We start from the raw sequence: 72,089 nt of genomic DNA, 5'->3' as shown, positions 1-72,089 counted from the left end.
AATGTCCCGGGTCCAAGCCAGGTTAAAGCCGGGCTTTATGTTTGAAAGGGGTATTATTGAGATTTTTTTACAAGGCAACAGTTGTGGATTTAGGGAATTATGCAGGAAGCTAAAAAAGGCATATTTTAAAAACATGTTGATTGGTTTGAAAAGGTAGGCTATCTAATTTTTTTTGGTCAAATGTTAATATTAAATGTTAAATATATAAAATACTTTTACTTACAATATATTAAATGTTAAATATAAAATACTTTTACTTACATACAAGGCTATTAACCAAACTACACCATCATACATATCCTCACTCATCTCAAAATATCTCCCTACCAGACCTCTCCGCTCTGCACAAGATCTGTGTCTCTCATCCACATGTATTACCTGTTCCCACTCAAAATTACAGGACTTTACCCGGGCTTCACCCACTCTGTGGAATGCCCTCCCACGCACAATAAGACTCTCCTCTAGTCTCCAAACCTTTAAATGTTCCCTGAAAACTCATCTCTTCAGATAAGCCTACCAAATTCCAGACCCACCCACATAACCTTCAATGCTTCCCTATCCAGTTACATCCTCTCTGTACAGTCTATATAACCTCACATTTTGTCTTCCAACATTGCTGGGTGATCATATCATACAACCCATTAAGAACCTAGCAATCTGCGGGACCATTATGTAATAGGTAGCATCTATCCTTGTGTATCAATGCCTATTTCCCTATAGATTGTAAGCTTGCGAGCAGGGCTCTCCTACCTCTATGTCTGTCTGTCTTTGCCCAGTTTTGTTCTATAACTGTTGTTCTAATTGTAAAGCGCAACGGAATATGCTGCACTATATAAGAAACTGCTAATAAATAAATCAATAAATAAATAAAATAAATAAATATTATTACAACAAAAACACTTAAATGGGAAGTGGTGGTCAAGGATATAGTGGCATATTTTCATATCCCTGGATATTCTGGAATGTTGTATTAACTGTCACAAACAAATCATATACAGATTGATGTTTATTTAGCTAAATATAGTAAATAATGATGTGCAGACTCGTTTCTATATTGGCACTACCTTCTATTGAGATGAAATTCCTGCAGGCCACATGTGCCCCCATGTGCAAGCAGGCCAGTAAGTGGGAGATAAGGCTCAATGTGCCCTTCCCCATTTATAGAGAACTTTTCTGGATATTGTCAGGTGATTACAGGACTCCAGACTTTCATATGTGAGATACCTGACATTTACAAGGGTAATTATTGGTGCAATAGGTCACACAGTGCCCATTCAACCATATACGGAAAATATCTATTATCAGTAAGGTATGGTAAAATTGCCTGCTGATCACAGGTGTCACCAGACAATAGCTATTAGTGTGTGACATAATTTGAAAGTGTTGACTCCACTCTTTTAAATATGAGTGTCCACAAAGTTGCCGGTGTCATTTATGGGGAGTGAGGGCACATAGTGCCCTCCCCTGTATATAGAGAATGTTTGTTTTCCGTACCACAGGGTAACAATACCTAGTGATCACATGTGATCACCAGACAATAACTAGAGTTCATTTAAAAGAGGGAACCGTCTTTTTGAAATTTGTGCTCCCTGATTTTTTGGATTTCAGGTTGTGGGGAGATCTTACCTTACCTGAACCCATGATATTTCATCAATGGTATGATCACACTAATTTCCAGGTAGTAAGATTTATGGGGCCAACTATTTTGAAACAGACGGTGCACGTGCCTGTTTTGTTCATATGTTTTTAAATCCAGTCATAAGGACACAGACATGTGAGTTCACTGCTGTGCTGTTTATTCCATCACCAACTCCAGGCACACTGCACACTGGACCACCCACTTCCCAGCATCCCCCTGGTCCTAGGGACCATCACTGAAGATTCAGGCTTACACAGATTAGTAAGGGAGTGTCTACAAATATTAAGCATTCTTTTACACTAACATCACATCCTCTTTTCTTTAAAGATAAGCCCTATACGCTTCAATGCAACAATTAACAACGTCATATTAAGAACATCATCTAGCACGTTTCAATGAGTCTCTCAGGTCTGCGTATTTCCCTTTTGGGTCTTTCATACACAGTCTGTGTTTCATCTACCATGTTGGACCTTTCTAGAATCGTGGTTGGTTCACCATTATCAGGATCATCATACATGTCAGATGAAGGGTATTCTTCAGTCATGTTGTCTTCATTATGGTTAGGTTGAGATCTTAAATCCACCCGATTTCTTCTTACTTCCATTCCACGCTCTGTACGTATACAGGTTGAGTATCCCTTATCCAAAATGCTTGGGACCAGAGGTATTTTGGATATGGGATTTTTCCGTATTTTGGAATAATTGCATACCATAACGAGATATTATGGTGATGGGACCTAAATCTAAGCACAGAATGCATTTATGTTTCATATATACCTTATACACACAGCCTGAAGGTCATTTTAGCCAATATTTTTTATAACTTTGTGCATTAAACAAAGTGTGTGTACATTCACAGAATTCATTTATGTGTCATATACACCTTATACACACAGTCTGAAGTTCATTTAATACAATATTTTTAATAACTTTGAGTATTAAACAAAGTTTGTGTACACTGAGCCATCAAAAAACAAAGGTTTCACTATCTCACTCTCACTCAAAAAAGTCCGTATTTCGGAATATTCCGTATTTCGGAATATTTGGATATGGGATACTCAACCTGTAGTATAAGATCTTGGTGCTACTTGTGCTTGCACAATACCTTTCTGCACCCAAATACCTTTCTCGTGATCTCTGAGACGGACTTGGTCACCCGATTTTAAATCAGATAAGCTTTTTGTTCGTCTGTCATGGAACAGTTTCTGTTTCGCCTGTTGATGTTCCTTACTCAGTCTGACCAACGCTGAGTTATGTGTATTAAGCAGTTCATCATGTATCGGGAGATTTGCTCTAATCCTCCTTCCCATCAGCATTTGTGCAGGACAAAGTCCATTCTGTAAAGGTATACTGCGGTAGATTAAAAGACTTTTGTAGAAATCTTCTTTACCTTCTTGAGCTTTTTTCATGAGACTCTTTACAGTTTTTACTGAACTTTCCACCAACCCATTTGAGCGTGGATAGTGGGGACTTGACGTAGTATGGACAAATTTCCACTCATCAGCAAATTGTCTAAATTCAGCCCTGGAAAACCGAGGACCATTGTCAGTGAACACTTCCATAGGAACACCATGCCTTGCAAAGATTAACTTCATGCAATTGATTACGGCTATACTAGTAGTTGTATGTAGTGTCTTCACCTCAGGGTAGTTAGAGTAATAATCAGTCACGACAATGTACATTTTCCCATTACAATCAAACAAATCTGCGCCAACTTTCTGGTACGGTCTCTCTGGCACTGCGTGAGGACTCAGTGGCTTGACTTGTTGTTTCGGTCTATACATAAGGCTTAATTCACATGTAGCTGTAGTCTGTGCTATGTCTTGGTTCATTCTTGGCCAATACATAACTTCACGCGCTTTCCGCTTACATTTTTCTTCTCCTAAGTGGCCTTCATGTATCTTGCACAGCATAGTTTTTCTTAGTCATGCAGGTATGACAAACCTATTGCCTTTGTAAATAATACCATCGACAACTGTAAGGTCACTGCGGTACATCCAATAATCATGGATAGACAGCGGGCACGCATGTTTTTCTGCTGGCCAACCTTTCAGAATGATATCTTTCAACACTTTCATTGTGTCATCTGTGTCAGTTTCTTTCCTAATCTGTTCTTGTCTTGCAAGAGACACTGGTAAAGAAGCTACAATCAAATTAACATAGGCTTTTATCTCTTCATCCATCAGACTTTTGGAACCTTCACTTTTGTCCACAGCACGAGAAAGTGTATCAGCAATGTACATGTATTTGCCGGGACAGTACAGCAAGTGTACATCATATTTCTGTAGTCTGATAAGCATTCGTTGAATTCTCATGGGACAGTCATGTAATGATTTAGTCATGATAGCTGCCAATGGCTTGTGGTCAATTTCCACTGTAAATGTTTGACCATACACAAACTGATGAATTCGCTCACATGCATATGTGATCGCTAGAAGTTCTTTTTCTATCTGAGCATACCTTGTTTCAGCACTTGTCAGTGCTCTTGATGCATAGATTGCTGGTTGCCATGTATCCTCATGTTCTTGTAACAGCACTGAGCCTAGGCCATATTCCGAAGCATCTGCTGAAATTCTTATTCTTTTCGCAGGATCAAAGAATGTTAGCACTGGTTGCTCTGTAATGATCTGTTTCAAGTTTTGCCAACTTTCTTCTTGTTCATGTGACCACATCCACTCGTTATCTTTGTCCAACAACCATCTAAGAGAGGCCGTTCGTTCAGAGAGTTGAGAAATAAACTTTCCTACGTAAGTAATCATTCCTAGGAATCTTCTGACGTCGTCTTTGTTGTTAGGACGTTCCATGTTCACTATGGCTGATATTTTCCTTGGGTCTGGTTTTACACCTTGATCCGAGACCACGTCACCCATAAAGGTAAGTGTATTCACGCCAAATTCACATTTGTCCTTGTTTAGCTTTAGATTCACTTTCTTGACAAGTTCCATTACTTGTCTCAATCTAGAATCATGTTCTTCCTTTGTAGATCCCCAGACAATAATGTCATCCATCATTGTTTCAACACCTGGAATATGTTCAAAATCATGTGTATCTTTTTGTGATATACTTCTGGAGCAGACAATATTCCATATGGTAGTTGAAGAAATCTGTATCGACCTTCTGGTGTATTAAATGTACAAAGCTTTGAGCTGGCCTCATCTAGCTTCATTTGCCAGAATCCTGAAGATGCATCCAATTTACTGAACCATTTTGCTCCCGCAAATTGCGACATGATTTTATCTCTGGTTGGTAGTTTGAAATGTTCTTGTTTAATAGCTTTGTTTAAATCTCTGGGGTCTAGACCTAGTTGTCCATTTTTCTTTTCAACAATTACTTAGGAGCTTACCCATTCAGTAGGCTCATCAACTTTCTGTATCACACCGAAGGCTTCCATGCGATTTAACTCTTGTTTCAGTTTTTCTCTCAGCGCAAACGGCACTTTTCTACAGGGGTGTATCACTGAAGAAACTTGAGTGTCTATATTTATTTTATGCTCTCCAGGTAAACAACCTAGACCTTCAAACAAGTCTCTGTATTCTGTAAACATCGATTTGCAGTCATCTTCTACTTGTGATGTCACCATAAAAACTTTCTTTAGCAAGCTTAGTTTCTCACAAGAACTTAATCCTAGAATCGGTTGCACATTTTTATCCACAATCAGTAGAGATGTTTTAAACTGTTGTCCCTTATATTTCAGTGTCACTAAGCATGTACCTTTCACAGGAATTTCCTCCCCAGTGTACCCTGTAACTTTCACTTTGGCTGGATGAATTTTAGGTTTTACTCTAAAAGTCTTATAGTCTTGAAACAATATTAAATTCCCCTGCGCGCCAGTATCAAGCTTAAAGGGAATGACAATCTCATTCACAGTTAAAGGGACAATCCATTCTTTCTTATCTGCACTGCAAAGTTCAATGCAATCCACAAAGAATTCCTTTGTTTAACAGCATGCACATTGGTTGTTTCCCTTTTCATTTTACAGCATTTGGCAAAGTGATTAAGTCTACCACATTTTATGCAGGTTTTACCATAAGCAGGGCACATTTTAGGATTGTGAGCATTTTCACATCTACTACACATTTCCTTATTAGACTGTGGCTTAGACTGCTTCATTCTTGAGAATGGAGGTTTGCTTGGCTCTGTTTTCTGCACAACATAGACAGCAGCATCAACTTCCTTGTGTAACGTTTTGGCTTGAAATTTAGTTATTTCTGCAGATCTGCACATAGTCACTGCCTAATCTAGTGTTAGGTCTTGCTCTCTCAGCAATCTCTCTCTGAGTCCATTATCAGGTATTCCACAGACAATACGATCTCTAATCAGTGAACCCTTTAAATCACCAAACTCACAGGTGTTACTGAGTGATTGCAGCTCTGTAACATACTGATCAAATCCATCTCCAGACTTCTGATCACATGTGAAAAACTTATATCTTTCATATGTCACATTTTTCCTTGGCACAAAGTAATCTTCAAACTTTTGCATTATAGAAGATAGCACCATATTCTGCCCCTCATCAAACTGAAAACTATTATAAATGTCCAGCACATCCTCTCCTATCACATGGAGGAAAATGGATGCCTTCGTTTTGTCAGCCTCTGTATCCAGCTCCACATGCAGCAAGATATATATTAAACCATGGCTTAAATCTTTTCCAGTTTTCAGACAAGTTACCAGACATCAGCATGCCGGTTGGAGGAGCCAGTTTATCCATGGTTACTCACTGTTTGAAGAGAGGAGCACACGGCAGGTTTTGCAGACACTGAGTATCACAGCCTTACAGAATTCTGCAAGATTCTTTCACACTCTGAGAGCACTAGCAGTCCAAGTTAAACTTCTTCTGACACCATGTTTTGTTCATATGTTTTTAAATCCAGTCATAAGGACACAGAGACATGTGAGTTCACTGCTGTGCGGTTTATTCCATCACCAACTCCAGACACTCTGCACACTGGACCACCCACTTCCCAGCATCCCCCTGGTCCTAGGGACCATCACTGAAGATTCAGGCTTACACAGATTAGTAAGGGAGTGTCTACAAATATTAAGCATTCTAATACACTAACATCACAGTGCCCATCAACATCAGTGCCTGAAACTGGCTCCCCGGCTAGCAGACAGGTAATTGTTTTTTTTTTGTGGTGGCAGTACCCCCCTTGATGCAGATGATGAGTGGGACTCATCACCCGCAGTTTATGTGTACATGCAGATGACAAGAACAATTATCAGCCACAGTAATGGAGTTAAGACCGCAATGCTCAGTCAGGTTGTTACCTGAGAATCTTAAAAGTTTTTTTTTACATGTTGAAGAGTTAACAACATGTGTCATTTTTTAAAACATGGGTACATTTAGTGAAACCTCTTAAAATGAAGAGAGGTGATGTTGCCTATAGCAACCAACCAACCAGATTCTGTCCGTCATTTCTCTATTGCAGCACTCCAGGGGTTACGGGGATGTGGGCTGCACCCGGAGACCAGTGTGAGTGGAGTGTTGGCTCCTACACACTATCAGGAGTCAGTTGCTGCACGTAATGTCACAGTGCAGCATCTGGCTCTTGTCACTGAGGAGGAGTCAGCACTTTGTGTCACCCCTCGAAGGAGGCCACCTGGCTGCAGGCTGCACCCATGTGACACCACTGCACCTGCATCATATTAAGCACTGTGTGTGGCGCATGTTGTAGGGGGTGCTGGGGTAGTCTTTTAGCATTAAATGATGGGGCAGCTGTGTTAAGTACTGTGGTGTATGTGGCAAAGCAGGGGCAGTCTGCATCATATTAACCAATAAGTGGGCTGTGTAAAGTGCATGTAGCAATAGAGAAGTCAGCTGCATAATGTTAGACATATGTGCCGGACCATATTCGCTAGTTTAGGTTTTATTTGTCATCTGATTTTGGATTCGGATTTGGTTTTGGATATTTTCTCAAAAACTGACACAAAAAATTACATAGTTTGATCCTAGACCTAGAGTGTAATTAATCTAAATAACACTAATTTCTAGAGATGAGCAGATTCGGTTCTCAGAGAACCAAACCCTACCGAACTTCACGTCCCGAGCCCGGCTCTGGACTTCCCGCCAGATTCGGAAACCAGAACGAGGCAAAACGTCATCATCCCACTGTCGGATTCTCGTGGGTTTTGGATTCCATATAAGGAGCCGCGTATCGCAGCCATTTTCACTCCGGAATTGGAGAGTGTAGCGAGAGGACATGTCTCTGTCCTCAGTGTCTGTGTGGGAAAGTGGGGTGGCGATTCCAGTGCTGTCTTGTGCTGCTCATTCCAGTGTAGTGTCTTATGCTGCATCAGTCCAGTCACAGTGGTGGTGTCCTCTGCTGCCATATGTCCAGTGTAGCTGTATAAGTCCAGTGCAGTGGTGCTGTGTGGTCATGCATCAGTTCAGTGGTAGTATCTTGTGCTGCATCAGTCCAGTCACAGTGGTGGTGTACTCTGTTGTCATACGTCCAGTGCTGCTGTATAAGTCCAGTTTAGTGGTGCTGTGTTGTGCTGCATCAGTCCAGAGGCAGAACTCTGGGAGGCATCGGAGTCAGCTGCCGCCGGGCTTCTGCTTTGAAGGGGGGCACCTCTCCTCCTGTTCCATGTGTTCAGCTACATTAATCAATTAAGTTGATTGACAGCAGCCGGTACCTCTTCCGTTGCTGACTTCCCCACTAGTCACTACACCTTACAAATCACACCCTCTTTATTATAGATACACTGGAAGCAGGCACCTTACTGATGAAGCTATTTGCTCCTATAAAGGAAGTATGAGAATTATAACTACATGAAGTTATTTCTCTGACAATTACAAGTAACTTCATATAGTTAGAATTCTCATACTTCCTATGCAATAGCAGACATCTCCATCAGTAAGGTGCATGCTTCCAGTGTAATAGGTTGTGGGTTCTAATCCTGGGTATGACACTTGTAAATTAATTGTCAGAGAAATGATCAGCATTGTGAGTGACTGAGCAGATCTATGTAGTGTGTGGCTGGACCCCTACATAGATCTGCCTAGTTGCAACAGTTTTGTAGTAGCTTCATGTAGTTAGAATCTGCAGGCTTGCTATGTAGGAGCAAATAAATATATATATTTATACGGAGAGCACCAATATTTTTCTTGCTTCTGGGCAACTGGGACAAACTTACGCCACTGCATCAGTCCAGTGGTCGTGTCTTGTGCTGCATCAGTACAGTCACAGTGGTGGTGTCTTCTGCTGCCATATGTCCAGTGCTGCTGTATAAGTCCAGTCCATTGCAGTGGTGCTGTGTTGTCCTGCATCAGTCCAGTGGTGGTGTCCCTGTGCTGCTGTGTAAGTCCAGTGGTACTGCCATATAAGTCCAGTGATACTGCCGTATATGTCCAGTGGTACTGACGCATATGTCCAGTGGTACTGACGTATATGTCCAGTGGTACTGCCATATAAATCCAGTGGTACTGCCGTATAAATACAGTCAGGGGTACTGCCGTATAAATCCAGTCCAGTGGTACTGCCGTATAAATCCAGTGACACTGCCATATATGTCCAGTTGTACTGCCGTATAAATCCAGTGATACTGCCGTATAAATACAGTCAGGAGTACTGCCGTATAAATCCAGTGATACTGCCGTATAAATACAGTAAGGGGTACTGCCGTATAAATCCAGTCCAGTGGTACTGCCATATAAATCCAGTGACACTGCCGTATATGTCCAGTTGTACTGCCGTATAAATCCAGTGATACTGCCGTATATGTCCAGTGGTACTGCCATATAATTCCAGTGATACTGCCGTATAATTCCAGTGGTACTGCTGTATAAATCCAGTCCAATGGTACTGCCGTATATGTCCAGTGATACTGCCGTATAAATCCAGTCGTACTGCCGTATATGTCCTGTGGTACTGCCATATAAATCCAGTGATACTGCAGTATATGTCCAGTGGTACTGCCATATAATGCCAGTGGTACTGCCATATAATTCCAGTGGTAATGCTGTATAAATCCAATCCAGTGGTACTGCCATATAAATCCAGTCCAGTGGAACTGCCATATAAATCCAGTCCAGTGGTACTGCCATATAAGTCCAGTGGTAATGCCATATAAGTCCAGTGGTACTGCTTTATAAATCGGGTCCAATGGTACTGCCATATAAATCCAGTCCAGTGATACTGCCGTATAAGTCCAGTGGTACTGCCGTGTAAGTCCAGTAGTGCTGCCGTATAAGTCCAGTAGTACTGCTGTATAAATCAAGACCAGTGATACTGCCATATAAGTCTAGTGGTACTGCTGTATATGTCCAGTCCAGTGGTACTGCCGTAAAAGTCTAGTGGGACTGCCATATAAGTCCAGTAGTACTGTTGTATAAATCAAGATCAGTGATATTGCCTTTTAAGTTCAGTGGTACTGCCGTATAAGTCCAGTGGCACTGCCGTGTAAGTCCAGTGGTACTGCTGTGTAAGTGCAGTCCAGTGGTACTGAAATATAAGTCCAGTGATAGTGCCATATAAGTCCAGTGGTACTGCCGTATAAGTCCATTTAAGTGGTGCAGCCATATAAATACTGTGGTACTGCCGTATATGTCCTGTGGTACTGCTGTATAAATCCAGTGATACTGCCGTATATGTCCAGTGGTACTGCCATATAATTCCAGTGGTGCTGCCGTATATTTCCAGTGGTACTGACATATAAATCCAGTCCAGTGGTACTGCCGTATAAGTCCAGTGGTACTGCCATATAAATCCAGTCCAGTGATACTGCCGTATAAGTCCAGTGGTAATGCCATATAAATCCAGTGATACTGCCGTATATGTCCAGTGGTACTGCCATATAATTCCGGTGGTACTGCTGTATAATTCCAGTGGTACTGCCGTATAAATCCAGTCCAGTGGTACTGCCATATAAGTCCAGTGGTACTGCCGTATTAGTCCAGTGGTACTGCCGTATAAGTCCAGTCCAGTGGTACTGCCGTATAAGTCTAGTGGTACTGCCATATAAGTCCAGTAATACTGTTGTATAAATCAAGACCAGTGATATTGCCTTTTAAGTTCAGTGGTACTGCCATATAAGTCCAGTGGCACAGCCATATAAGTACAGTGGTACTGCCGTGTAAGTCCAGTCCAGTGGTACTGCCTTATAAGTACAGTGGTACTGCTGTATAAGTCCAGTGGTACTGCCATATAAGTCCATTCCAGTGGTGCAGCCATATAAGTTCAGGGGTACTGCCATATAAGTCCAGTGGTGCTGTCCTGTGCTGTATATTACTTACTACAAATAAAGGGGTTATTAATATTTAATCCAAATCATTTTTAAAGGGTTTGCCCAGTGTGGTTTAGGGGTACGCTCTTCTGTGCCGCATATTGTTATATAACTCCGTACAAATAAAAGGATTATTATGCAAATTATTTTTACAGGCTTTGCCATGTGTGTGCGGTTTAGTGGTAAACTCTCCTGTGCCACCAATATTGTGCGAGTATTACATCTGGGCAAATTCCACCACATCCAATGCACATACAATTAATTTGGTGGTGCAGAATTTTTTGAGAAATGACAGGGGAGTGCAGAGGATGCTGTCGATGGCCCAAAAAATTGTGGTCCACTTTCGACATTCAGCCAATGCGTGCCACTCCTAGATGGGGCAGGTGTTTGTGCCGCACACTTGTGTCGCTTAGCTTAGTCACACAGCAACCTCGGTGCACCTCTTTTTTTTCTTTGCATTATGTGCTCTTTGGGGCCTAGTTTTTAAAAGTGTTTTCCTGTCTGACACTGCAGTGCAACTCCTAGATGGGCCAGGTGTTTGTGTTGCACACTTCTGTTGCTTAGCAAAGTCATCCAGCTACCTCGGTGCAACCTTTTGGCCTAAAAACAATGGGGGTACTTCAGACTTGATCGTAGCTGTGCTAAATTTAGACATGCGAGGAGGACGCCCAGCACAGGGTTAGCCCACCCCGCATGTCTAGCCCGACACCATCGCAGAAGTGCAAAAGCAGCGCACAGCGGCGATGCTTTTACACTTCAGGAGTAGCTCCCGGCCAGCGCAGCTCCTGCGTGCTGGCCGGGAGCTACTCGTCGCTACCCGGGTCGCAGCGGCTGTGTGTGACATTACGCAGCCACCGTGGCCCGTCCCCGGCACGGTCCGGCCATGCCGGCATTGGCTGGACTGCTCCCCTAAACCGCCCCCTCCCGCCCAGCGACCGCCTCTGCCTGTCAATCAGGCAGAGGCCATCGCTGGGCTCCGACAGCATTTGGCTGTAAGCCATGCGCCGGTGCCCTGCGGCGCAGGCGCATGCGCACTTCAGACCTGATCGGCTACTGTGAGAATTCGCACAGCACTGATCAGGTCTGAATGAGGACCAATATTGTGAGGTGTTCAGTGTTCAGAATAGACTGGAAATGAATGGAAATTAATGTTATTGAGGTTAATAATACAGTAGGATCAAAATTACCCACAAATTCTGTGATTTTAGCTGTTTTTGTGTTGTTTTTTTAAGATCATCCAGATCCAAAACCAAAACCCGAAAGGGCAAAACCAATCCAGATTCAAAACACGAGTGAGGATCCAAATCCAGAATCAAAACACGAAAAGTGCCCGCCGCAGAGCTCTACTAATTTCAACTCATTTCCAGTCACAGCTCACAATATTGTGTTCATCAGCTTTAGGCCAAAGGCTGCAGCGAGCTGGCTGGTTAATAAGCGACAGAGCAGCAGGACAAACACACGGCAGTTTATAGCACATCTAGGAGACAAAATTAAAAGTGGTGCAAGATGGAATTGTCCTTGAACAAGGTTGCACTGGGGTACAGCGTACTGTGTTGCAGTGTGCAGAACAGTGCAAACAAATTATACAACAATTATTTGTTTATTTTTTTATATTTATTAACTGGCAGCTCAGCTCACACTGTGTGGAGTGAGACCCCTTTTCCACACGCACACTACAAACAAATACAACATCTTTATATTTTTTTCTTAAACCGGCAGCTGGGCTCACACTGTGTGGAGTCAGACCGCTTTTACGCACACACACTGGGGTAGTAAAGTGTACTGGTGTGCAATGCGCAGTACAAACAAATACAATTTTATTTTTTTAACTTTTTTGGGATGGACACAGTGACAGCACAGGCCCTAAGATTGACACACAGGCAACACAGCCCCTTAAATGAAAACAGTGACAGCTGCACAGCCCCTTAGATGGACACAGTGACAGCACTTGTATTCTGCACAGCCACTTGGATGGACACCGCAGAGCGCAGCATACAGCAGCGTGAACTGCCTCCGAGTCCCAGCCGCGGCTCATTTATATGGGAGTTCAAAACCTGTGAGAATCCGATGCTGGGAGGATGACGTTCAGCCTCAATTTGAATTCTGAGTCTGGCGGGAAAACCCGAGCCAGGACTCAGATTTGACTTAGATCCCCAAGTTCGGAGAGGTTCGTATTTAAAGTAATGCAAACCGTGCATCCCTATATATTAAGCAATAAATGATTGGGCTGTGTTCAGTCCTGCAGCATCCTGGGCCTATATTTACTAATAATCCGAGTTTGACCGATTTGTGTTTTTTTTCTAAGTCTCAACACGGGCATTCACTAAGCACAAATCTCTGCAGTGTTTGGGCTATTCGTAATGGTTTGAATGCAAAGTTCAAAAATACGAATGAATAGACCATCGGTCAAAAGCGGCTGTTATTTCATACAACACGGGTATTCACTATTCATTCGTATTTGGGTGTTAGTCTTTGAGTGCTCAAATGCGGTCGTATTTTTTTGCGATTTGTTAAAAAAAGCTGCAAAAAAATAGACATGTTTTTTTCAGGCGTGTTTACATGTGTTGCAACTAACAAATCACTCACACCTGAATTAGGATGCCTATAAAAGGATCTTAGGCCCATTTCAATCCACCTACATTCAGAAATGGCAGCAGGACTGTGGGCCAGTGATATTTTGTATGCTGGGGGATTCCTCAGATTAAAACATCAGCCTGTAAGTAATGTCAAAGTCGAAAAATATCATAATGCATATGTCTTGTACTAACCCCATGCACATGCCCGCTGCTCGTGCACTCAGTCCGCCGTACGTGCACATATCCGCAAGTTGCGTAAGATCGCTCCGGCAATCGTGCGCATGATATGGGTATTTATGGCGGAGTTTGTGAGCGTGTAGAGTGTTATTAGCACATAGTATATTTAACCCAAATAGTGCATTTTGTAGATATAGTTCCCCTAGACCATGACAGCGAGTATTATTAGTTTAAACAGTTCCTGGACAGAGGGATTCGCCTTTGCATGATAGGAAGGGTCAGATAAATGTTGGAAGGTGATGTCTAGTATCCAGCTGTAGGGTATTTTGAGAGTAACATTCCGGTGTTAGTTAGAGAAAGATCGCTTGCTCCTGCGTATAGTTATGTACAAAAGTAGATTATGAACATTAACTGTATTTACTGTAAATTACATATGCGGCGGGAATCCAAAGGATACCACCCACAAGAGCAGTTGAGAATGACATTGCCCACCTTTTCAAATCCACCTTTGCTGTAATGTGGAGACATATCTCTGTGTCCAATGAACAATGAGATTACAGTGACCATTGTATTGTGTATGCATGTTGTGTATATAAGGACCATTGTTGCCTGGCCGGTCGGATGACTCTAAACGCTATCTGCATGACGAGCGGAGGACCGAGTTCGGGTTGCGCTTGCGAATATTCTCACGTACGTACATTCTCTGTAGCCATTATTCTGTTTAGATTTACTTGTTAGCCTGTAGTGTATAAACTGTACTGTTTTACCCTTTTTGGAATCAATCCACGGTGGCCTTAGAACCCTGTGGTTTAAACTGCAAACAGTGTTGTGTTTTCACTTTCCTGCCAGGGCTTTAAAGTAGATTTATCTGTTTAAGGTGTATTAGCATTGTTAAGGTGTATGCACTGCGGATACTTTGTATCGCCAGCGCTACATAAGGTTTAAAGGTATTAACATCGTTACAGTACATTACTGCCAAAGGTTTAAAGTATAAGCATATCATTACATTGTATCATTAACAAGGTTTAAAGGTTATCAACTGTGTGTGTGCTCGCTGTGTGTACTCCGTACACTCAGCGCAGCGTGTGTACGCCAAGTGCGTACCACGTGCAGGACTCTGTACGCAAATAGCATACAAAGTGCGTAGCACGTGCACGTGGTCTAGCAGCCATATCGGCTCAACGGTAATAGTGTACAAAGGGGTATAGCTTTGCGGTCTAAGATAATATCGACATTATCAGTAACCAGGGCCAAGAAACTGAACATGGTCAGCAGGTTGTACAGGTTCCACGGAGGCTGCGCAGGCCTCGTTTTTTAGGGGGCGTTTAAACTTGAACGCATTGTCCGATGATACGGTCATACAGATGTTCCGTCTAAATCGTAACAACATTTTCCGTCTGTATGACCTTGTCAAACTGGGCCTAGACCCTGAGACAGCACGCTCTCGCTCTGTCTCAGGCCTGCACAAACTCCTGGCTGTGTTACACTTTATGGCTACTGGCAGCTTTCAGGCTGTGTCTGGGGATGTCATAGGAATCTCACAGCCCTCATTTTCAAGAATATTAACACAGGTGATGTATACCTAACTACCTCCTCTGTTGTTTTTGGTTGGTTTTAATTACTCGGTGGCCAGTTCTGTCCTAAAATCTCATGTTTAATTTTCTTTCAAATATACACACAGGTGTTGGCTGTTTTGCAGCCCCACATCGATGCCTCAATCTGCTTCCCTACCCAGGAGTCTCAGTGGCATGCCATCAGGGTAGATTTCCATGAGCTCGCTGGCATGCCCAATGTGCTGGGAGCCATAGATTGCACACACATTCAGCTGAGATGACCTAGGGGCAGGCAGCACATCTATACTAATCACCATCTATAGCACTCCACAAATGTGCAGGTGGTTTGTGATGCAAATCTCAAAATAATGAGTGTTGTTTCTGCTTACCCTGGGGGCTGCCATGACTCCTTCATCCTCAGTCAGTCATCCCTCTTTGATAAGTTTGAGGACGGACAAATGCCAGATGGATGGCTGCTGGGTATATAATTTTATATGTGTAGGCCTGTGTCTACTTTGTCCAAATACAGGTGCAGATGTATTAACCTGGAGAAGGCATAAGGAAGTGATAAACCAGTGATATGTGCAAGGTGATAAAGGCACCAGCCAATCAGCTCCAATATGTAAATTATCATTTAGGAACAGATTGTCCGCTGCCTTTATTACCTTGCACATATCACTGGTTTATCACTTCCTTATGCCTTCTCCAGGTTAATACATCTGCCCCACATTACATTGTGTTACTTATGTGTTGCGGTATCTTAACATGAATCACGTTACTATATCTGTCTTTTTGGTGATAGAGGATATGGCTGTTTCTCTTGGCTTCTAACTCCATTGTCACGACCTGATACCCCTGCTGAACACAATTACAATCATGCACATAAGTCCACGCGGAATGTGATAGAAAGATGTTTTGGTGTGCTGAAATCTAGGTTTCGGTGTCTAGATAAGTCTGGTGGCCTTTTGTTGTATAGACCCTTGAAGGTGACTCAAATTGTGTTCTGCTGCTTTCTTCATAACATGTGTTTGCAACAACATCTGCCACATGTTGAGGAGGAGGAGGATGAAGAAAGCAGCCAGCAAGCTGAGGAATTAGAGACATCTGGTGATACTTGGAGTACAGATGTAGGGAGGCAGGTTAGGCAAGACCTCATAAATCATTATTTTTAAGGTAAGTTTTGTTTGCTTCTTTCATTTGTTGTGTAAGCCTAAATATATGTTGCCCCATTTTTCATTTACAAACCATTACTCAGAATGTGTCTGTCTCCTTGAAACATACAAACATACCCTCGCTTTATGCAAAACAAATATAGCATGTGTCTTGTGTTTATTTTAAAACTCAAAACAACAGATTATGAGTGGCATGCATGAAGTCTGGATAAGTGTTATTAAACTTGCACAGATAATTTATTACAAGCACACATAATCCACATAGTAATTCATTTAGTATTTTACTTTATGATTGTGTGTAACGTCCTAATGCACATGTTCTCAAACTCGGCCCTCAGGACCCACACAGTGCATGTTTTGCAGGTAACCCAGTAGTAGCACAGGTGTATGAATTACTCACAGACACATTTTAAAAGGTTCACAGGTGGAGCTAATTATGTCACTTGTGACTCAGTGAGGAGACCTGCAAAACTGTGTGGGGTCCTGAGGACCGAGTTTCAGAACCTGTGTCCTAATTAAACACTCCTCCACATATAATATGTTAACCTTGAGGAATACATGTGTCCCTATGTGTGATGCTCCATCATATTTAAGGGACACAAACTTAGTATCATCCAAAATTATTTATTTTGTAATGTTTGCTGCAGTAAACTTGCTGATTTGTAAGTCAATACACAGTTTGCCACATATATCCATTATTATACACATTATTTGTGCTTATTTAAAAAAAAATACAATTTCTTTGTTTCTGCAACATGTGTAAGAAACTGATTACTCATTTTTAACACACACAAACATGGCCCAACAATAATGACATTCATTTTGGCACTGAATTATCTAAATTCGATAACAACATATTAGGACCTTTTTAGCCAACTCAATTGTGTTCTTCTTGTAATGTTGTATAGAGAAGAAAGGTAAAAGAGTTAACAATCACATTGTAATTTGTATTGGTCATGGATGAATCTGCATGTCTGCCAATTAGTCTGCCTGCAGGATATTAGAATGATTGGAATCTAGAAAGAGTAATGACTAGAAAAAAAATCAAGTGGTCTTGTTACTGCATGCTAAAGACATTCTGCATGGCTGCCAATTAGTCTGCCTGCAGGATATGAGAATGATTGGAATCTAGAAAGAGTAATGATTAGAAAAAAATCAAGTGGTCTTGTTACTGCATGCTAAAGACATTCTGCATGGCTGCCAATTAGTCTGCCTGCAGGATATGAGAATGTTTGGAATCTAGAAAGAGTAATGATTAGAAAAAAATCAAGTGGTCTTGTTACTGCATGCTAACATCAATGTGCAGTTCAAATAACTTTGTCCTCCTCCTAAAAAATTCAAAGATGTGAAAGAATAAATGTGTTGGGCAAAATCCTGTTGTTGTTTGTAACACTTATAATTAACGATGTTCAAAAAATTGACAAGGTGGTAAGTGTAATAGATATTGTGACAAACCTACACTTACTAAATGTGTTTATTTACTTCTCTATACAGAGATCGGTGTATCTATTTTTTATTTTTTTGTGGTTGGGTGCTTGGACTGGCCTTTGCCTTTACCACTGTCATGTTGGTGTGCTCTGGTGGAGCGCCTTGGTGGTGAGGACACTAGCGGTAGGATCGGAGTAGTCGTACCAGAACTGCTGCTTGGTTGCTGATGGTGCTGGGATCTGAGTGTTTCATTGAGGTTAGTGAGGGTGGCATTAAGTTCACGTGTTGCAGCATTTTGATTCTCTAAAATTCTGGTGATAGATTCATTGATCATTTGATTGTTTTCTTAGATGTTGATGTAGCTTTGCTGTTGTCTGTGCTATTCTTCCATTATGCGTTGTCAGTTGCCCATGACATGTGTAATGTCTGCACGCATGATTTCCATGGTATTGGCAATTCTGGTGGTTGGTTCATTTTGGCGACTGATATTTCTGCTGATTCTACTGAGGTGAGCTGGTAGGTTTGCAAAAAGTTTGGTCTGCCTACGCAGGCAATCTTGATTAGTGGCCTGCTGTGTAGCCCAACTGTCCCTAAACGCTTGATCAGGGCCTTGTGCTACTGGTGTTGTTGGGCTGTGTTGTGGTGGTGGAGTGCTTTGCTGTGGTGGTGTACTCACAGGTGCTGGGTGGCTGATTCCTTGGATTAATGGCTGCATTTGTAACATGATTGTCTCATCCATGTCATTGTGTTGCTGCTGTTGCGTCTGGATGCTGGTACCAGTACTAGAATCTGGAATTAGAACAATTTTTGCGTAAGTTTGACATATGTTTGAAAAATGTAAGCAAACCAATAAACATGGAACACATGTATTTAAATGGTGCATTCAGATATCCAGCATAGCAACATCATCACTCAGAACTACAAAACAGACATATTCCTGTTTGTGGCAAATGTGTCTGGTTACTTCATTATTAAAACAAGCACACGAGTTGTATGGTAGATCAGACATACTCCACCATAAAAACACACTTAAAATCTTAATTTTTGGCCTTATAGTGTTTAAATCTTAAACTTAGTAATGTTTTGGCATGTTGGTGCCAATGTTACGACAAACACATAAGTTAAATTGCGGAAAATATTATCACTATTTTGCAAGCTTACACATGTGTTTATTTTGCAGCATCTTCAACACAATCTGCTGCTGTATGGCTGAAATGGACATACATATCTTTACTGGATGTGGACAAGGCCATTTTGGTCAGAATCCATTTGAGGTTTTTTTCGGTAAGTATAGCAGATTTTGTGGAATTTAGAGTTAATTAGTGTCATTAAATGGATTATTATGAGATTAATTTATTTCATCATTACTGTTTCTTACTCACAATCAAGATGAGGGTAGTGTGGTTGGTGTCTTGGAGGTGTGACCAAAATTTGGAGTGGTGGTGCCGAAGAAACTGTCGACAATCTTTGTGGCGGAGTAGACTGCTGTGGTTGTGATTGGACATCAGACCTTGCTTTCTTTGTTGCCACATGTACTTTTGTTTGGTGTGCTACAGGAGTCCTCGTTCTGCTGATCAAAACTCCTTGGGATGGACCTGGGATTTAAAGTGTACTTTTGTTATGGCCATTCCTTTACAAACATAACCTATACTACAATGGACACTTTACCTGCTTCCGCAGCGTCATCATCATCAGATGTAATGGGAGTGACTGTAGGCCAACCAGTACTGCTTTTTTTCAACACTGTAAATAATGAAACAAATAAAAGAACTCATTTCTTCATGCTATTGTTGATACATCCACCCATTATGTTTACAAACATTAAATCTTTCTCAAAAGGATGCTTAGTTATGTGTGCATAATTTCTGTACAAAACCATAAATGTTTTAAATAAATACACACATTGGCCAATAGCCATATGCACTATGGAAAGTGCAACACAGGAAATAATGTACAGGGCACAGACATAGGACACAGGGGCAGATTTAATAATCCTGGTGAAATTATAAAGTGGTTGTTAATAAAGCACCAGCCAACCAGCTCCTAAGTGACATTTTGCAAACCCAGCCTGTAACATGGAAGTTATGAGCTGATTGTTTGGTAATTTATCAACTTCAACTTTATCACTTCACCAGGCTTAATAAATCTGCCCCACAATTACTAATACATACACTAACTACCCAAAACACAGACATCTTCATTGAAAAATGTTATGTCATTAATGAAAGATGCAATATAGAAAATGCTCTGTGATGTGGCACTACAAACACACATTAGCACAATATGAGCAAAAAACCAAACCACAATTAAAAAACCCATCATAATAGTACGGTAACTAAAGGGGGGTACACACGGAGAGATCTGTGCTTAAAATCTAAGCAATCTGACTAGATTGCTTAGAAATTAAGCATACATATCTCAGTGTGTATGCCATTAAGCGATAGCGATGCGCAGCCCCGCGCATCGCTATCGCTGATTGTAGATTGGCCTGCATGCAGGCAAAATCTAGTACAGTCGCTTAGCACATCGCTCGTGTGTACAGAATGAGCGACGTGCTACAGCGATGTACGTCACTCTCCTCTGCCACTCCGTCCTCTGCCGGGTCCAACCTCCGCCTCCTGCCTCTCCTGGTCCCGCCTCCGCCTCCTGCCACTCCTGGTCCCGCCTTCGTCTTCTTCCTCTGCTGGTCCCGCCTCCGTCTCCGTCTCCTGCTTCTCCACACAGAGTCACACCAGCTACAGCCAGCCAGCGCAACGCACGCCAGCAGCAGCAGCAAAACGGTAAGTGCCAACGGGGGACGGGTGGGCTGTGGGCAGCATAAACGGCCGTGATGGGTGCCGAGGGGGGGGGGATGTTTGCTTGCGGTGCGCTGAGCTGAGCCCCTTGTTATCGACCGGGCTGTATTAACAGCCGTGAGGGGGGGGACACACACACCATTTTCATGCATGTATTTACAGCCGGGGGGGGGGAGGGTGTGTGTGTGACACTGTTATTATTAATGTACTACCAGCGGGGGGGGGGGGAGGGGTGGTTGGGGGGGGACCGTTGTTATTGTTGTTAACTGGGCTGTATGTAATTACAGCCGGGGGGGTGACACCATTATTATTAATGTACTACCAGCAGGGGGTGGGGGGAGGGGTGGTCGGGGGGGGTGTGTGGGGGGGACCGTTGTTATTGTTGTTAACTGGGCTGTATGTATTTACAGCCGGGGGGGGGGGGGTGCTGCAAGAATTATGTTCCACAATCATATGGGGGAGTGTGGCAGGGACGTGCAGGCAGGGGAGGCAGTACTGGCAGTGCCTCCCCTGTCATGATGATTGGAATAATAAAAAGAAGATATTTATAACAGAGAAAGTGATAAATATCTTAATTTTTTATTTTAATCATGTTCCTAGTATCTGAGCGGCGCTAATATGGGAGAGCCATCGTGACGTCTCTCCCATAGTAGAGAGGAGCCGGCGCCCGGAGACGGAGGGCAGCGTGTGTGTATTTTTTTTTTTTGTGTGTGTGTGTTTGGGGCACTGGCACAGCTAGGAGGCACAACTACAGGGGGTCACAGCGACAGGGGGCACAGCTACAAAGGGCACAATTACAGGGGTCACAGCTACAAAGGGCAAAGCTACAGGGGGCACAGCGACTGGGGTCACAACTACTGGGGGCACTGCTACCCCCTCATTCCTCTTCCGGGGCGGCGCATGTGTGCGGTGGCTGGGTAGGAATCTCCCCTTCCCCCTCGTTCCTCCCCCGGCTCCGTCCTCCCAGCCAGTAGCAGCACTCCCCCCTGTCTGTGCTAACGTCCTCCCACATCAGTGATTGCATAATATTCATTACTTTCTCTCTATTTCTCTCTCTCTATCTCTCTCCTCCTGTGGATTACTTCGTTTGTCAGTGTAATTTTATTTTTTACAGGTGCCCCTATTGGATTCTACTGGACAAGTGGACGTGACCAGCGTGGAATGTAGGTAAGTAATCTGTCTCTTATTTTTACAGGTACCCCTATTGGATTCTACTGGACAAGTGGACGTGACCAGCGTGGGATGTAGGTAAGTATGTGTGAGTGTGTAAGTGTGTTTTTAATAAATTTTTACTTTCACGGTGTGTGTGTTGTGTTTTTATTTGGGTATTTTTTGTTGTTGTAGAACTACAGGTACCAGCGGGCCCGTTATTTCCCCGCATGCTGGTACTTGAGGTTCTCCAAGTACCAGCAAGCGGGGGAGGCTTGCTGGGCCTTGTAGTTCCACAACAAAAAACAATATTCTTTTTTTTTACACACTCATGGCTATCAGCCCGGCACCCACCGCCCAGGGGTGCTGGGGACAGCCTCGGGCTTCACCCCTGGCCCTTGGGTGCCTGGAGGGGGGGAACCCTTAATTTAAGGGGTCCCCACTCCTCCAGGGAACCCCGGCCAGGTGTGACTAGTTGGGGGGGTAATGCTACGGCCGCAGGGACCTACATAAATGTGTCCCCCGGCTGTGGCATTATGTCCCTGGCTAGTGGAGCCCGGTGCTGGTTTTAAAAATACGGGGGACCCCTACATCTTTTGTCCCCCGTATTTTTGGAACCAGGACCGGACTAAGAGCCCGGTGCTGGTTGTCTAAATACGGGGAACCCCTGTCCAATTTTTTCCCCAGTATTTAAACAACCAGGACCGGCTCAAAGAGCCCGAGGCTGGTTATACTTAGGAGGGGTGACCTCACGCATTTTTTTTTATTTTTTAACCCATTCAGACCCTTCTCCATTAATGGGGAATGTCCACTAATTACTGTCCACTAATTGGGGGGCCATTACGTGTAACAACGCTACTAATGGGGGGGCCATTACGTGTAACAATGCTACTACTAGGGGGGTCATTACGTATAAGGAAGATACTACTACTTGGGGGAGCATTATGTATAGGATGCTACTATTACTTGGGGGGCATTACATATAACAATAATACTACTACTTGGGGGGCCTTACGTATAAGGACGCTACTACTACCGGGGGTGCACTATGTATAAGGATGCTACTACTAATGGGGGGGCATTATGCATAGGGATGCTACTACTACTGGGGTGCATTACATATAAGGACGCTACTACTACTTGTGGGGCATTACATATAACAATACTACTACTACTTGGGGGGCCTTACGTATAAGGACGCTACTACTACTGGGGGTGCACTATGTATAAGGATGCTACTACTAATGGGGGGGCATTATGCATAGGGATGCTACTACTACTGGGGTGCATTACATATAAGGACGCTACTACTACTTGTGGGGCATTACGTATATGATGAATAAGATTGTGCTACATTGTGGCGTAATTTTGAATGGGGGTACTATTGTGTGGCTATGCACCTTACTTGTGAGACCACACCCCTTTTCCCGGTGCGCGCCAAAGGATTATGGGAGGGCGCAAATTTATAGTTTGCAGGGGGGGCGCCGAACACCCTAGCACCGGCCCTGGGTGGAGGGCTGGGTCAGTTGATGGTGGGCGAGTTTGTAAGCCATTGGCGGTGGCAGCGGGCATCGGCACAGGGGCAGTAGCGGGCATTGGCTCGGCGGCAGTAGGGGGTCATCGGCAGGATTCGGCGAACATTATGGCTGTAGTGCCTCACCAGCCACTGACCTCGCCACACGCCACTGGAGTGTGGGCTGTATTAACAGCCGGGTGGGGGGGGGGTTGTTATTAATTATGTTTTTATGAGGCTGTCCTGTGTATCGAGCGATACATATATGGGGGAGTGTGATGCGGCTGCTGATAGCGGTCTAGGAGAAGATGGATGTATCCGTATGATTAGATAGGCTGTATTAACAGCAGGGGGGATGGGGGGTGGTGTTATTATGTTTGCTATGAGGCTGTATTAACAGCGGGGAGGGATGGGGGGTCTTATGTTTTTATGGTGCTTAATGTGCTTTGAAGCTGTATTAGCAGGCGGGGGGGGGGGGATAGGGGGTGCTACTATATGTTTGTGGTGCTTAAGTGGCTTTACCTGGTTGCAATGTGTGTATAAGCGGCTTTACCTGGCGCAGCGTGTGTATAAGCACCATTTCCTGGCGCAACACGTGTATAAGCGGCATGGTTTTTTTAATGTGAGGGTCAATATATTTTATTAAAGTTTTTGCTTGCTTGTTATTTAAATAGTGTTGTTTTATTTTTCTCACAGCAATGGATTCTTACATGGACCGGGAGTTCACAACTGGATTCATTGATGTGTATCGGGCCAGCGAATGTCTGTGGAAGGTCCGTAGCAAGGATTTTTCAAACAGACAGAAGAAGGATCAGGCCTACAGACAATTGGTGGAGTACAGCAAAGCCCATAACAGTGATGCTGATCTACTTTGGGCGAAGAAGAAGATAGCAAACTTGCGGACGGTGTTCAAGAAGGAACACACACGCGTGATCGAGTCTCAACGTTCAGGAGCCGGAACTGATGATGTTTACCAGCCGACGCTATGGTATTATGAACAGATGAAGTTCCTTTTGGAGAGAGAGGCGAAATTACATGGACAGGGTAGCCTGGATAAAGAGTCTCCTAAGACGCCAGAGGAAGAGAGGACCCTTAATCCGGTAAGTTAAAACACTTTAAAATGTTCAACTTTATCATTGTTTAATCAACGCCCTAATGTTTTATTTGCTTTTTTTTTTTTTTACAGGAATCTACCCCGGAGGTAATGAACACTTCTGCAACAGAGGCAACAGAACTGGAGCTCAGTGGTGAGGAGTCAGCACCATCTCGGTCAACAGCACCACCAAGGCGGAGACAAAAGAATTCATCATTGAGTTCCGATTCTGCATCCACCAGCACAGTTCAATTTATCCAGCGGGCAGAGGAAATGCTTAATAGGCCACCAGACTTCTATCGTCAATTTTCAAACACGATAGAATCTCAGATACGTGTAATGCCCGAAACTGTTTTTAGAACTTTCAGGCGCATAGTATTTGATGTATTGAGAAGGGCCGAGGATAATGACCAATCCGATGACCTGGATCTAATGTCAAATCCTGTGCGGCGCGCACGAAATGCCCCACAGTCCCAGTATCCTTATCCCCAACCATACTATTATCCGCCGGGTAATCCTCCGCCACAGCGCCCTTTTTTTTCGCCGGGACCCCCACCAACACCCACTCTGCCCACTCCTCCCACCAGCACTTTGTCCACTGGATTGTACTCAGCAATGCTGAGTACACAGCTCCCCCCAGAGGACGAGGCTACTTTTTTCAATTATTAAATTATAATTTTTTAAATTAGTTTTTTAGTTTCCGTTGGACAAATTGTTCCATGTTTCCTTGACTCTTTTACGTTATTCATAGTTACCATAGTGTCGGTTTTTTGTCCTGGACTTTTGAACGTTGGGATATTGGTCATTCTTATCGATGAATCCAGTTGCATAAGTGTTAAAAATGTATATGTTTTTATAAGTAAATTATTTTAAAAACAAAAAAGAAGTGTTGTGTATTTTTTATGGTTTATCATTATATTTTTAATTTTTGGGGGAGTTATGATAGGAATGCTGTTGGACCAAATTTGTCCTCACTTATTCCCCCTTAAAAAATTTTTTTATTAAGGGGAGATAAGTGAGGACAATCCTACCTTCAAGGTACTGTTAAAGGGGACATTTATTACAGAGGGATGCGGTTAAGATCTCTGCGTCGGGTTCCCAATAGCCACAATCCTGACATATTCTCCCCCTGTGGGTGTCCATGACACCCATAGAGGGAGACTAAAAATTTGGCAAGCAAAGCGAGCCACAAGGGGCTTCTTTGCGCTCGAGCCGCTGCCGGCATTCCGGTGGCCGCCATCCCGACGTTGGGATTATGACTGTCGGGATGCCTGCTGCCGGGATATCATACTGATTCCCAGGGCCAGTGCTATGGTGTCCGGCGCCCTCCTGCAAACTGTAAATTTGCGCCCCTCCCTCAGACACAGAGGTGATACAGTGACTGGGACGGAACACAGGGGTGATGGCACACACAGGTATGCCTGACTTGGTTCACACTGTTGGATCCCATTAGTCCTCACTTATCCACCATAAAAAACGACGCAGTCGTGAAGTGTCCTGGGTATACCTGACCCCAGAGCTCCTCATGGCTACGTTGTTTTTTAATATACATGCAAAACACACACAGGTACATACTCTGACAACAGAAGTTTAAAACAAGATACATTTTTATTTTGGAAATAAATAAAAAAAATACAATAAAATATAAAACCAATCAAGCATACTCCACAACAGAAAACGACACACCCTCCTCTCCCCTATAATACCAACCCACTATTTAAAAAGGTCTTTTTTTTGTTTAGAAAAAGACACACTCTCCCCACCCCCCTCCCTATAATACCAACCCACTATTTAAAAAGGTCTTTTTTTTGTTTAGAAAAAGACACACTCTCCCCACCCCCCTCCCTATAATACCAACCCACTATTTAAATAGGTCTTTTTTTTGTTTAGCACAGATTGCTCAGCACAGATTGCTCAACACAGATCTCACGTGTGTATGGGAGATCTAGACACCGGGATGTTCAAGGGACATCTCCCGTGCTAAATTGCTCAGAACACATCTCTTGCAGAAATCTCTCTGTGAGTATGGGCCTTTAGTCTGCAGTGTTGTGTCAGGGTACAAATACAGACTCTTAATGTACCAAAAAATAGTGGTTTTGTCTTAAACAAGATTACATACAGTACTAATGAAATGACACATGTAACTGGCTTCAAAGCCACTTTACACTACTCCAGCCTCTAACATGTCAACCACTGATTTTCAAACATTGCACATGGATAACTGAAATCAAAAACATAGGCCAACTTCCAAACTGGCAAATGTGCCAAAGGAAAACATTATTGATGTACAATTCAATGACACACCAAGTCCAAACTACACATGGAAAATGTACTGTAAAAAAACCACATGACATACTATAAAGTACTATGTTATATTGGCTTTGGTAAAAAAACAAACCAAAAACAATGTATTTGCTGACGCACACATGAAGATTGGAGTAATATGCAACATCACATGACACACATTAACAAAAAACATAAAGACAGAAGTAATGTAATGGAATGATAAGACAAATACACATGCTCACCATCCTTCCTGGGCAGATCGGAATCACGGACATTGGTTGCAGACACTACTTCAGGAGGTATTAAACTCTGCATGGGCTCCTCATAGTCCAGATATCTGGCAATATAGGGCTGTCCACCACCGGTTTTGCGAGCCGACTTTGCCTCCTTGGCCATTTTGGACTTGACACATCGCTTTATGTCATAGTACCGTTTGTGGCACGTGTCCTCCATCCGCTTGACCACCCCCTCACTATTTACAGCAGCAACAACTTTCGCCCACAACACCGTCTTCCTCCGTGTTGGCACCTTGGCGGACTCAGGCCCAAATAGCTGCCGCTGATACTTCATCAGCTCCCGCACCAATGCCACATTTTCTGTATAACTAAACTTTACATTCCGCCCAGTCTTAGTAGTGGTGCGTGGCTGCGGAGCTGTCTGACTGTCACTATCACTGTCACTTGAGGCTGCTGCTGCAACCTCACCCACCTCCTCCACCTCACTAACCTCACTCTCACTCACCTCCTCCACCTGACCAACCTCCTCCCCCTCCCTCACTCACACCCACCACCTCACTCACCTCTGAGTCAGACATAATTGTCTGGTTAAACAATTAACACAGAAAAAAGAAAAACAAACAACACACTCCTCCACTACCACTGCACAACACACACACACACACACACACACACACACACACACACACACACACACACACACACACACACACACACACACACACACACACACACACACACAGACTAGGGACTCTAAATCAAAAAAACTTGGACAAAAAATGAGACAAAACAAAAAAAAAACAAGACTACAAGAATGACAAGACTACTTTCAAACACAATACTACACTCAGAAATTGCCCAAAAAACTCCTCACCAAACCAACTACTCACCAACCTCCACAGCACAACCTCCCTCCTCACCACTAACTAAACCCATGAGGTGCGGACGGTTTGGGGCGTATTTATATGGTTGCGCACAGACACACAACCAATCTGAAACACAACCAATCACGAACGGGGATGAAAAACGAAACTAAAAGTGAAAATGTGTCCGTGGTTGAAAAAAAACCCTGCCGCATTTAACATAGAAAATAAACCTGTAAAAACAACAAAAACACGTACACAAACGACAATGACGGCCGTAAATGTGCCAAAAAAAACAACGACTGGCATCGACATCGGAAAACACGAAAACCATAAACTCGACTGCTTAGTAACTTGGCGTATATAGTTTCAAAAAGTTGCATGAAAATGCACCCAAAACAAAACGAGTTTAAACACTACTTAAACCGACTCAAACACGAATATTAGTAAATATAGGCCCTGATGTGTAGTTAAACGTCGGGAAAATCTAAAGCAGTGGGCCACCGACAAATCAATATCACTGATATTTGTGAACCTGCTGAGCCTGTAGATATATCTAGCCTGTTCCGTTACATAATTAGCATACTGTGAAAACCATTTGTTGATGCAACATTACGGCAGGTTAATTAGAAGTGTTTCATAAATCCGTTTTGCTTCATATGGCACGAAATGCCTGTGCAGCATGCTTTTTTATCAACTTGCCAACTTTTTCCTGATTTTTCCTCAGTTTACTGTTTTTGGGCCTTATAGATTTGTATGCAAAAACATACGCAGCTGCGATTTTTTATACTATAGAATTCCTAATCATTACAGGTGAAACAACTGCCCAGGTATGAATAAAGACGCCCATCGGTGTCATCGCAAAGTCCTCAGTAACTGCATAGACATATGCAGCTTCATCGCAGTAAAGAGGAACATCAACTCCCCAAGTTAGTCTATGGTCACGCAGCGTGGACGCTGCAGTACTGTCGCCATGTTTCTTTATGTACATGATTGCAGCTAAATGCATATACACGGCCGCGACATGTCTGCGTTTTTGCCGCCAGTTCCTTCCTGTCTATCACTCTGTGTTGAAATTCTCACTGCGAACGTCCTCACAATAGTATCTTAGCACCTGAGCAGTGTGATCGCAGTGCATACACAGTCTACTGATCACTCAGTTGTATGAACATCGGCATTGCCCACAAAGCTGAATTAGGCACTTGTTCAGAATTAGAGCACGAGGCACTTAGGATTCTTTGGGGCAGATGTATTAACCTGGAGAAGGCATAAGGAAGTGATAAACCAGTGATATGTGCAAGGTGATTAATGCACCAGCCAATCAGCTCCTAACTGTTAATTTACATATTGGAGCTGATTGGCAGGTTCGTTTATCACCTTGCACATATCGCTGGTTTATCACTTCCTTATGCCATCTCCAGGTTAATACATCTGACCCTTTTTTTGTAGCAAAGGAATTGGTATAAAGTTGCAGGTTAAGCATAATGATGCGTTGTACATGCCTTTCATATCAACCTGTCTTCTGTCTGTGTACTTTTTCCATCAACTTTACTACTTTTCCAGAACTTTGCATCTTAAGGTGCATACACACTTGCCGAGAAATGAGCGACGTTGCTCATTTTCACCCTTCCTGAGCGACGTCGTTCGCTTTCTCGGCAAGTGTGTATGCAGCCGCTGACGAGTGATACTCGGCCCTGTGGGTCATTATAGAGCCTCGCTGTCGGCCGTGTATGCAGCTCAATTTTGACTGTCGGCCAAGAGCTGCCTGCACGGCCCGGCTGCTGCGTGACGTCACTGAGAGAAATGGTCGTCATATTGCTCAGTGTGTACGCCCTGCCGCTAGGGGGAAACACTAGGTGGCGCTGCACATAGAGCACATTGCCTAGTGTGTACCCACCTTTAGTTCGCTTATAGTGTACAAGGTAATTAGGATTAAAGTCTTTGCTCGGCTAAGTACAGTAGCAAAGTACGCGGTGTCCTAAATAGGGCTATTTCACACAATTTGGAGATAGCGGTGTACAGTATGTAGACACATTTTCCTTTTTAATCTCTATGTAACTACAAATGCTAATATTTACCAGAAAATTAAGGGGGATATTTACTAAGCAGTGATAAGAGCGGAGAAGCGAGCCAGTGGAGAAGTTGCCCATGGCAACCATTCAGCACTGAAGTAACATCTATAATTTGCATACTATAAAATAATTCAGAGCTGCTGATTGGTTGATGGGGAAATTTCTCCACTGGCTCACTTCTCCGCTCTTATCACTGCTTAGTAAATGGTCCCCTAAATCTTAACAACCTCTATATCATGAACAATACTTTAAATAATAAAGAGATTGTTTAACACTGATCCAAAAAAAAAAATTATTATATACCTCATGTACATTTAAATTTAAACACAGTTAATGCTAAATATTTCTTGTGAACCATTGATATATGCATTTGGTATAAAGAGTGACTAGTGCTATATTTAGATGCTGCCTGCAGGCGTCTGATAGAAGCAGGTACAGTTCCATGATAATGAGTTTAGGAAATTTGGTACTTGAAGTGCTATGTTTAGATGCTGCCTTGCAGCAGTAATTCCATAGCTTGTTCCTTAATTTACATCTTTGTAGAACAATTCCTTCAGAGAATATTTGTCATTCACATTAGTCCCCATTAAAACTCAAAGGGGTCTATTTCCAAAGCATCTGGCTTCTTACGTGTTTATGCCCAATATTTAAAAGTACAATTCTTTTAATAGCAAATCACGGCTAGTAAAAGCATTGCTCTCTTAAATCTGTGGCATAAACACAATCAGAAGCACTGGGGTTTACAACCTGACACTTCGTAAATAAACCCAAAGTCTGAGTTTGAAATATGGAGTTGGCCTTGGTAGTTGCTGCTGCTGTCAGGACCATGCTATACAAATACAAAATACTGAGAAATGCCGCCATCTAGAATCCCAGCTAACAGTGGGAATAGAACCTGTGGCGAGCGCAGCATGGCAAGCCCGCAGCATGGCAAGCGCAGTGAGCCCCGCAAAGGGCTTCATTACGCTCACCTACCTGCTGGCATTCTGGCGGCTGGGATCCTGACTTCGGTATGCTGACCGCTGCCGGCATGCCATACCCAACGTGCAGCTGTAGACATTGTATGTATGTCAGTATTTGCCTAGGGCCCTGTCCAGTCTTAATCAGACTCTAACCCTGTGATTGTAACTAGGCACAGAACTGGCCCTAACCAATATGATGCCCTAGGCAAGATTTTGGCTGGTGCCCCCTAGCACCACCGCTGGTTCTGCCTCTGACCTTGCACCTCTTTCCCAGCACCATTACCCCTCACCCATAGCAGTCCTTGTACCCCCTATATTTTAAATAGGAACAGTTCGCACATTTGACTCACAGCCCAAAAAGGGGCATCTTCTTGCTGGGAAGGGACATGGCCACACAATAGTAACCCCAATTCCAATTACGCCACACAGTACTGCAACTTTATTGCACTACTACTTGCGATAGTGTCCATAATTCATATTACATCCCACAGTAGTATCACTTTACCTTATAAACGTTACTCCTCACAGTAGAGCCCCTTATTCACATTACATCACACTGAATTGCTCCTTATTCATATTACACCACACCTTATTGCTCTTTATTCACATTAGACGAGACAGTAGTCCCCTTTCTATATGCAACGCCACATAGTAGAGCACCTTATACACATAATGCCACACATTAGTCATGCATTTCTACACAATTCCACACAGTAATGCCCCTTACACATATGAGACACATTAATGTCCTTATAAACATAATGCGCCTTACACATTATGACAACCTTTATTAATGCCCTTTTACACATAATGTCCCTTACACATATGGTGCACATTATTAATGCCCTTATACACATAATGACACACATAGTGCCCCCTACACATTTGCTGCACATTATTAGTGCCCCTATACACATAATGACACACATACAGTAGTACCCTGTTACACATATGCCGCACATTATTAATGCCCTTATACACATAATGACACACATAGTGGCCCTTTACACATATGTTGCACATTATTAATGCATTTTTACATGACACACATAATGCTCCTTACACATATTCTGAACACTACTGCACAACCAACCCACTCACATGCACACAGCACTCACACTTCCACTAACACTGTGACCTCTGCCTCTGCTTGGATACAGATGTGTCCTCACAAATCTTGCATCAATGCTAACGTCGGGCACATTTTTTAATGAAAATGCATCTTATTTGCATTGCTATGTGGCTAGGATGCACAAGCAGCTTCTGCTGATTAAACTGATATGCAGCATGCCTATATACTGTGTGAGACTGTGGCTGTATCTGCATATGAAATGCTACATACAGAATATAGGCGTGCCGCATATTATTTTAATCAGCAGAAGCTGCTGATGCCCCTAGGCATATCAAATGCCCTAGGCAATTGCCTAGTTTGCCTATGCCTATGGCTGGCTCTGACTAGGCAGCTTTTATGTATGGCTTCAATACTAATTTGTGTATCTGCCAGCACTGCTGGGGGCGGAAGGCATTTGATATGCCGGCTGTCCGGATCCCGGCGCTCAGTATACCGGTACCGGAATCGCGACAGCCAGCATACTGACATCTATACTCCCTCTTGGACCTGGAGGGAGAATAAATAGTGTGGCGCATGTAGCCCACCACCATGCCCGCAGCTTGGTGAGCGCAATGAGCCCGTGAGGGGCCATTTTTGCGCTCACCCCACTGCCTGCATGCCGGCGGGCGGGATCCTGGTGCCCAGCATACCAGCATCGGGATCCCAACCGCCGGCATGCAGGCAGCAGGGTGAGTGCAAAAGAGCCACTTGCGGGCTCGCTGCGCTCGCCACGCTGTAGGTATGGTGATGCGCTACGCAAAGCGCTGGCATAACGTAGTACACCTGCTGGGGGCATATAATGTGTATCTGGCAGCACTGTGAGGGCATATAATGTGCATCTGGCAGCACTGCTGGGGGCATATAATGTGTATCTGGCAGCACTGTGAGGGCATATAATGTGCATCTGGCAGCACTGCTGGGGTCATATAATGTGTATCTGGCAGCACAGTGGGGGCATTTGTGTATCTGGCAGCACTTCTGGGGGCATATAATGTGTATCTGGCAGCACTGTGGGGGCATATAATTTGTATCTGGCAGCGATGCTGGGGCATATCATGTGTATCTGGCAGCACTGTGGGGGCATATAATGTGTATCTGACAACACTGCTGTGTGTTTATAATATGTATCTGGCAGCACTGTGGGGGCATTTGTGTATCTGGAAGCACTGCTGAGGGCATATAATGTGTATCTGGAAGCACTGCTGGGGGCATACAATGTGTATCTGGCAGCACTGTGGGGGCACTTGTGTATCTGGCAGCACTGCTGGGGGCATATAATGTGTGGGATCCGGATTGAAAGTCGACAGTAACTAGGTCGACAATGTCTAGGTCGACCACTATCGGTCGACAGTAACAAGGTCGACAGGGTGTCTAGGTCGACAGGGTCTTTAGGACGACATGTTCTAGGTCGACAGGTCAAAAGGTCGACATGAGTTTTTCACAATTTTTTTCTTTTTTTTAACCTTTTCATACTTAAAGATCCACGTGGACTACGATTGGAATGGTAATCTGTGCTGAGCGAAGCGGTAGCGGAGCGAAGGCACCATGCGAGGGGATGCGGTGCACTAATTGGGGCTCCCGGTCACTCTACGATGAAAACGACACAAAAATAACATTAAAAACTCATGTTGACCTTTTGACCTGTCGACCTTGGGTCGACCTTTTGACCTGTCAACCCAATTAGTGCACCGCGTCCCCTCGCATGGCTCGCTTCGCTCGCCATGCTTCGGGCATGGTGCCTTCGCTTCGCTCAGCACAGATTACCGTTCCAATCGTAGTCCACGTGGATCGTTAAGTATGAAAAGGTTAAAAAGAAGAAAAAAATTGTGAAAAACTCACGTCGACCCTTTGACCTGTCGACCTAGAAAATGTCGACCTAAAGACCCTGTCGACCTAGACACCCTGTCGACCTAGTTACTGTCGACCAATAGTGGTCGACCTAGACATTGTCGACCTAGTTACTGTCGACTTTCAATACCACACTCATAATGTGTATCTGGTAGCACTGTGGGTGCATTTGTGTATCTGGCAGCACTGCTGGGGGCATATAATGTGTATCTGGCAGCACTGTTGAGGCCATATAATGTGTATCTGGCAGCACTGGTGGGGCTATATAATGTGTATCTGGCAGCACTGTGGGGGCATTTGTGTATCTGGCAGCACTTCTGGGGAGCATATAATGTGTATCTGGCAGCACTGCTGGGGGCATATAATGTGTATCTGGCAGCACTGTGGGGACATATAATGTGTATTTGGCAGCACTGCTGGGGGCAATTTAGCATCTGGCAGCACTGCTGAGGGCATTTATGTATCTGGCAGCACTGCTGGGGGCATTTGTGTATCTGGTTGGCCCCCACACATTTTCACCACACCAAATCTGGCCCTCTTTGCAAAAAGTTTGGACACCCCTGGTTTGCTGTATCCTGTTATTGCTTTTTTATGGTTTAATGTATTGTAGCAGTGGTGTTTTTCATGTGCGGTATCAGAGCTAGATTTAATGTGTGGTAGCCATGCTAGTTGTCATGGAGGGGTTACAGTGATACTGTATTATTAATATGAAGCATGAATTATTTTCTTAATTTGTGGTCCCAATAATCTTTTTAATGAAAGGTTTTAGATACACAGAATTTGATGGCAGATAAGAACCACTTGGACCATCTAGTCTGTTTTCAGGGTGTAGCCAGAACTTTGCATTCCCCATAGCAACATTTTGAAGGGGCCTCTATCCAATTGCTTCTAGAGAGACACCTCTCCACAGCAGTTGCTAATTTTATGCCCCATAATAATGCCCTAGTTCATTTTCTGGACGATATTAGTGCCCTGGTTTATATTATGCCCTGTAGCAGTGATTTAATTCATTTTCTGATCCATTGTAGTGCTCTAGTTCACATTGTAGGGCTGCCAGTACACATTATGCTATACAGTATCAATTCACATAATGACATACAGTGACCCAATGGGGGGAATCATGTTTTTATTACTTAATATGTGGTAGCAACGCTTTTTCTTGTCATGTGTGCACATAGAATACATTTTAACAAATATGCAATTTATTCCAAAATGATACTACATTTATATCTTTTAGAACGGTCAGGTTTATACTAGAGATGAGCGCCTGAAATTTTTCGGGTTTTGTGTTTTGGTTTTGGGTTCGGTTCCGCGGCCGTGTTTTGGGTTCGACCGCGTTTTGGCAAAACCTCACCGAATTTTTTTTGTCGGATTCGGGTGTGTTTTGGATTCGGGTGTTTTTTTCAAAAAACCCTAAAAAACAGCTTAAATCATAGAATTTGGGGGTCATTTTGATCGCATATTATTATTAACCTCAAAAACCATAATTTCCACTCATTTTCAGTCTATTCTGAATACCTCACACCTCACAATATTATTTTTAGTCCTAAAATTTGCACCGAGGTCGCTGGATGACTAAGCTAAGCGACCCTAGTGGCCGACACAAACACCTGGCCCATCTAGGAGTGGCACTGCAGTGTCACGCAGGATGTCCCTTCCAAAAAACCCTCCCCAAACAGCACATGACGCAAAGAAAAAAAGAGGCGCAATGAGGTAGCTGACTGTGTGAGTAAGATAAGCGACCCTAGTGGCCGACACAAACACCGGGCCCATTTAGGAGTGGCACTGCAGTGTCACGCAGGATGTCCCTTCCAAAAAACCCTCCCCAAACAGCACATGACGCAAAGAAAAAAAGAGGCGCAATGAGGTAGCTGACTGTGTGAGTAAGATTAGCGACCCTAGTGGCCGACACAAACACCGGGCCCATTTAGGAGTGGCACTGCAGTGTCACGCAGGATGGCCCTTCCAAAAAACCCTCCCCAAACAGCACATGACGCAAAGAAAAAAAGAGGCGCAATGAGGTAGCTGACTGTGTGAGTAAGATAAGCGACCCTAGTGGCCGACACAAACACCGGGCCCATTTAGGAGTGGCACTGCAGTGTCACGCAGGATGGCCCTTCCAAAAAACCCTCCCCAAACAGCACATGACGCAAAGAAAAAAAGAGGCGCAATGAGGTAGCTGACTGTGTGAGTAAGATAAGCGATCCTAGTGGCCGACACAAACACCGGGCCCATTTAGGAGTGGCACTGCAGTGTCACGCAGGATGTCCCTTCCAAAAAACCCTCCCCAATCAGCACATGACGCAAAGAAAAAAAGAGGCGCAATGAGGTAGCTGACTGTGTGAGTAAGATAAGCGACCCTAGTGGCCGACACAAACACCGGGCCCATTTAGGAGTGGCACTGCAGTGTCACGCAGGATGTCCCTTCCAAAAAACCCTCCCCAAACAGCACATGACGCAAAGAAAAAAAGAGGCGCAATGAGGTAGCTGACTGTGTGAGTAAGATAAGCGACCCTAGTGGCCGACACAAACACCGGGCCCATTTAGGAGTGGCACTGCAGTGTCACGCAGGATGGCCCTTCCAAAAAACACTCCCCAAACAGCACATGACGCAAAGAAAAATAAAAGAAAAAAGAGGTGCAAGATGGAATTGTCCTTGGGCCCTCCCACCCACCCTTATGTTGTATAAACATAACAGGACATGCACACTTTAACCAACCCATCATTTCAGTGACAGGGTCTGCCACACGACTGTGACTGATATGACGGGTTGGTTTGGACCCCCCCCAAAAAAGAAGCAATTAATCTCTCCTTGCACAAACTGGCTCTACAGAGGCAAGATGTCCACCTCATCATCATCCTCCGATATATCACCGTGTACATCCCCCTCCTCACAGATTATCAATTCGTCCCCACTGGAATCCACCATCTCAGCTCCCTGTGTACTTTGTGGAGGCAATTGCTGCTGGTCAATGTCTCCGCGGAGGAATTGATTATAATTCATTTTGATGAACATCATCTTCTCCACATTTTCTGGATGTAACCTCGTACGCCGATTGCTGACAAGGTGAGCGGCGGCACTAAACACTCTTTCGGAGTACACACTTGTGGGAGGGCAACTTAGGTAGAATAAAGCCAGTTTGTGCAAGGGCCTCCAAATTGCCTCTTTTTCCTGCCAGTATAAGTACGGACTGTGTGACGTGCCTACTTGGATGCGGTCACTCATATAATCCTCCACCATTCTTTCAATGTTGAGAGAATCATATGCAGTGACAGTAGACGACATGTCCGTAATCGTTGTCAGGTCCTTCAGTCCGGACCAGATGTCAGCATCAGCAGTCGCTCCAGACTGCCCTGCATCACCGCCAGCGGGTGGGCTCGGAATTCTGAGCCTTTTCCTCGCACCCCCAGTTGCGGGAGAATGTGAAGGAGGAGATGTTGACAGGTCGCGTTCCGCTTGACTTGACAATTTTGTCACCAGCAGGTCTTTGCACCCCAGCAGACTTGTGTCTGCCGGAAAGAGAGATCCAAGGTAGGTTTTAAATCTAGGATCGAGCACGGTGGCCAAAATGTAGTGCTCTGATTTCAACAGATTGACCACCCGTGAATCCTTGTTAAGCGAATTAAGGGCTGCATCCACAAGTCCAACATGCCTAGCGGAATCGCTCCCTTTTAGCTCCTTCTTCAATGCCTCCAGCTTCTTCTGCAAAAGCCTGATGAGGGGAATGACCTGACTCAGGCTGGCAGTGTCTGAACTGACTTCACGTGTGGCAAGTTCAAAGGGCATCAGAACCTTGCACAACGTTGAAATCATTCTCCACTGCACTTGAGACAGGTGCATTCCACCTCCTATATCGTGCTCAGTTGTATAGGCTTGAATGGCCTTTTGCTGCTCCTCCAACCTCTGAAGCATATAGAGGGTTGAATTCCACCTCGTTACCACTTCTTGCTTCAGATGATGGCAGGGCAGGTTCAGTAGTTTTTGGTGGTGCTCCAGTTTTCTGTACGTGGTGCCTGTACGCCGAAAGTGTCCCGCAATTCTTCTGGCCACCGACAGCATCTCTTGCACGCCCCTCTCGTTTTTTAAAAAATTCTGCACCACCAAATTCAAGGTATGTGCAAAACATGGGACGTGCTGGAATTTGCCCATATTTAATGCACACACAATATTGCTGGCGTTGTCCGATGCCACAAATCCACAGGAGAGTCCAATTGGGGTAAGCCATTCCGCGATGATCTTCCTCAGTTGCCGTAAGAGGTTTTCAGCTGTGTGCGTATTCTGGAAACCAGTGATACAAAGCGTAGCCTGCCTAGGAAAGAGTTGGCGTTTGCGAGATGCTGCTACTGGTGCCGCCGCTGCTGTTCTTGCGGCGGGAGTCCATACATCTACCCATGGGCTGTCACAGTCATATAGTCCTGACCCTGCCCTGCTCCACTTGTCCACATGTCCGTGGTTAAGTGGACATTGGGTACAGCTGCATTTTTTAGGACACTGGTGACTCTTTTTCTGAGGTCTGTGTACATTTTCGGTATCGCCTGCCTAGAGAAATGGAACCTAGATGGTATTTGGTACCGGGGACACAGTACCTCCAACAAGTCTCTAGTTGGCTCTGCAGTAATGATGGATACCGGAACCACGGTTCTCACCACCCAGGATGCCAAGGCCTCAGTTATCCGCTTTGCAGTAGGATGACTGCTGTGATATTTCATCTTCCTCGCAAAGGACTGTTGGACAGTCAATTGCTTGGTGGAAGTAGTAAAAGTGGTCTTACGACTTCCCCTCTGGGATGACCATCGACTCCCAGCAGCAACAACAGCAGCGCCAGCAGCAGTAGGCGTTACACGCAAGGATGCATCGGAGGAATCCCAGGCAGGAGAGGAATCGTCAGAATTGCCAGTGACATGGCCTGCAGGACTATTGGCATTCCTGGGGAAGGAGGAAATTGACACTGAGGGAGTTGGTGGGGTGGTTTGCGTGAGCTTGGTTACAAGAGGAAGGGATTTACTGGTCAGTGGACTGCTTCCGCTGTCACCCAAAGTTTTTGAACTTGTCACTGACTTATTATGAATGCGCTGCAGGTGACGTATAAGGGAGGATGTTCCGAGGTGGTTAACGTCCTTACCCCTACTTATTACAGCTTGACAAAGGGAACACACGGCTTGACACCTGTTGTCCGCATTTCTGTTGAAATACCTCCACACTGAAGAGCTGATTTTTTTGGTATTTTCACCTGGCATGTCAACGGCCCTATTCCTCCCACGGACAACAGGTGTCTCCCCGGGTGCCTGACTTAAACAAACCACCTCACCATCAGAATCCTCCTGGTCAATTTCCTCCCCAGCGCCAGCAACACCCATATAATCCTCATCCTGGTGTACTTCAACACTGACATCTTCAATCTGACTATCAGGAACTGGACTGCGGGTGCTCCTTCCAGCACTTGCAGGGGGCGTGCAAATGGTGGAAGGCGCATGCTCTTCACGTCCAGTGTTGGGAAGGTCAGGCATCGCAACCGACACAATTGGACTCTCCTTGTGGATTTGGGATTTCGAAGAATGCACAGTTCTTTGCGGTGCTTTTGCCAGCTTGAGTCTTTTCATTTTTCTAGCGAGAGGCTGAGTGCCTCCATCCTCATGTGAAGCTGAACCACTAGCCATGAACATAGGCCAGGGCCTCAGCCGTTCCTTGCCACTCCGTGTGGTAAATGGCATATTGGCAAGTTTACGCTTCTCCTCCGACAATTTTATTTTAGGTTTTGGAGTCCTTTTTTTACTGATATTTGGTGTTTTGGATTTGACATGCTCTGTACTATGACATTGGGCATCGGCCTTGGCAGACGACGTTGCTGGCATTTCATCGTCTCGGCCATGACTAGTGGCAGCAGCTTCAGCACGAGGTGGAAGTGGATCTTGATCTTTCCCTAATTTTGGAACCTCAACATTTTTGTTCTCCATATTTTAATAGGCACAACTAAAAGGCACCTCAGGTAAACAATGGAGATGGATGGATACTAGTATACAATTATGGACGGACTGCCGAGTGCCGACACAGAGGTAGCCACAGCCGTGAACTACCGTACTGTACTGTGTCTGCTGCTAATATAGACTGGTTGATAAAGAGATGTCGTAGTATGTATGTATAAAGAAGAAAGAAAAAAAAACCACGGTTAGGTGGTATACAATTATGGACGGACTGCCGAGTGCCGACACAGAGGTAGCCACAGCCATGAACTACCGTACTGTACTGTGTCTGCTGCTAATATAGACTGGTTGATAAAGAGATGTCGTAGTATGTATGTATAAAGAAGAAAGAAAAAAAAACCACGGTTAGGTGGTATACAATTATGGACGGACTGCCGAGTGCCGACACAGAGGTAGCCACAGCCGTGAACTACCGTACTGTACTGTGTCTGCTGCTAATATAGACTGGTTGATAAAGAGATGTCGTAGTATGTATGTATAAAGAAGAAAGAAATAAAACCACGGTTAGGTGGTATACAATTATGGACGGACTGCCGAGTGCCGACACAGAGGTAGCCACAGCCGTGAACTACCGTACTGTACTGTGTCTGCTGCTAATATAGACTGGTTGATAAAGAGATGTCGTAGTATGTATGTATAAAGAAGAAAGAAAAAAAACCACGGTTAGGTGGTATACAATTATGGACGGACTGCCGAGTGCCGACACAGAGGTAGCCACAGCCGTGAACTACCGTACTGTACTGTGTCTGCTGCTAATATAGACTGGTTGATAAAGAGATGTCGTAGTATGTATGTATAAAGAAGAAAGAAAAAAAACCACGGTTAGGTGGTATACAATTATGGACGGACTGCCGAGTGCCGACACAGAGGTAGCCACAGCCGTGAACTACCGTACTGTACTGTGTCTGCTGCTAATATAGACTGGTTGATAAAGAGATGTCGTAGTATGTATGTATAAAGAAGAAAGAAAAAAAAACCACGGTTAGGTGGTATACAATTATGGACGGACTGCCGAGTGCCGACACAGAGGTAGCAACAGCCGTGAACTACCGTACTGTACTGTGTCTGCTGCTAATATAGACTGGTTGATAAAGAGATGTCGTAGTATGTATGTATAAAGAAGAAAGAAAAAAAAACCACGGTTAGGTGGTATACAATTATGGACGGACTGCCGAGTGCCGACACAGAGGTAGCCACAGCCGTGAACTACCGTACTGTACTGTGTCTGCTGCTAATATAGACTGGTTGATAAAGAGATGTCGTAGTATGTATGTATAAAGAAGAAAGAAAAAAAAACCACGGTTAGGTGGTATACAATTATGGACGGACTGCCGAGTGCCGACACAGAGGTAGCCACAGCCGTGAACTACCGTACTGTACTGTGTCTGCTGCTAATATAGACTGGTTGATAAAGAGATGTCGTAGTATGTATGTATAAAGAAGAAAGAAAAAAAAACCACGGTTAGGTGGTATACAATTATGGACGGACTGCCGAGTGCCGACACAGAGGTAGCCACAGCCGTGAACTACCGTACTGTACTGTGTCTGCTGCTAATATAGACTGGTTGATAAAGAGATGTCGTAGTATGTATGTATAAAGAAGAAAGAAAAAAAACCACGGTTAGGTGGTATACAATTATGGACGGACTGCCGAGTGCCAACACAGAGGTAGCCACAGCCGTGAACTACCGTACTGTACTGTGTCTGCTGCTAATATAGACTGGTTGATAAAGAGATGTCGTAGTATGTATGTATAAAGAAGAAAGAAAAAAAAACCACGGTTAGGTGGTATACAATTATGGACGGACTGCCGAGTGCCGACACAGAGGTAGCCACAGCCGTGAACTACCGTACTGTACTGTGTCTGCTGCTAATATAGACTGGTTGATAAAGAGATGTCGTAGTATGTATGTATAAAGAAGAAAGAAAAAAAAACCACGGGTAGGTGGTATACAATTATGGACGGACTGCCGAGTGCCGACACAGAGGTAGCCACAGCCGTGAACTACCGTACTGTACTGTGTCTGCTGCTAATATAGACTGGTTGATAAAGAGATGTCGTAGTACTATGTATGTATAAAGAAGAAAGAAAAAAAAACCACGGTTAGGTGGTATACAATTATGGACGGACTGCCGAGTGCCGACACAGAGGTAGCTAAAGCCGTGAACTACCGTACTGTGTCTGCTGCGACTGGATGATAAATAATGATATAAAAAATATATATATATCACTACTGCAGCCAGCCGGACAGGTATATATATTATATAATGACGGACCTGCTGGACACTGTCTGTCAGCAGAATGAGTTTTTTATAGAATAAAAAAAAAAAACACCACACAAGTGAAGTCACACGACGAGTGTTTAACTTTTTCAGGCAATCACAATATAGTATACTACTAACTATACTGGTGGTCAGTGTGGTCAGGTCACTGGTCAGTCACACTGGCAGTGGCACTCCTGCAGCAAAAGTGTGCACTGTTTAATTTTAATATAATATGTACTCCTGGCTCCTGCTATAACCTATAACTGGCACTGCAGTGCTCCCCAGTCTCCCCCACAATTATAAGCTGTGTGAGCTGAGCACAGTCAGATATATAATATATATACATAGATGATGCAGCACACTGGGCTGAGTGAGCAGTGCACACAGTCACAGATATGGTATGTGACTGAGTCACTGTGTGTATCGTTTTTTTCAGGCAGAGAACGGATATATTAAATAAAACTGCACTGTCTGGTGGTCACTGTGGTCAGTCACTAGTAAACTCTGCACTCTCTTCTACAGTACTCCTAAGCTCCAGTAAATCAGGTCAATCTCTCTCTCTCTCTCTCTCCTAATCTAAATCACTGTACTCCCTAACAGCTGCTCCCCGTCCCCAATCCTCCCCACAATTATAACTAAGTCACTCAGTCTTTACTCTTTTCTACTATAACGGAGAGGACGCCAGCCACGTCCTCTCCCTATCAATCTCAATGCACGTGTGAAAATGGCGGCGACGCGCGGCTCCTTATATAGAATCCGAGTCTCGCGAGAATCCGACAGCGTCATAATGACGTTCGGGCGCGCTCGGGTTAACCGAGCAAGGCGGGAAGATCCGAGTCGCTCGGACCCGTGAAAAAAAACATGAAGTTCGGGCGGGTTCGGATTCAGAGAAACCGAACCCGCTCATCTCTAGTTTATACTGAAAAAAGAAAAATGTTAAAGTGCCCCTCAAATCAAAATGCTGATACTTTGACATTTTTTTAAACCGGCCTGAAAGGCCAAACCTACACCATCGATGACAGCTTCTACCAGCACCCAAAGTTGTTTGCTAGGGAACCCTGCACCTTTTGTTTTGGAGGGACATTTTGAGGGTAAGGAATGAACATCTTCTACAGAACTAGTATATCTACCTATAGTTACACATGCAGGCAGTTTTCCCTACAGCCAGACCAGGGCCGGCTCCAGGCACGTTCCTTAGTAGCGGCTGCACTGGGCGCCGACTCCTAAGGGCAGCCTGTTGTAATTGCTGACTTACTCCTGTTTCGTATCAATCTATCCCACGTCTCTGAGCAAAGTACTACAGAACAAGGTATGGAGAGAAACATTTCATGGGAATGGTCTATCACATAGCCACCCAACACCTGTTATACCTCTCTCAACCAAGTGGCATCAGCAGAAAGGAGGCAAGAAGAATAATCAAGCCTGCAGGAGGGTACGTTGATGAATGGTGGGAGTGTGACACCAATGCCGGACCTGGTGAGATGTCACTAGATGCCAATTTATGATAGAGTGCCTTTTATCCATGGTTACTAGCACCATGTGTAACATACAATACTCTATCTAGATTAATATCAACCTTCTCCATTTTTTGTTAGCATTCCTGTGTAATAGTATAGTCCTATAATATAATTTATATTATTATAGTAATTTATGAATTGCTCATCCTGCCCACTGTAACCTACAGTATTTAGTGCACCAAAGATGGAGGCCTCACCTGGTACCCTCTCATATAGGACAAACAATACATGGTTCTGATGACTTTGTAATGATCGTTAATATCACCTATTATTTTAATCTCCCTTATTATGTGTTCTCTCTTCCAGGCATTGCCTATTCTGCCCAGTGTAGTGTAACAATACTCTTCTTCTGCGCTAATAAATTTTTTTTTCAATATGTGCCAACTCTGCTACTCTCACTAAGTTACCTGTTAGCAAGAACCAAAGGAAAAATCATACACAACACTAGTGAGTGAGTGCCCCAGTGCTAAAGGTGTGACTAGACCTAGATTACTTGGTTGTCCAACACCCCAGACTCAGTATAACTCCTTAGAGTCTATTTAGACAGATACTAAATTTTCCAATTTCACACATTTATTAAAAGTTATTTTTGCATAAAATCATACACATGATAAACATGGTAACACAGTGTTCGTGTTTTGACAGAAAATCTTTCTCCTGACTTCTGGGTTCACAACTGTAAGAAAAAACCAACGCGTTTCATCTCTAGCCGAGACTTCATCAGGGGTATATTTACAAATGCAGAGTATACAACTTAGACTGTTTACCAGTATGTTAATACAATTATTAAAAAGCTCATACATGGGGGAGTGGCCTGGCAGCACTAGGGAGCGGTTGCACTTTCTCAGGGCTCCCTCTATATCTCCTCATTTAATCCCCCTGTTGGCATCTACAGCCTTGTCTGCGGCCCACCGTGCTCCCCCACCCTCCCTGGTACCTGACTGTACGAGCCAATGGCGGCCGCGGAGCCGGGGGACTGCTCACCCGGTCCCTGCGGGTTGCGGCCTTGGTGCGCCTCTGGCCTGGGGACTCGCGTACGGAGCTCACCGGCATACGGAGCTCCGTGACGCGGACGTCCTGCGATCGCGCACGGCGGAGCTCCGGACCTCCTCCTGCCGCTTGCCCACCGCCTGCAAGTCTCTCTGGTCCCTTGGGGTCTCCGGCGGACGGAGCTCCAGCCCGGGGAGGACGCCTGCACAGCCTGCATCTGCTGGGGCTGTCTCCTGGATGCTGCGGTGGCCATCTTGGATGTCCGGGATCCAGCTGCACTCTGTCAGACACTGCTTTCTGTGCCCCTGTGGGCTAGGTGTGGGGAGTCTGGGGCCCTTGTGGTGTGTTGCCCTTATTTGCCCCCACTGAAAGGCCCCCTGACGGGACAGAACCTGCCCTCCCTGCCAGCCCTGCACTTCCTGATATTCTCCCTCCTTCCTCAATACAGAGCCTCGGCTGCACCATATCTCAGGCCATCTATCATCTTTTATTGGAATCTGTGCCGGTTTCATTATAAGCACCTGGGATACAGGTGAGGAGCCACCAGTGCAGGATGCCATACAGCGCCTTGGATGAGGGAATCCGCTACTACGTGAGTAACACCATTGTGTTAAACTCGGAACCCCTGCATTATAGTGCACCCACCTTATCTTAAAGATCTCTGAGCTGTTGCACCTGGCCATCTGAATCACATTCTGCTTGGTGGCAGACGTGCCACGGGACGGCGCTGTAGGTGCTGTCTTCACATGTTGCACGGCTCATCGCCCTCATTTCCAGTTATCTCGCTCCGTCACGTCGAGATGTAATACAACTACCTCAGGTGGCTTGCTCCTACAGGTCTCTGCCACGTGGAACTCTGCTATGCCCCTATACCTCTTTGTGATGTAGCTCTCTAGATTATCCCCTTTGCTGATGTGACCCTTCTTAATCTACTCTCTGCGTCGACCACTACTGCATGTGATATATTTCTATCTCTCGTGACCTCACATGGAAAAGTTCCTGGTGTCCACACCTATGTCCTCCTCTGGTCCTACTCCGGGCGCTCGCGAGGACACATTCCACAGAAACTCTTCCGACTCTGACTGCTCCACCACTCGCTCTCGCTCTCAACGGAAACGTATGGGCACTGCGGTTACTAAACAGCCTAAGATGAAACCTACAGATATTGCAACGGTGCTGGGGCCTCTCCTCGATGAAAAGCTGGCAGGCATTAAGGAGGCCATAGACTCCACCTTGACCCAACATAATGGCCATTTGGATGATGTCGAGCAGAGGGTTTCATCATTGGAGGATGACCTACAGTCCGCCCAGACCACCATAGAAGCCCAAACTAAGGAAATTAAAGGCATCACTGATAAGCTCGATGACTTGGAGAATCTGAGCCGTCGAAATAACCTGAGGGTGGTGGGCATTCCGGAGTCGGTAAGGGGCCATGCGTTGCTGGACCTTCTTTCTACCTGGTTGCCAGAAAAATTAGACATGGACCTTCACGGCTCGCTGTTAGCTATTGAACGGGCTCATAGACTGGGACCTGAGCGCAGGGATTCTGCTGGACGCCCTCGCCCTGTTATTATGAGAATCCTCAATTATGCGGACTAAACCAAGCTCTTAGATCACTACTGCAAGTTGGAAAGTCTGCTTTATAAGGGCGAGAGATTGCTTATATTCCAGGACTTTTCCACCTATGTCGCTAATAGATGCAGAGAGTTCGCCCCATTGTGCAAACAACTATTTGAAGACAAAGTCAAGTTCTCCTTGCTATATCCGTCCCGCCTTAGAGTCTTTGTTAATGGAAAACTGCTTTTCTTCGATGACCCATTGGCGGCAAAGGCCCATTTTACTCCTCCTGATACTTGACTATTGAGTCCTTCTTAAGGTTTGCTCTCCTTTTCAATTGTTATCATCTATGGGTCACATGGTGTTAAGGGTATGGTGTTGGCATGCCATCAACGTATGCCAGAGGTTACACCTCTACCTGTTTCATGTTTGTTAGTTTGATGTTATTGTTTGTTTATTTTTGTTGCTGTTTTGCCTGCTGGGATGATAGGTCTCAATCCTCCATAGGTTGGCCCCTTCTTGCTCGCTGGGACTGGGAGAGACACCGTTTTACCTATATATTTTTGACACTATATTCTCCGTTTATGGGAATAGGGTAGTATGACTGACCATACTGCTCCTCAACCTTCTGGCCCGGTAGCTGCCCCACTTTTTGAGTTTAATATAATATCCTGGAACATAGAAGGTCTCAATAGTCCCATCAAACGCAAAAAGTTATTCACACACATCTCCCGTATGAACCCTCACGTAGTGTTTTTACAGGAGACACATTGGGTACGTGAGTCCTCTTTTTCCTTGAAGGCCCCTTGGATTGGAGATTGTATCTCTGCTCCTTATGACAACAAAATCAGGGGTGTTGCCATTCTTTTTCATAGGAATCTCCGGTATTCTATCCTTAAAAAATTTATTGACCCCGAGGGTAGATTTATCTTGTTGGATGTCTCGATTGATAATACGGTATATACCTTTTTGAACCTTTATGCACCTACTGGATCTAATAATCTTTTTTTTGCAGATATTCTTCAGAAAGTTTTGTCTTGGGGTGGTCAGAATTTGATTTTAGGAGGTGACTTCAACACGGTCGTTGATCCATCCATGGACAGATCCGGGGTGAGTACTAAGAGACCCGGACCATCTCCTAATCTTCTTTTCTCTCTTTGCTCCCAACTTACTTTACTAGACCCTAGGCGTATACATCACCCTCTCCATAGAGACTACTCTTTCTACTCACATTAACACTCCACTCATTCTCGCATTGACTATCTATTCTTATCTAAACACCTTTTCTTTAAAGTTTCTCACACTTCAATCAAGGACATAATTATTTCAGACCATGCCCCATCACTTTGTCCTTACATTTAGCCTTACCTCACTGTGTCTCCAAATCTTGGAGATTCCCGGCATATCTTATACATTCTGAGGATTTTTTATTACATCTTAAACATACCTGGCTTAACTACGTTGCTGACAATTTGGAACAAGAGCCTAATGTTATACTTTTTTGGGGAGCCTCTGAGGCTGTCCTTAGAGGACATATTATTTCTTATGTCAACTCTAAGCGTAAGAAATTTAATTCTAAATTGCAAGAGCTAAGTGCAGCACTCACACTTGCCTATCGTGCTTATACACGCTGCGATAGTCCAGCTCACAAGGAAACGTGCCTCATGGCAAAACAGATATATGACACTTTTCTCACCGAACAAGCACAAACAAGCTACAACTATGGCAGGAATAGGTTTCATAGATGGGGAAACAAGTCAGGGAAGCTTCTGGCCAATTTAGTCAGAGGACCTCGGAACAAAACATGGGTCGATGCATTGAACAGTTCTGGAACTATTCTTTCTAACCCCAGTGATATCTGCTCGGCTTTTATGCACTTTTATAAATCTCTATATACGGTGGACACTGACAATGCATTGGATGGCCAATCCTTTTTGAATGAAACACAGTTACCGGAGCTTACGTCGGAAGAGCGGGACCTGTTGGATGCTCCTGTCACGGATGATGAAGTTCAGGCTAACATTAAATCCCTCCCTAATGGAAAGAGCCCTGGCCCTGATGGCTTTAGTGCCGAATTTTATAAGTTGCTAAATGCTGATATTCTTCCGGTTCTGACCAAGTTATATAATCATATCCTTAAGACGGGAGAGACTCCTCTTCATTTTAATGAGGCAAGACTCATTGTATTTGCGAAACCCGGTAAGGACTCCACCCTGGTGGGGTCTTACCGCCCTATCACACTCCTCAACCAGGACTTTAAAATCCTGACTAAATTAATGGCTAACAGATTGCAGACTTGCTTACCCCGCCTGATTTCTCCTGCACAGATGGGGTTCGTCAAGGGTAGGCAATCCACATGGGGAATAAGAGCAGCCTTAGCTGCAATATCTCACACTCACTCCAGTCAGGCCAAAAGTAATATTATTATAAATCTAGATACAGAAAAGGCGTTTGATAAGATCGCCTGGCCTCATCTGACTAGAGTACTTGCCCACCAATGATTTGGCTCATCGTTCTGTAACTTGGTGCAAACCATTTATACTAACCCTGTAGCGCAAGTCTTAGTTAACAATGTGACATCTGCCCCCTTCACGCTGGAAAGGGGCACTAGACAAGGGTGCCCTTTATCTCCCATTCTTTTTAATCTGGCTTTGGAGCCCCTTATAAGATATATTCTGTTGCATAGGGATTACAAGGGCATTGCCGTGGGTACTCAAGAACTGCGGGTGGTGGCGTTTGCTGATGACCTTCTCCTCTTTATGTCCGACCCCCGCCTTTCAATTCCACAGTTGATCACAACGATTGATCGCTTCTCTTCCTTTGCAGGATTTTCTATTAATTATGGGAAGTCGGAGGCATTGACAGTTTTTGGTCAGGCGAGAACGGGTTGGGGGGACACCTTTCCTTTTAAATGGGCGACTGCTTATATAACTTTTCTAGGCATAGCGCTTCCCTCTCATCCCTGTCATTTGTACCGATACAACATCACCCCGGTCTTGCACAAGATTAAGACGGAGCTTGGTCTTTGGCAAACCCTTCCTCTGAACCTGCTGGGGTGCTGCAATCTGTTCAAGATGGCTAGCTTCCCAAAACTTCTCTATGTCTTACAGATGACTCCTTTATTATTGTCGGGTTCGGATCTGTCCTCATTGAATGCCTCCATTACCAAGTTTATCTGGGCTGGCAAGCAACCCCGGATCAGTATTAAAAAGTTATCCCAAACGGCACCTAGAGGTGGAGTTAACCTACCCAATATCAAACAATATAACCTTGCCTGTCTTCTCTGCGTTGCCTTGGACTGGCTTGGAGATAAAAACTATTATACGGATTCCACTCTGGACTCTCAATTCTGCGCCCCTCTATCCCTTAGTTATCTTCTTCATGCCCGACTTTCCAAATTGACCTTGAATATAACTAATAATTTGTTACTATTCCCTATCATACAGGCGTGGAGGATAGCGAGGAAACCTCTTAAGCTTCAATATTTTTATTCACTTTCGCTGCCCCTAGTCAGTAACCTGGAGTTCAAGGAGGGGAGGGCTTCGAGACCCTTCACTACCTGGTATTCTTCTGGTATCCGTAACCTGCGCAACTTACTTAATGCCTCCCACCTCCCACTATCTTTTGCAGAAGCGAAGGACAAATACGGCTTACACCCTCGACAAGAGTTCTCTTATTTCCAGGCAGTCCACTATCTTAAAACAGTTTTACCCAAATTGACAAACTCTGACTTTCTTGATCCCCTTACCACACTTCTCCACTCTGGTTCCTACTTCATTTCGACTATATATACACGTATTCGTATAGAGATTTTACCCAGACACGGATCTTCCGGAATTGTCTCAATGGTCCTCCCATGTTTCATCGGTCACCCCAGATTCCTCTTAGACCATTTCCAGTTGACTCTGAAACTTATTCTGGCTAGTTCATACCAAGAAATGGCCTACAAAATGCTCCATAGGGCTTATATTTTGCTTAAACACCGGCATTTAATGGGCATCTCGGAAGAGGCAAGATGTACTAAATGTTTCACGGATGGGGCGGATCTTCTACATTGTTTTTGGGATTGTAGTTTGGTGAAAAAGTTTTGGCATGAGGTACATCGATATGGAACTATGGCCCTTGGCATATCTTTCCATTGCACTATATCCTGGGCACTATTTGGTTATTTAGCGGATCAGGCAGACATCCCTAGGAACAATAAAAAACTTCTTGTGATATTGTCAATGGCTAGTTGGAAAGCAATTCTTCAACAATGGATTCATAACTCAACCCCCACCCTCTCAATGGTCACATCTAGATTATTTTTCCTATTTACTATGGACTGGCTGGAGGCATCCATCCATAAGAAAAAATGTATTCCAGTGTTGGGACAACTACATTCAGACACTTCCTGTGACTACTAAACAGGCAATTCAAAATTGCTTCCGGTCTACTTCATGGTATCTGCTTCACACTATAGACCATCCAAACCCCTTAGGCCTTTGAATACTATACTTTCTTATTTTCCTTCATTACTAGTTCTCTTTCTACTTCTTTCCATTTTCTGTGATATACCGTGTTAATTGGGAGATTGATCTCCTGGATTTGGAGCTATCTCTATGGATGGATCGACGGCCCGTGATTTCTGGCAGGTATTAAGTTTTTTCGGTGTTATTTTTATTTTATTTTCTACTCTAGTTATTGTGTTTATATCTGGAGAATTTGATGCGATTTATCTGTACTGGTGGAGTACTATCACTCCATATTTGTATATATCTCTTTTTTATTTCTTTCACCCCTACATTGTACTCATAAAGTTTATTCTCTGCTATTTCCTGTTACACACACGTTCCCTTTATTGGAATGTTTAAATGTTTTATTTGTGGAAAATTTTGAAAATGTGTTTTTATCTCTCCTTCTTCTATCGTGAGACTGAATGTTGTATATTTTACGGTCCTCTAGAGGGACGATCTTATGTTTGCACTGTTATACTTTACTATCTCAATATTCTCTGTCTCGAATTGTTATGTTTCCATTTTTATAATATGAGAGATTGGAATAAAAACATTTTGAAAAAAAAAAAAAAAAACTCATACATTCATGTCACCAAGAAACTGGAACAATAATAGCAAATATATCACAAAATCCAGCTAGTATCATAGCATGAGTGAAGAAAGGAATGAAGAAGAGGAAACAAGCAGATAGTAAAAAAAAACCCCAACAAAATGGAAAAATATCAATGGATGTGAGTGGTGTCATCTATTCTAATAGAGACACGTACTTTAAGACGAAAAAAATGGTTTGAATATCAATTGTGTATCTACTACGAACACTTTGAGCTGGTTAATGAGACATGTGATTCTTTACCCATATCAATATAACATACCAGAAAAACATTGATATTATATTTCATACTAATATACACACCAAATGTCAGTTATACATGTGCTAGAATAACTTTCAGGTAAATGTTGAAATAAATGTCCTAACATAATAGAAAATCACATACCTGACTTCTTATTTGTGTTAGTATATAAGATCAGAAAATAGGCCTTGGTGGGAGATTTCAGGAGTGGATTCGACCTGATAAATGCATTATTATACAGACGTCAGTTTACATTACCATTATAGAATGGCAAGATTCTATAGTGGAATATTCTCACTATTCATAACAGAGATGACATTAGTCCTATTTATATTACACAGGTTGGATCTATAATTACCAATCTAGCTATAAGTAATGAAGGACTCATATTGAGGATATGTTGAGTGTTGCTATACTAAGTCAGTGAGGACTTTTGATTTAAATTTAAATAATTGTGACGCAAACGTCAAGTCGAGCTGATTTCAGAAGCTGTTTTTAAAAAATCACTGTAGAATATGTACTGTATATACAAATAGGCGGTGCCCCTTGCAATATGTGATCATCAATTAATATTACAGAGGACATCCTAGTGTTATAATAAATAAATTCATTATTGAGTGGACATGTTGAAATACTAAATTAGTAGTGACTTTTGGTTATGACATAAGCGTCAACAGCAGCTGAATCCAGAAATAGTTTTAAAGTAGATCTAAATACAAATACAAATGGACAGCGCCCCTTGCAATATATCGTCAAAATGGTCATAAGTTACAATATCATAGTGTGATAACATATAAATCCAGTACCACGGTAACAATCTGGATAACTGTGGCCACATTAAAAGATGTTTCATCAAAAGCATCATAAATAAATGTGATATAAAGTCCACATTCTAACCCCTATTCACTGGTGTAGTGTTACTCCAGTGGTTCATGGTTCTCAATGATCTGGTGTGTGAGTGCCTATATATATGACGGTCACTGGATGACCAAGGTCGACAACTGATAAGTTTGGCTTTAAAGAATTTTTTCTCAGTGTTGCATTGATGTTGAAATTATGAACTGAAGTGGCATTTATTGTGCTTGAATTATTATGGATATAAGACAAGTGCTTTTTTCTCCACCATTGCCATCAACATGGATTTTTCAAGTATTTTTCTTGGGAATCAATAAAATGGAATAATTTTGCTACAGTATTTGAGTGCCCTTTATCTACAACAGTATTTATCCTGGACCTGAGAGGGAACAGCTTTAAAGGCCCATACACATTAGACGATGTCGCTCTGTGAGCGACATCGTCTAACGTTTCCCCCTCCCGGGCCGGCCGGTCGGCGGCCGCCTGTATGCACTGAGCGATATGACAGCTCATATCGCTCAGTGACGTCACGCCCCCGCCAGCCCTGCATGAAGGTCGTGGACGACAGTCCACATCCTTCATGCATGCCCTACCGACAGCGACGATCGCTGCCGACCCGCGGGGCCGCGCATCGGTCGTCGCTGGCGGCATACACACTTAACGATAAAATGAGCGACGTCGCTCAAGGAGGGGGAAAATGAGCGACGTCGCTCATTATATCGTTAAGTGTGTATGGACCTTTAGGGAGCACCGTTTATTTATATTGAAGGAGTGTGCATTTGTTCATGGTCTCTCTCTCTCTCTCTCTCTAAATAAATAAATAAATATAAATAAATACTGTTCCCGACACACACTATATAAGCAAAAGTATTTGGCCAGACCTGTTAACTATTGGATTTGGGTGTTTCAATCAGACCCGTTGTCACAGGTGTAGAAAATCAAGCATCTACCCATGCAGTCTCTATTTGCAAACCCTTGTGATACAAAATGGGTCATTCTGAAGAGCTCAGTGACTTCAAGCATGGTACTGATACAGGATGCCACCTTTGCAATAGGATGGTTTGTGAAATTTCATCCCTGCTGGATATTCCATGGTCAACTGTACATGATATTATAAGAAAGTGGAAGTGTTTAAGAACAACAGCAACTCAGCCATGAAGTGGAAGACCACGTAAAATCACAGAGCGGGGTCAATGACTGCTAAGGTGAATGGTGTGTAAAAGCCGCCAATGCTCTGCTGACTCCACAGCTGAAGAGTTCTGAACTTCCACTTGCATTAATGTAAGAACAAAAACTGTGCGGTGGGAGCTTAGTGGAATGGGTTTCCATGGCTGTTCAGCTGCATGCAAGCCTCACATCACCAAGTCCAATGCCAATCATCGGATGGAAAGGTGTAAAGCACACTGACACTGGACTATGGATAAGTGGAAATGCCCATGGGTGTTTTTTTGCGCCTGCGGCACTATTGCGGGTAATTGGATTCCACCCTAAGTGTTACAATGTTTTTGTGTTTGTATTTTATCAATGTATTTAGCTTTAACTGAAAGACTCTTGCGGAAAAAAATGTGTGACATGAAACATAACTGGTTATGGAATTGTTTAATATCTTATACATACATGTAACATTATGTGTAAGATATTTAATTTTATAATTCTTGCAAAATCAGTTTGGTTTCATACAAATTTTTTTACATCACATTATGTGCATTATTTCAACTGCTTTCTACCATATTTCATTATTAAAGTCATCAAATTGATCCTGGAGCACCTACAGACATATAAGGAATGCTTAGATTGTATTTTTCTATTTTTATATACTATTACTTTTGTTTTGTCAGAACAATCTTAGCCATCATAATCCCCCGCTCTAATTTGTGCTTGATTCATTTTGATCCAGTTTAATGTGTTTTGCAGTATGCATCCATCATATTCTAGTGGGTGAGCTTTTCTGTAGATAGGAATCGATTATAGCCATCCCTTATTGCAAAATGGTATTAATAAAACTGAGGTTGTGACATTTCTGTCTGAAGAATTGACAGTTCCGTCATATTGTACATCTGCATTTTTATCTGTTACATTACCCATTTTGACTGAAGATTTTATAATGCTTGTTGTCCATCTCAGTCCACCATAAGGTAATAACAAAGGATAATGCAAGGGATTTCACAGCTGATTTAAAATGCTAATGTTTTGCAATACAACACATTTAAAATGGATTATACAACGTACTGTAATATCCCGAATGAATTTTGATTTGCCATCAGCATTGCGAACTGTTCTTCCTCTTGGTCAACCTTCAACATATTTTTAGAAAATGAATTTAGTTCAAACTAAATTTTTATGAGGTTGTTCATAACCTTGTTCATAAATTAAAGGGTCAATTCAGTTAGACAAGAGGGGGAGGAGTTGTTGTGAGGCAGGGAACACCATTAATTACTGCACAACTCGCCCCATGCATGCCCGTTGTTGCACCGGAAACCTATGGGGCTGCAAACAAAAATCTGCAAGTCCAATGGTACCGTGAGTGCGGCGGCAATAGTTGGTGTGACTCGCCTATTTAAATTTTTTACTGCGCTGCAACTGCCACTGGAAGAGATATTTATCGCTCTTTTTTTAAAAAACAAACTTAGATAACTATGTTTATTAAACATCCCGCCAGGTGGTGGATCTGCAGATAACTGGAGTGATGGGAGATGATACACTTCCAAATGTGCTGTATAAATCTTGTGCCAGGTGAACTGGTGGGAGATGGACAAAGGTTTCCAAGGGGTACTTTGGTAGAATGATGCATAGCTTTCTGGTATCAATCAAGTGTTGTCTATGTATCAGCGGAGACCAATAGATTAACCTATAATGCATTACATGAGACACTAGCTCTTCGGCGGGTGAGAATGTGAATGGGCTCTGTTTGCTGGATACATTTTTTTTGTTGTTAACTCAATAAATTTTGTATAAAAAAAAAAAAAAAAAAGCATTACATGTTGTCAGGCTATGGAGCCTTACCTCCAGCGGGTGCTCCCGTGGGTTACCGTCCCGCTGGTTGGCGCGGCTGCGGCGGCAGGGAGCTGCTGGCGGCGGGTCCTCCTGAATGGATGGCTGGCTCAGAGGGAAAGTGCCAGTGCTTCAAGTTACCTCCTTGTGAAAGGTTCTCCAGCTCTGTGCTCCCAGGTTACTTCTGGTGCCCTGGTCCTGGTGGCTCTCATCCATCGGTTACCTAAATGCTGCTGCAGTCCTGCTGTCTAAGTCCGTTGCCACTCGTGGAAGCGCTCACGGGGTCCCAGGTCGTAGAGGAGCTCCAGGTGCTAACGGCGGTTCCCGCAGACGTCTTCATTTCTTCAAAGTCCAAGTCCTTCAGCCTCGTGTTTCAATCACAAACCACAGTCTTCATTTCTTCCAAAGTCCAAGTTCTTCAGCCTCATCTTAAGGTTAAGAATTACAGCGGTATTTTGGAGCAAATTAACAGGTCATTTCCGTCGTGTCAACCCTATCCCTACCAGAATATAGAGCTGCCATCTGTGCTCATATATATGCTTTGATACTAGATACACGTGGGTCGCAATGACAAGCTGGTAGAATACTTACTATAGATATATATATATATATATATTCTTTCTGTATTCTTCTCTTAACACTTTTTGTGACACAAATATTTGAGATATTAATATGCATATGTTTTGAAACCACATGCACACGAGCTGCAGGGATAAGAGCTTTGAGCTATTCATTTTATATCCCTTACAGACAGGCGAGTACTCGAGACAGTTTATTTATTATCTGGTCTCCAGTACATACTGTCTTGTCAGCCACACATTGTTGCAGAATGATGGATGCAAATCTGTATCAAATTACATTAGCACTGTTACTGCAGTCTTGAACAGTAGACTGGTGTAAAGGGTGACCATATGTTACAAAACTTTAATTTCATTTATTGGGCTCCTTTTCTTTTCCTTTCTTCACTCCTTGGAATAAATACGGGAATTATTATCCTGGAAAGGCACTGATAGGTGGTTTCTGCGGAAATATGAACCCCTCTATCTGAGGGCTATTAAGGCTATAATACTATACCTTACTTACTATACTTACTATACTTACCATCATAATTTAATCTCCGAAGGGATTTTAACAGTAGCTAATCAGCACTGATTAATCTCAATAATATTTCACTTGGCTTATTAAATTGTACAAACCCTTCTTGCCTAACAAAAATTTATTGGACATTGACATCATTTTGATGCTCTAGTCCCGTAGGCAACCTTCTTATCTATTACTTTTTGCACTTTCAGGCTATCAGATTAAATACTATGCCTGTTTATGGTGACTATTTTTAAGTATGGAAATAAAAGTAAATTTTTTTTAATATAGAACAATTATTTCAAAAGAGTGCGCCACACACTAAGCCCCTTTTTTAGTGATCGGCCCACTAGTGGCTTACACTAATAACCTCTAGAAAAAAATACTGTAACCCAGTTTAGTGGCGCACCTCCAACCCTAACTTATCTTACCAAGGGCCTTTCTTGGTCCTGATTATAATCTTTTTCCTGAATGGTTGGTTTCATCAATATCCTTTAATTAATTCCTTTATACCTCTGCAGTGTCCTTTGGACTTTGTTTCCCCTCCCTAGATGACCCTAACAAGGGTCAGCTTTGATTAGTAGACGGCACACATTAATGTTCCTAAGATATTAATGGGAAAAGTAATAACCTTACTATACATCTAACCTCTCAGATTTATGTAATTACTATATTACTACAGCATGTACAATTGACAATCTATAGTGTATCTCATTTACCATAATGTTGGTGTATTACTCAATGTCAGAATAAATGCACTGATGATATGTGACTGACATCCCGGGGGTGGAGACGCTCATCACTCTGGCGGGGGTAAGTGGCAGGTGTGCTTATTGTTCCTGTGGTGGTGGCGGGAATCTGTGTGCTCTGTGTCGCCCGTGGCTTGAGTGTGTGTGTGTCCTGTGTTCCTGTGGTGTAGGGGGAGCTGTGTGCATTATGTTCCCTCGGTGCCTTCAGTTCTGCATGCATTGGCTGCGCTACCCGGCAGAAAGGGTGCAGAGGATTTCCTTTGGCATGCTTAAGAGGGGATCAGTATGTGATCCCGGTGACTAGGATCCCGGCGGTCATTATACAGACGTCGGGATCCCGGTCATTAGAATGCCAGCCCTGCCGACTGCCGAAGGAGGACATCAAGAGCGTGAAAGTCACCTACAGGACAGAGACCACGGTGGAGGTGTCCTATGGCGAGCTACAGAGTCTTGACCTCCAGGTGAGCTGGGAGGAGAGCTGCTAAATCTTACTCCTCCCTACCCCTAGCACATCCCATAGTACTGCCTCTCCTTAACTCCCTCCTTGCCCCAGTACAGCCCCACCTGCTGTCTACCCCTACCCCCTCCCTACCTGCCCTTAACTCTCTACTTGACCCCAGTACTGCCCAATCTGCCATCTACCCTTACCCTCTCCCTACTCTCCAGCACTGCCTGCCCCTAACCCTCTCCTTGCCCTAACCTGACTCCCCAGCACTGCCCATAGTACTAGCTGTCTTTAACCCCTTCTTTTTCCAAGTACTGCCCCAGTTATATACCCCTACCCCCCAGGCACTTTCCATAGTACTGCCTATAATCTTGCCCCAGCTATCTAATACCCTTCCTACTCCCCCAGTACTGCCTGTCCCAATAAACCTCCTTGCCCCCAATAGTGCCCTAACTACTATCCACCCTTACCATCTCCCTACCACTCAGTGTTACCTGCCTCTAACCTCCTCCTTGCCCTCCAGTACTGCCCCAGCTGCTATCTACCCTTACCCCCACCCTATCCTCAGCAATGCCCCAACATCTGCATGACCCCCTCCCCCCCACACACACCAATAATATGTTATGGGACCCAGAAATGGTTAAGTGTGACCCCAATTTTCTATAGTGAGAGGTCCCAGGGACCCACAATTTTTTTTGCTCAGCGCGATCACTGATGTTGCTCCCGTCCCTGCTTGGCGTCCGACGGCTGTGTAGAGCACTGTACCAGCTCACAGCCGCTTGCCGCCGCCAGCCGCTCACCGCACGCTGCTCACCGCCGCCCACCGCCGCAAGCCGCCCACTGCTCACCGCCGCCATCCACCAGCCTCTCACCCTCAACAAATGAGTCAGGTAATGTTCCCCTGCTGTCACTCTCTCTCTCCCTGCTGTCACTGTCGTCACTCTTTCTCTCCCTGCTGTCACTGTCATCACTCTCACCCTCCCTGCTGTCACTGTCGTCACTCTCTCTCCCTGTCGTTATTCTCTCTCCCTGTCATTACTCTCTCTCCCTGTCGTTACTCTCTCTCCCTGTTGTCACTCTCTCTCCCTGTCGTCACTCTCTCTCTCCCTGTCGTCACTCTCTCTCTCCCTGTCATCACTCTGGCTGTCCCTGCTGTCACAATTTCAGCTTATTCAGTGTGCTATAATGTGATTTTCGGCTCATTCAGTGTGCTATAATGTGAATTTTGGCTCATTCAGTGTGCTATAATGTGAATTTCGGCTCATTCAGTGTGCTATAATGTGAATTTCAACTCATTCAGTGTACTACAATGTGAAGTTTTGGCTCATTCATTGTGCTACAATGTGAATTTCGGCTCGTACTGTGTGCTATAATGTGAATTTCGGCTCGTACCATGTGATATAATGTTAAAGGGGCACCAGTACTAGATAGTATAAGGGGTTCTACTACACTGGACACGCCCCCTTCTGGGTGACCACGCCCCTTTTTGGGTGCCCACGCCCCGTGGTGCACCATGCCCATGGGTCGGGGCTCGTGGTGTGTTGGTGGTGCAGCAGCAGGTGCAGGTCGATGGCGGGCCGGGGAGGAGGAGGTGGAGGTGTGGCCGGCGGATGGTCAGGGATCCCTCGTCTGCCTCTCTTGCACCACCGCCAGGTCATGTGAGGAGGAGGGAGGCGGGGAGAGCCCAATAGTGGTGCGCCGGCGCTGCAGCAGCAGGTGCGGGTCCGTGGTCCGGGGTGGGCTGGGGAGGAGGAGTCATGGCCTGTGGATGGTCAGGGATCCCTTGCCTGCCTCTCCTGCACTGCCGCCGGGACACGAGAGGAGGACGGAGAGCCCAATTGTGGTGCGCGGAACTGCAGCAGCAGTTGCGGGGCCATGGCCTGGGGCAGGCAGTGGAGAAGGCGTGTCCGGCGGATGTTCAGGGTTCCCTTGCCTGCCTCTCCTGCACCACTTTCGGGACACGTCAGGAGGAGGGAGGCGGAGAGAGCCCAATAGCAGTAGCAGGGTCAGAGGCTGTGGGTCGCACACAGGGCGGCGGTGCACACCGCGCATCAGCAGCAGCACCGAGGACGGAGGCAGGAGCGGGAGGGAGGGTGGCCCCCGACACACAGCAAGCACAGCAGGAGCAGGGGGTACCAACACGCCAGATGTGTGACTCCGCCCAGCATTGTGACTATGCCCAGCGTTAGCAAATGAGTCACAAAGTCACTGATCTGGCCAAATATATAGGAGATATGTGCAGCAATTGTGAGAACAGCAACCCCCTTTTTAATGCAGTTGGATGATGACTATCTGCTTTCCCCATGGTATTTCTATCCCTCGACTTATAATAAACCGTAGTATATATGTCATTACTTTTCATGTATATTTGCACATCCAAGTAATGGATCTGTTCTGTATTGGATTTAGATGTTAATTTTACCAGACTGTCTCTGTTGATTTCACTCATGATCCGGTCAAATTCCACCTTGCTTCCAGTCCATAATAAGAACATGTCCTCTATGTACGTTGTAAATCATAAATTGCGCGCAGCCTGGATGAGTGAGAAATATGTCTTTCTAAATCATAAACATATATGCATTCGCATAACTAGACGCTATTGCAGAACCCAATTTTTTGTTTTTAAAAATGACCATCAAATAAAAAAAGAATTTCTTAATAATGTGAATTCTAATAATTTAACAAAGAACTGTATGTCTAGTCCTTCATGTGTGGAATTGTTGGTTAATAGGCAGCGGGTGGTTTCTATCTGAATTTTTGTGTACAAGTTTATCGTATTAGATGTCAACAGGCTCCAGTTCTGTATTTTACAAATGAAGAAGGTTGTGTCTTTTAGACAGTGGTGCAAATAGAAAAAAATTCTTAGTGGTACTGTGTGTGCTCGTGCCAAAAAATGGGTGTGGTCAGGGCGTGGCCAATGAAAATGGGAGTGTAATACACATATGGGGGGGCCAGATGCACATATGCCCCCAATAGTGCCAGATACACATATGCCCCCAGTAGTGGAGTTCCAGATACACATATGCCCCCAGTAGTGCCGTGCCAGATACACATATGCTCCCACTCGTTCCAGATATGCCCCCACAGTGCCAGATACACATATGCCCCCACAGTGCCAGATATTCACCCCAGTGCCATATACAAATATGCCCCCAGTGCCAGATACACATATGTTCCCATAGTGTCAGATATGCCCCCACAGTGCCAGATACACATATGCCCCCAGTGCCATATATGCCCCATAGTGCAAGATATGCCCCCACAGTGCCAGATACACATATGACCAACCCAGTGCTTCGCCCCCCCACTCACCAGTGTTGTGCTGTGTATGAGGCATGCTGTGCGCTCTCCTCCCCTCAGTGCTCATCCGATCTCCGGCTGTGGCATGTCCGGCTGTGTAATATCCTTCTCTTGAAGTTGTCCGTCTCCTCGGGCACAATTTCTAGACTGAGTCTGGTAGGAGGGGCATAGAGGGAGGATCCAGCCCTCACTCTCAAACTCTTAAAGTGCCAGTGGCTCCTAGTGGACCCGTCTATACCCCATGGTACTAATGTGGACCCCAGCATCCTCTACGGACTATGAGAAAAGGATTTACCGGTAGGTAATTAAAATCCTATTATTACGGACCGGACCTTTTTTTTTTTTCCCCCTGAAAGCATTAGATGAATTCGTCAGTACAAAGGAAATCCATTGGGGATAATTCAGAGTTGATCGTAGCAGCAACTTTGTTAGCAGATGGGCAAAACCAAGGGGGTCATTCCAAGTTGATCGCTCATTAGCTACTTTTAGCAGCCATGTAAACGCATAGTTGCCACCCACGGGGAAGTGTATTTTTGCTTTGCAAGTGTGCGAACGCCTTTGCAGCTGAGCGCAGCAAAAAATTTTGTGCAGTTTCAGAGTAGCTCTGGACTTACTCAGCCCTTGAGATCACTTCAGTCTTTTTGGTCTCGGAATTGACGTCAGACACCCGCCCTGCAAACGCCTGGACACGCCTGAATTTTCCCAAACACTCCCAGAAAACGGTCAGTTGACACCCATAAACGCCCTCTTTCTGTCAATCACCTTGCGTTTGGCTGTGCGAATGGAATCTTCTCTAAATCCATCACCCAGCACCCATCCTCTTTGTACCCGTACGACGCGCCTGCGCATTGCGGTGCATACGCATGCGCAGTTTTGCCATTTTTTTACCTGAATGCTGCGCTGCGAAAATCGGCAGCGAGCGATCAACTCGGAATGACCCCCCATGTGCACTGCAGGGGAGGCAGATATAACACATGCAGAGAGAGTTAGATTTGGCTGCGTTATATTGTTTCTGTCCAGGGTAAATACTGGCTGCTTTATTTTTACACTGCAACTTAGATTTCAGTTTGAACACAACCCACCCAAATCTAACTCTCTCTGCACATGTTATATCTGCCCCCCCCCCCCCCCCCCTGCAGTGCACATACGGGGTGATGCAGACCTAGCTTTTTTTGCTGCGCTTCGATCAGGTCCGAACTGCGCATGCATATGCACCGCAATGCGCAGGCACGTCGCTCGGGTACATAGCGGATCGTTGCCGTGCAATGGGTTTTACGAAGAATCCATTCGCACAGCCGATCGCAAGGAGATTGACAGGAAGAGGGTCGTTTGTGGGTGGCAACTGACCGTTTTCTGGGAGTGTCTGGAAAAACGCAGGCGTGTCCAAGCATTTGCAGGGCAGGTTTCTGACGTCAATTCCAGTCCCGGACAGGCTGAAGTGATCGCAGCAGTAAGTCCTGGGCGACTCAGAAACTGCAAAAGATCTTTTTGTACCGTTTGGCTGCACATGCGTTCACACACTTGCACAGCTAAAATGCACTCCCCTGTAGGCGGCGACTATCTGATCACAGCGCTGCAAAAAAATGCTAGCGAGCGATCAGGTCTGAATTAGGCCCATTGTTCATAACATTAATTTCATCCAATGTTAATTCTCCAGAAGACAAATTGAATACTAGAGTTTAGTTCTGTAAGTTCTTCTTAATTTGCTGCGCCTACTGACCACCCTTTCTTGTGGAGTTTGAGTGGGTCAAAAATGAAGGGGAAGGGGAAAACTGGGCTAATATGGATCTTTGCATAAGTCTGACATCGATAAATGTTCAACCAATAAGGTATACCCCTTAGTGTTTATCACAAAAATACTTGTGTATATTGTAAGGGAGTGTAGCCTGCCGATAACAATAAGACCTAAAATGCCACAAAAAAAAGAAAAAAAGAAGAAGCATTGTTCTGTTTTGCGCACTAGTAACAAAAAGTAACATTTTTTATGGGGGTCATTCGGACCCGATCGCTGCTTTGCGTTTTTGCTCAGCAGCGATTGGATATGAACTGCACATGCGTATGCACCGCAATGCGCAGGCGCGAGGTCCCCACAGCGACGGGAAGTTCAAGACTGCAATGGGATGGCCGAAGAAAGTGATCACACCGGCGATCGCAAGAAGATTGACAGGAAGAGGCCGTTTGTGGGTGTCAACTGACCGTTTCCTAGGAGTGTCCGGAGAAACGCAGGCATGTCCAGCCATTTGAAGGGAGGGTTCCTGACGTGAGCTCCGGGCCGGATCATCGCACTGGAAGAGGAAGTCCTGAGCTGTACAGAGACTGCACAAACTTTTGTTTGTGCAGTTCTCTGCACATTCATTTGCACCCCTGCACAGCGATTACCCCCTCCCCCTGTAGGCGGCGACTACCTGGTCGCAGCTGTGCAAAAAAAACCGCCTGTATGCGACCAGGTCTGAATTAGGCCCTATGTTCAATTAAAATACCAAAGCTAAGTCAGTGAAATATTAAAAGCAAAGTGTACTATGCCTTGGAGAGTGATATAGTGGAGAGAGATAAACTACCAATTAGATCCTGTCATTTTTCAAGCATAGCCTGTAATGGGTTCAGTATGATTTACCGACGGACACTATACCGACAGTCATAATCCCGACAGCCATTGACCTGGTCAAAATACCGACATTCATTATGCCGACATGTTCAAAATGCCGGCATAGTCAGAATACCGACATTTGAAATGCGGACCTGTCAAAATACCGAAAATTACTTTTTCAGGTTTTTTGTGTGTGTCAATGTCGACATGGACACCATCTAAGTATACCGCGTCCCCTCGCATGGCTTGCTGCGCTCGCCATGCTGCGCTCGGCTTGCTGCGCTCGCCATGCTGCGCTCGGCACACTATTATATTCCCCCTCCAGCTCCACTGGGATGGTAAAGTATGAACAAGTCTGTTTTTTGGGGAAAAAATCCTTAAAAAAGCATGTTGGCATTTAAAATGTTGGTATTCTATGTCGGCATTTTGAACATGTCAGCATAATGAATGTCGGTATTTTGACCATGTCAGTATTTTAACTGTTGGTCAATGGCTGTCGGTATTGTGTCCGTCGGTAAATCAACTGCTACCCCCTGTAACATGGCAGTTAAGAGCTAATTGGCAGGCTCTTTATCTATCTCTACTTTATCACTCTCTAAGGCCGAGTACACCTCCCACAAAGTGATTTAAAAACTTCTTTGTCCTACTGTATGTTTATTTATTGTTGTGTATTACCATCTATATTAGATTGAGTGTTAATTACATCAATAAAGGTTTAAAATAATTAGTCAATGAAGATTGGCACTCAGATGAGGGAAGGCTATGCCTCACATTAATTATTACTGTATAGGGCAAGCTAATCATCCAGCAATTTATCATAATGTAGTATTGTAAATGTGGACATTTCTTCTGGTTATCTGAGCACAGAGTGGTCTGATAATGTAAATCAATAAACTGTGTTCTGAGAATACCAATGATATATCATATTTCTTCTGTTTAATAAGTAAGCTATTGTTACCATAAATTAATGTTTTGTTTCATAACAATTTAATCAATAAGCTTTTATGAGCAGTTTAGCAGTCATGAGATTATACATCCATCTATTCAGGAATATATACATCTCTATGCACCTGCTCTTAGTTAGAGCTGCAGTATGCTAGAAAATGTTAGCACTGTTTCTACGTTCAATGAGGCTCAATCAGTAACAGTTATGCAGCTAGTTCACATCAATGATTAAAGGGGGTAATTCCAAGTTGATCGCAGCAGGAATTCTGTTAGCAATTGGGCAAAACCTTGTGCACTGCAGGGGAGGCAGATATAACGTGCAGAGAGGGTTAGATTTGGGTGGGGTGTGTTCAATCTGCAATCTAATTTGCAGTGTAAAAGTAAAGCAGCCAGTATTTACCCTGCACAGAAATAAAATAACCCACCCAAATCTAACTCTCTCTGCAAATGTTATATCTGCCCCCCCTGCAGTGCACATGGTTTTGCCCAACTGCTAAAAAATTTCCTGCTGCGATCAACTTGGAATTACCCCCAAAGTCTCTTTGAAGTTGTAAGGCTGCACTCACAGTGTATTAGCCGCCCTCATTAGCATACCTCCCAATATGACCCTCTCCAGGAGGGTCACAATGCTCTGCTCCTGGACTTCCCTCTTAATTTATGATTGCCATCACCTGTGCTGAAACAACTTTCTTATCCATTAACCTGTTCTACACAGGTGCAGACAATCATACATTAAGTGAAAAGTCCAGAAGCAGAGCATTCTGTCCCTCCTGGAGAGGGTCATGTTGGGAGGTATGCATTAGCACAGTATAATATAGATGAATTTAAACACTGTTATTATACACAGCGGGACCCCATCAGCAACATGTATTTCACTACATTAGCTTTGTCAGGGTAAACCCGATTGCTTCCTCCAATGGCCGTATATTAATTTCTCTGACGAATCATGTCTTTCAGTTAGAGTCACGTCGACACCTAAACCAATCAGTGTCTGCTTCTAGTGAGCTGCGTCATGACCCCTTGTGGTCCGCCGGCTTCCTGGTCATGCGACCATCTTATCCTATCACTGACAGCTGCTGATATTCATGGTTTTGTGAAGACATCAACCAAAGAGACATCATGCCCCAAGCAGTGCCACCCAATCCCCTGAGGAGACCTAAGTCATAAAATGCAATGTAATAATGTTGTTCACTTTTAAGACTACTGAATAGCTAGTTCCCAATCATCCTATAATGACTGACCGTGTTTGGCTGGTGCCTGCTTTCTGGGAGGTGTAGCTGTGGAAAAGTGCAAAGCTCATTAAAATAAAATACTGGAGTGACTTTTTTTGTACTTTGAAAAGAAAAAGCCAATATAACAAAACATTAGCTACTCCTGACAAACTACACTGCCTGTATTATTATGAGGATGGACTTCTCACATTATTTTTACAAAATAAAATATACACATCAATCATTCTAAGATGATTTTGGTTAACTTAAACTGATATTGTACTATCGATTTCCGGTCTGGGACATACACTGCCCACACATTGCTTTCGGCGGAGCAAAGTATGTCAGCATATAATGCAGACTGGCCAGTCTTCTCTGGGGGGCTGGGGCAACTATGTATGCTTGATTTTTTTCCTGTGGGCGCCTATGGTGTGAATTAAATTGCCCTCCCCCTTCCCTTGCTGACACTATATGGTGACTGACGGAGCAATTCATTTATTGCTCCACTTGTGCATGCATGCAGTGGGAAGGTAGGGTGGGGGTGGGGAGCATGTCAGAAGTGAATAGCTGGAATATGTGAAAAAGCTATGGTTTGGGTGCACAAATGGGCAGGACCTTAACTAGGTATGTGTGGAGTGTGCCACGGCACATAGCGTTGCTGGGTAGGGGGCGCTGTTGCAGCACTTGTCAATTATGTGTTTTAATTACTTTCACTTGTAGTTTCCCCCCTTTTTGAAGCCCAGCATCTCCTCACTGCCCCTGCCTCCTTTCCCCAACCCTTCTGTTGCTAATACCTATAGAACATTCATGAACTTAACTTGAGAGCTCTTTGTTACTCAGTACACTGTCCTTTATTACATTTTAAGATGCTGACATACCTGGGACTCTAACCCATCGCCTGCAGTCAGACACTCTATTCATTGAGCTATCTGCCTTACATAGATAGCTAGAGAATTCTAAGCTTGAGCATTCTAATTATTTGAAGCTTACCTTGTACTTTGTAAAAATGATCAGCATTGCAGCTGAGCAGATCTATGTAGTGTGCGGCTGCAAGGGATTGGATGTGTGCCTGCACACTACTGTAAATAGATCTGCTCAATTGCAATGTTGATTATTTTTTTTTACAAAGTGCAAGTAGCTTCATATAGTTAGAAATCTCATAATTTTTATCCAGGATCAAATAACTCAATTGGGGGGAAATTCAATTGCCATGCTTTTAACATGGGATTTGCAATTAAATTGATTTAAACAGTCATGAATAGTTGTGTTTAAGCATCTATTGTCGGTCTTTTGGGCATGCCAGAACTTACCACCCCAGAAGGGTGCGAGTTCTGGGGAAAAATTTTTTTTTTGCTTTAATCTGTTTCTTTCTCTAAATTATGCTTTTTTATGTTGTGGTAACTGTAACATATATATATATATATATATATATATATATATATATATATATATATGATACTTTGAACTAGTGACCTCTGTGTCCGTTCTTACCTGATTGAAAGTCCCATGAGTGCCACCACTTGCTACAATATATATATATATATATATATATATATATATATATAGAGTCTTAGATTTCTGCACCAATATTTTATGATCTATATTTAGAACTCTATCCTTGGTCTGTAAAAGGACTTTTTTAGGATAACCCCTTACTAACAGTTTCTCAATTAATGAGTCTATCTGTTCATTGGCTGTGACACTATTGGAGTTAATTCTCCATATTCTAAGCATCTGTAAATATGGCAATGAAATTTTCAGATTAACAGGGTGACAGCTGTTATATTGTAATAATGTGTTACGATCTGTAGATTTCACATGTACAGATGTTATAAATTGGTTACACCTTAACTTAATATCAACATCTAAATAAGCTATATGTTTATAAATGACCTGTTCATCGTTTGGACAGGGCCTGAGGATTCATTTTGTAATCTGATTGAAACTAACAATATCAGCGATTGTCCAATTAAGTTCACTTTCAGAATGAGCCAGGACCATATAGATTATTTAGATGTTGATATTAAGTTAACTGTTAGCGAGCGAACAACTCGGAATGACCACCATAGATAACTTTTTTTTTGTCTCTTAATATAACAGAGCATCTAAGCAGATTAAAAATATAAATAAGAATAACTATGGCATATTACAAGTGGACCCTCTTTTAAATGCTCATATTCCTTTGAAACCAAAAGTAATTTTTTAAAAATCTGAAAATCTTAAACACTGGCTGTCTCCCAGTTTTTTTTGTAGATAAAAGAACAAACAACAGCAACAATAACAAGGCACCCCAGAATAAAGTACGTTTAAACTGGTTACCAAGTAAAGTGAAGGGATGTTTTAAATGTGGCTCCAGATCTTGTATAACATGTTCATTTATCAGTAATAATGTTCGATACTTTAGTCCCTCTATGAATGAGGAACAATTCGAGATTAAAGCCTATATTAACTGTAAATCAACCTATGTGATCGATATTCTGCAGTGTAGCTGCAAATTACTTGTTGGTAGAACCACTAGAAGTTTAAAAGTGAGATTTTTGGAACACAGGTGAAACATTCTGAATAGATTGTGTGCACATGGATTTTCAAGACATTTTGTAGAATGCCATGCTGGAAATCCCAAGAGTCTCACACTAAAGGGGAGTACAGATCCATTGGCGTATCTATAATGGGTGCAGTGAGTGCGAGGCACACGGGCCCCCAGGGTCCAGGGGGGCCCACCCCGCACACACTGCACCCATTTGTTTAATACTTACCTCTCTGTAGTCCCCCGTCGGAGCCATCCCTTCTCAGCAGTGTAATAGAGTTTGAACACTAGGGGGAACAAACTCTATTGCGCTTGCTGAAAACTCAGGAAAGATGGCACAGCGGCTATTTTTCCGGAGTTTCGCGCATGCGCATTAGCAAAATCTTTGGGAAAATGGCCGCCACGCCGTGTTCCCGGAGGTTTGCGCATGCGCAATAGAGTCTGTTCTCAGACTCTATAGCACTGCGGAGAGGGATGGCACCGCCGGGGGACCCAGGAGAGGTAAGTATTAAAATACCTGTGCATCAGTCAGAGAGGAGGGGGCCCCTGAAGCAGAAGGCTGCACACGGGCCTCCTCCTCTCTTAAAACGCCCCTGTACAGATCCATGCTTAAAATCTAAGCAATCTGCTAGATTGCTTAGATTTTAAGCACAGATCACTCGTGTGTACCCCCTACAGCGATAGCGATGCGCAGCCCCGCGCATCGCTGTCGCTGGTGCTAGATTGGCCTGCATGCAGGCCAATCTAGAATGTCGCTCATTTCACACGCTGGGTGAAATGAGCGGCCTCCCGTCCTCCTCCGCATCGCTCAGCACACATCTCTCCCGTGTATTTTAGCCTTTACAGGGATTGAATGGAGGGGGAGATAGGTTCAGAAAGTTATGTGTATGGGAAAATTTCTGGATACACAAGTTAAGGACCCTCGTTCCAGAGGGACTTAATGAATATATTGAGATTGATCTGTAGATCAATCTTTTTATCTTCAATATACCCATTTCCATCTTTGGACCAATCTCCACATCTCTTTACTTTTATATCTATTCTATTTATTTTCATTAGAGATGAGCGGGTTTGGTTCCTCGGAAACCGAACCCCCCCGAACTTCACCCATTTTACACGGGTCCGAGGCATACTCGGATTCTCCCGTATGGCTCGGTTAACCCGAGCGCGCCCGAACGTCATCATCCCACTGTCGGATTCTCGCGAGATTCGGATTCTATATAAGGAGCCGCGCGTCACCGACATTTTTCACTCGTGCATTGCTCCATATCTGTGCTCAGTGTGCTGCATATATCTGTGCTCACACTGCTTTATTGTGGGGACTGGGGACCAGCAGTATTATATAGGAGGAGTACAGTGCAGAGTTTTGCTGACCAGTGACTACCAGTATACGTTGTCTGCCTGAAAAACTCTCCATATCTGTGCTCAGTGTGCTGCATATATCTGTGCTCACACTGCTTTATTGTGGGGACTGGGGACCACCAGTATATTATATAGGAGGAGTACAGTGCAGAGTTTTGCTGACCAGTGACCACCAGTATACGTTGTCTGCCTGAAAAACGCTCCATATCTGTGCTCAGTGTGCTGCATATATCTGTGCTCACACTGCTTTATTGTGGGGACTGGGGACCACCAGTATATTATATAGGAGGAGTACAGTGCAGAGTTTTGCTGACCAGTGACCACCAATATTATACGTTGTCTGCCTGAAAAACGCTTCATATCTGTGCTCAGTGTGCTGCATATATCTGTGATCACACTGCTTTATTGTGGGTACTGGGGACCACCAGTATATTATATAGGAGGAGTACAGTGCAGAGTTTTGCTGACCAGTGACCACCAGTATTATACGTTCTCTGCCTGAAAAACGCTCCATATCTGTGCTCAGTGTGCTGCATATATCTGTGCTCACACTGCTTTATTGTGGGGACTGGGGACCACCAGTATATTATATGGGAGGAGTATAGTGCAGAGTTTTGCTGACCAGTGACCACCAGTATACGTTGTCTGCCTGAAAAACGCTCCATATCTGTGCTCAGTGTGCTGCATATATCTGTGCTCACACTGCTTTATTGTGGGTACTGGGGACCACCAGTATATTATATAGGAGGAGTACAGTGCAGAGTTTTGCTGACCAGTGACCACCAGTATACGTTGTCTGCCTGAAAAACTCTCCATATCTGTGCTCAGTGTGCTGCATATATCTGTGCTCACACTGCTTTATTGTGGGTACTGGGGACCACCAGTATATTATATAGGAGGAGTACAGTGCAGAGTTTTGCTGACCAGTGACCACCAGTATACGTTGTCTGCCTGAAAAACTCTCCATATCTGTGCTCAGTGTGCTGCATATATCTGTGCTCACACTGCTTTATTGTGGGTACTGGGGACCACCAGTATATTATATAGGAGGAGTACAGTGCAGAGTTTTGCTGACCAGTGACCACCAGTATACGTTGTCTGCCTGAAAAACGCTCCATATCTGTGCTCAGTGTGCTGCATATATCTGAGCTCACACTGCTTTATTGTGGGGACTGGGGACCACCAGTATATTATATAGGAGGAGTACAGTGCAGAGTTTTGCTGACCAGTGACCACCAGTATTATACGTTGTCTGCCTGAAAAACGCTCCATATCTGTGCTCAGTGTGCTGCATATATCTGTGCTCACACTGCTTTATTGTGGGTACTGGGGACCACCAGTATATTATATAGGAGGAGTACAGTGCAGAGTTTTGCTGACCAGTGACCACCAGTATTATACGTTGTCTGCCTGAAAAACGCTCCATATCTGTGCTCAGTGTGCTGCATATATCTGTGCTCACACTGCTTTATTGTGGGGACTGGGGACCACCAGTATATTATATTGGAGGAGTACAGTGCAGAGTTTTGCTGACCAGTGACCACCAGTATTATACGTTGTCTGCCTGAAAAACGCTCCATATCTTTGCTCAGTGTGCTGCATATATCTGTGCTCACACTGCTTTATTGTGGGTACTGGGGACCACCAGTATATTATATAGGAGGAGTACAGTGCAGAGTTTTGCTGACCAGTGACCACCAGTATTATACGTTCTCTGCCTGAAAAACGCTCCATATCTGTGCTGCATTGTAGTATATAGTAGGAGTACAGTGCATAATTTTGCTGACCACCAGCATATAATATATAGGAGTACGGTACAGAAGGCCACTGCTCTACCTACGTCTGTGTCGTCAAGTATACTATCCATCCATACCTGTGGTGCATTTCAGTTTTGCACAGTTTGCTGACCACCAGTATATAATATATAGCAGTACGGTACAGTAGGCCACTGCTCTACCTACCTCTGTGTCGTCAAGTATACTATCCATCCATACCTGTGGTGCATTTAAGTTTTGCATAGTTTGCTGACCACCAGTATATAATATATAGCAGTACGGTACAGTAGGCCACTGCTCTACCTACCTCTGTGTCATCAAGTATACTATCCATCCATACCTGTGGTGCATTTAAGTTTTGCACAGTTTGCTGACCACCAGTATATAATATATAGCAGTACGGTACAGTAGGCCACTACTCTACCTACCTCTGTGTCGTCAAGTATACTATCCATCCATACCTGTGGTGCATTTAAGTTTTGCACAGTTTGCTGACCACCAGTATATAATATATAGCATTACGGTACAGTAGGCCACTGCTCTACCTACCTCTGTGTCGTCAAGTATACTATCCATCCATACCTGTGGTGCATTTCAGTTTTGCACAGTTTTCTGACCACCAGTATATAATATATAGCAGTACGGTACAGTAGGCCACTGCTCTACCTACCTCTGTGTCATCAAGTATACTATCCATCCATACCTGTGGTGCATTTAAGTTTTGCACAGTTTGCTGACCACCAGTATATAATATATAGCAGTACGGTACAGTAGGCCACTGCTCTACCTACCTCTGTGTCGTCAACTATACTATCCATCCATACCTGTGGTGCATTTCAGTTGTGCGCAGTATATATAGTAGTAGGCCATTGTTATTGATACTGGCATATAATTCTACACATTA

The sequence above is a fragment of the Pseudophryne corroboree genome, chromosome 5 (genome assembly GCF_028390025.1).
Source record: "Pseudophryne corroboree isolate aPseCor3 chromosome 5, aPseCor3.hap2, whole genome shotgun sequence".
Classification (NCBI taxonomy): Eukaryota; Metazoa; Chordata; class Amphibia; order Anura; family Myobatrachidae; genus Pseudophryne; species Pseudophryne corroboree.
The sequence above is the reverse complement of the archived record's forward strand: the minus strand, read 5'-3'. Positions refer to the sequence as shown.